This window comes from Fonsecaea nubica (assembly GCF_001646965.1).
Source record: "Fonsecaea nubica strain CBS 269.64 chromosome Unknown Scaff133, whole genome shotgun sequence".
Lineage (NCBI taxonomy): Eukaryota > Fungi > Ascomycota > Eurotiomycetes > Chaetothyriales > Herpotrichiellaceae > Fonsecaea > Fonsecaea nubica.
Window position 1 is genome coordinate 1 of NW_019173806.1, and position 66,348 is coordinate 66,348.

General features: G+C 52.5%; 23 protein-coding genes across 23 annotated transcripts; 8 read left to right on the top strand and 15 right to left on the bottom strand.

Annotated features, from left to right (window-relative positions):
• Positions 1-925: 925 nt before the first annotated feature.
• AYO20_11081 (ADP-ribosylation factor) lies at positions 926-1,706 on the bottom strand (the record flags this gene model as incomplete). Its single annotated transcript, XM_022649334.1, has 5 exons — positions 926-1,018; positions 1,069-1,134; positions 1,187-1,431; positions 1,489-1,508; positions 1,579-1,706. The coding sequence occupies 5 exons, from the start codon at positions 1,704-1,706 to the stop codon at positions 926-928; spliced, it is 552 nt and encodes a 183-aa protein (XP_022494669.1).
• Positions 1,707-2,525: 819 nt separating this feature from the next.
• On the bottom strand, positions 2,526-3,131 carry AYO20_11082 (hypothetical protein; the record flags this gene model as incomplete). The annotated part of the gene is made up of 1 exon (XM_022649335.1): positions 2,526-3,131. The coding sequence occupies one exon, from the start codon at positions 3,129-3,131 to the stop codon at positions 2,526-2,528; it is 606 nt and encodes a 201-aa protein (XP_022494670.1).
• A 557-nt stretch (positions 3,132-3,688) lies between these two features.
• On the top strand, positions 3,689-4,574 carry AYO20_11083 (60S ribosomal protein L10a; the record flags this gene model as incomplete). Its single annotated transcript, XM_022649336.1, has 3 exons — positions 3,689-3,707; positions 3,822-3,999; positions 4,118-4,574. 3 exons carry the CDS (start codon positions 3,689-3,691, stop codon positions 4,572-4,574), a joined length of 654 nt encoding a protein of 217 aa, XP_022494671.1.
• Positions 4,575-4,974: 400 nt separating this feature from the next.
• Positions 4,975-6,354, bottom strand: AYO20_11084 (hypothetical protein; the record flags this gene model as incomplete). Its single annotated transcript, XM_022649337.1, has 1 exon — positions 4,975-6,354. The coding sequence occupies one exon, from the start codon at positions 6,352-6,354 to the stop codon at positions 4,975-4,977; it is 1,380 nt and encodes a 459-aa protein (XP_022494672.1).
• A 2,237-nt stretch (positions 6,355-8,591) lies between these two features.
• AYO20_11085 (hypothetical protein) lies at positions 8,592-9,461 on the bottom strand (the record flags this gene model as incomplete). Its single annotated transcript, XM_022649338.1, has 1 exon — positions 8,592-9,461. The coding sequence occupies one exon, from the start codon at positions 9,459-9,461 to the stop codon at positions 8,592-8,594; it is 870 nt and encodes a 289-aa protein (XP_022494673.1).
• Positions 9,462-11,357: 1,896 nt separating this feature from the next.
• Positions 11,358-12,800, top strand: AYO20_11086 (hypothetical protein; the record flags this gene model as incomplete). The annotated part of the gene is made up of 2 exons (XM_022649339.1): positions 11,358-11,608; positions 11,672-12,800. 2 exons carry the CDS (start codon positions 11,358-11,360, stop codon positions 12,798-12,800), a joined length of 1,380 nt encoding a protein of 459 aa, XP_022494674.1.
• Positions 12,801-13,693: 893 nt separating this feature from the next.
• Positions 13,694-15,232, bottom strand: AYO20_11087 (hypothetical protein; the record flags this gene model as incomplete). Its single annotated transcript, XM_022649340.1, has 4 exons — positions 13,694-14,321; positions 14,402-14,865; positions 14,925-15,162; positions 15,228-15,232. 4 exons carry the CDS (start codon positions 15,230-15,232, stop codon positions 13,694-13,696), a joined length of 1,335 nt encoding a protein of 444 aa, XP_022494675.1.
• A 404-nt stretch (positions 15,233-15,636) lies between these two features.
• AYO20_11088 (hypothetical protein) lies at positions 15,637-17,421 on the bottom strand (the record flags this gene model as incomplete). The annotated part of the gene is made up of 1 exon (XM_022649341.1): positions 15,637-17,421. The coding sequence occupies one exon, from the start codon at positions 17,419-17,421 to the stop codon at positions 15,637-15,639; it is 1,785 nt and encodes a 594-aa protein (XP_022494676.1).
• A 1,593-nt stretch (positions 17,422-19,014) lies between these two features.
• On the bottom strand, positions 19,015-20,059 carry AYO20_11089 (hypothetical protein; the record flags this gene model as incomplete). The annotated part of the gene is made up of 2 exons (XM_022649342.1): positions 19,015-19,385; positions 19,450-20,059. The coding sequence occupies 2 exons, from the start codon at positions 20,057-20,059 to the stop codon at positions 19,015-19,017; spliced, it is 981 nt and encodes a 326-aa protein (XP_022494677.1).
• A 1,857-nt stretch (positions 20,060-21,916) lies between these two features.
• AYO20_11090 (hypothetical protein) lies at positions 21,917-24,864 on the bottom strand (the record flags this gene model as incomplete). Its single annotated transcript, XM_022649343.1, has 2 exons — positions 21,917-23,344; positions 23,392-24,864. 2 exons carry the CDS (start codon positions 24,862-24,864, stop codon positions 21,917-21,919), a joined length of 2,901 nt encoding a protein of 966 aa, XP_022494678.1.
• Positions 24,865-27,351: 2,487 nt separating this feature from the next.
• Positions 27,352-29,192, bottom strand: AYO20_11091 (hypothetical protein; the record flags this gene model as incomplete). Its single annotated transcript, XM_022649344.1, has 2 exons — positions 27,352-27,665; positions 27,722-29,192. The coding sequence occupies 2 exons, from the start codon at positions 29,190-29,192 to the stop codon at positions 27,352-27,354; spliced, it is 1,785 nt and encodes a 594-aa protein (XP_022494679.1).
• Positions 29,193-30,152: 960 nt separating this feature from the next.
• AYO20_11092 (hypothetical protein) lies at positions 30,153-31,146 on the bottom strand (the record flags this gene model as incomplete). The annotated part of the gene is made up of 4 exons (XM_022649345.1): positions 30,153-30,373; positions 30,424-30,654; positions 30,707-31,042; positions 31,113-31,146. The coding sequence occupies 4 exons, from the start codon at positions 31,144-31,146 to the stop codon at positions 30,153-30,155; spliced, it is 822 nt and encodes a 273-aa protein (XP_022494680.1).
• A 536-nt stretch (positions 31,147-31,682) lies between these two features.
• Positions 31,683-33,126, top strand: AYO20_11093 (hypothetical protein; the record flags this gene model as incomplete). The annotated part of the gene is made up of 5 exons (XM_022649346.1): positions 31,683-31,749; positions 31,814-32,118; positions 32,181-32,469; positions 32,528-32,787; positions 33,064-33,126. 5 exons carry the CDS (start codon positions 31,683-31,685, stop codon positions 33,124-33,126), a joined length of 984 nt encoding a protein of 327 aa, XP_022494681.1.
• A 541-nt stretch (positions 33,127-33,667) lies between these two features.
• Positions 33,668-35,577, bottom strand: AYO20_11094 (hypothetical protein; the record flags this gene model as incomplete). The annotated part of the gene is made up of 4 exons (XM_022649347.1): positions 33,668-33,748; positions 33,881-34,332; positions 34,471-34,837; positions 34,894-35,577. The coding sequence occupies 4 exons, from the start codon at positions 35,575-35,577 to the stop codon at positions 33,668-33,670; spliced, it is 1,584 nt and encodes a 527-aa protein (XP_022494682.1).
• A 410-nt stretch (positions 35,578-35,987) lies between these two features.
• On the bottom strand, positions 35,988-37,563 carry AYO20_11095 (hypothetical protein; the record flags this gene model as incomplete). Its single annotated transcript, XM_022649348.1, has 2 exons — positions 35,988-37,035; positions 37,118-37,563. The coding sequence occupies 2 exons, from the start codon at positions 37,561-37,563 to the stop codon at positions 35,988-35,990; spliced, it is 1,494 nt and encodes a 497-aa protein (XP_022494683.1).
• An 899-nt stretch (positions 37,564-38,462) lies between these two features.
• Positions 38,463-39,107, top strand: AYO20_11096 (hypothetical protein; the record flags this gene model as incomplete). The annotated part of the gene is made up of 1 exon (XM_022649349.1): positions 38,463-39,107. The coding sequence occupies one exon, from the start codon at positions 38,463-38,465 to the stop codon at positions 39,105-39,107; it is 645 nt and encodes a 214-aa protein (XP_022494684.1).
• A 2,146-nt stretch (positions 39,108-41,253) lies between these two features.
• Positions 41,254-43,503, top strand: AYO20_11097 (hypothetical protein; the record flags this gene model as incomplete). Its single annotated transcript, XM_022649350.1, has 3 exons — positions 41,254-41,361; positions 41,418-41,588; positions 41,644-43,503. 3 exons carry the CDS (start codon positions 41,254-41,256, stop codon positions 43,501-43,503), a joined length of 2,139 nt encoding a protein of 712 aa, XP_022494685.1.
• A 569-nt stretch (positions 43,504-44,072) lies between these two features.
• Positions 44,073-45,116, top strand: AYO20_11098 (hypothetical protein; the record flags this gene model as incomplete). Its single annotated transcript, XM_022649351.1, has 1 exon — positions 44,073-45,116. One exon carries the CDS (start codon positions 44,073-44,075, stop codon positions 45,114-45,116), a length of 1,044 nt encoding a protein of 347 aa, XP_022494686.1.
• A 699-nt stretch (positions 45,117-45,815) lies between these two features.
• On the bottom strand, positions 45,816-46,925 carry AYO20_11099 (hypothetical protein; the record flags this gene model as incomplete). The annotated part of the gene is made up of 3 exons (XM_022649352.1): positions 45,816-45,917; positions 45,981-46,298; positions 46,359-46,925. The coding sequence occupies 3 exons, from the start codon at positions 46,923-46,925 to the stop codon at positions 45,816-45,818; spliced, it is 987 nt and encodes a 328-aa protein (XP_022494687.1).
• Positions 46,926-47,463: 538 nt separating this feature from the next.
• On the top strand, positions 47,464-51,160 carry AYO20_11100 (hypothetical protein; the record flags this gene model as incomplete). Its single annotated transcript, XM_022649353.1, has 5 exons — positions 47,464-47,561; positions 47,622-47,673; positions 47,730-47,975; positions 48,030-50,832; positions 50,892-51,160. The coding sequence occupies 5 exons, from the start codon at positions 47,464-47,466 to the stop codon at positions 51,158-51,160; spliced, it is 3,468 nt and encodes a 1,155-aa protein (XP_022494688.1).
• Positions 51,161-51,479: 319 nt separating this feature from the next.
• AYO20_11101 (hypothetical protein) lies at positions 51,480-52,154 on the top strand (the record flags this gene model as incomplete). Its single annotated transcript, XM_022649354.1, has 1 exon — positions 51,480-52,154. The coding sequence occupies one exon, from the start codon at positions 51,480-51,482 to the stop codon at positions 52,152-52,154; it is 675 nt and encodes a 224-aa protein (XP_022494689.1).
• Positions 52,155-61,483: 9,329 nt separating this feature from the next.
• On the bottom strand, positions 61,484-62,466 carry AYO20_11102 (hypothetical protein; the record flags this gene model as incomplete). Its single annotated transcript, XM_022649355.1, has 3 exons — positions 61,484-61,670; positions 61,727-62,172; positions 62,374-62,466. The coding sequence occupies 3 exons, from the start codon at positions 62,464-62,466 to the stop codon at positions 61,484-61,486; spliced, it is 726 nt and encodes a 241-aa protein (XP_022494690.1).
• Positions 62,467-64,115: 1,649 nt separating this feature from the next.
• On the bottom strand, positions 64,116-65,170 carry AYO20_11103 (hypothetical protein; the record flags this gene model as incomplete). Its single annotated transcript, XM_022649356.1, has 3 exons — positions 64,116-64,247; positions 64,400-64,966; positions 65,036-65,170. The coding sequence occupies 3 exons, from the start codon at positions 65,168-65,170 to the stop codon at positions 64,116-64,118; spliced, it is 834 nt and encodes a 277-aa protein (XP_022494691.1).
• Between the last annotated feature and the right edge of the window lie 1,178 nt (positions 65,171-66,348).

Sequence of the window (66,348 nt, forward strand, 5' to 3'; positions counted from 1 at the left end):
CGGAGGAGGAGGATGGTGGTGGTGGAAGCGGCGGAGAGGACGGAGGGGCAGGCATTCTTGCTGCCACTCCCTTGAACGCTGTTATTCTATGCTTCTCGTCACTCCTTCTCGAAATGCGATATTGTAGTTCGTCCAGGAGAGGAGGTTGGGCAGCGAAAGGCGGAGGATAGCGAGGCTCGTGTGTCGTCCAAAACGCTCGAGTGGTGTATTGGTGACAAGGGAAAACGTCGAGACTAGAGTCGAGTCAGGTCAGGCCTTTGTGATGTGAATACACATATACCAATAATGGCTCTCTGCCTGGTTGTTGTGATGGAACATTTGCAGGCGTGGGTGATTGGCAACTGGCAACTCGTCATACGAACGCGGCGGAGTCGATTTAACGCCTGTGAGCGCAATCTTCGGCGTCCTGATGGCGTTGCTCCACATTGCACGGCATATCAGCACAAACATAACTACGTCTTCAGCTCCAGGCAACACAATTATTCCACCCTTCAGGGCTTTTTCTCAAAACCAAATCTATTCATTGCTTACAACCTTGCCTTCGTTTTTCTGCAGAGTTCAAGTTACAGGTACCGGATCCTGCCGCCCGAAGCCAAGGTATGCCAGCAAGTCGCACAAAAAATACTCGCAACTACCTATGAGACTCAACTCCCCCGGAACCATATGAAGATCGTGACAGACCAGAAACAAGCAGATCATGAATATGTGGGGTTGATGGAAAGCCTTCACTTTCACCTTGTACGTCCTATCACCATGACAAGCTGGCTGCAGTCACCGGAATCTTGAATTGTGGAGGGCACTATGAATGACTGCAGATCTTGCAAAAGACCATCTGAAGGGTAAATTGTGTGGTAGCAATTTTCGCGTTCGAGAAGACTGGTCGATTGTTGAGACCAGGAAACGCACTTGTCCGAGAGGGAATTGTTCAGGAGTGACCGGCCTTGCGGAGCGAGTTGCTCAACCATTCGAGACCTTCATAGAGACCATCACCAGAGGTAGCGCAGGTGGATTGGATATACTGTATCATGCTTTAGCCACTGGCACATTGAAATAACTCGGTTTCCTTACCCATGCGCGTTGTCGAAGACTGTGCAGACCAAGCTTATCGGTGATTTCGGCAGCGTTCATTGCGTTCTAGGGGTGCGTCAGAGCGAGCAACAAGAAAGTTCATGAATCTGGCACTCACAGGCAGATCCTGTTTGTTTGCAAAGACCAAGAGGAGGGCATCACGCAGCTCGTCCTCATTGAGCATGCGTTGGAGTTCCTCACGTGCTTCGACGATACGATCCCGATCGTTGGAGTCGACCACGAAGATGATGCCCTGAGTGTTCTGGAAGTAATGCCTCCACAAAGGCCGAATCTTATCTTGCCCACCAACATCCCACACTGTGAATTGGATGTTCTTGTATTCGACGGTTTCGACGTTGAATCCTGGGAGCGCAGGTTAGATTTAGGGTTATTCAGGGCGATCATGGTTTCTCATCGTACCGATGGTGGGAATCGTGGTGCTACACGATGTTAGTGTGGATTTCTAGGGGCTTGCATGGGGTATGCAAGGCAGCATTTGATATCACATACACAATTTCACCAAGCTTGAGCTTGTACAGGATGGTGGTCTTTCCAGCAGCGTCGAGACCAACCATCAAAATTCTCATCTCTTTCTTTCCCCATAGTCGGTCAAACAGTTTTGAGAAGGCGAGACCCATGTCTGCGGTTCAGCTGAGGGAGGTCGTGGCAAGGGAGATTGTGGGTAAGGCGGTCTAGTAAATAGGGTCAGCTAGGGACAAGTCTGGAGACGCGCAAGTCGATGCGAAGTAATGTGATATAAAGAAGTATAGAATGAAGCCAGTAAGATCTAGGTCTCCTGCAATATAAATGAAACCAGAGGACTGCCCTGTAAACGTCGCGCGACCCAGAGACAGATGTGTGGCCACTTTGTCCTTGAGGACCTGGCACGTTGGATTTTTGCGGCAGGCAGCTGGAATTCTTTGGCTTACCGAAAAGGCTAAGGGACTCTATTCCTGGCGTAGAGACAGGCAAAAGAGTGTCAAGATGCTAGGTGGACGTGATTGTCAGGATTAAAGATGGACAATGGGGGAAGTAAGTCTGAAAGTGGACAAGTTCTCAGGACGCCGGGTGGATAGTTGGGCTGGCGAAGTTGGACTCGCAGCCGATGATTGCCAAGCCCTCCTGCAGACAAAATCTCCCGGAGTCAGCCACAGCGCAGGCGGCAGACTCGAGGCTGCACAGATCGGATCTCTTGACAAGCAATTATATTTGGACTATGAGACTCTCTATGACTTGTAAGCAAGGCTGACTCTTATGAGGCTACAAGAAGATCAATTTTCTCCGGAGGCATAATTCCAATTTTGATCGGTGACAAACGTCGCCGTCCTGCCCGTTGCTAACAGGAAACGGGCTCCGATTTACCATCACACCATACTGTACCACACCGCACGTGAGTAACAAACTGATCTGGCTTGACATATCTTGCGATCGGAAACCATAACTGCACGTCTCTCTTTTCAGTTGCACACCTCCATCCTCAGTGTCGTTGTAAGATACTTCCTGCCTTCCTTTTCCACCTCCTGATTTGGCTCGATGATCCGAAAACCGAGTTTTTGGTAGAGATTCAGGGCATTGTCATTGCCATGTACCACACTTGTGAGGCAGCATGGGGACTCGCCAGATTCCCTCGAAGAGTTTTCCCTGACATGATCGATGGTCGCCTGAACAAGGCGCTCCCCCAACCCTTGCCCACGCACCTCAGGCTCGACATAGAGTGCCGCCATATACCACTCGGCAGACGATGATCGACCAGAATCGTCCACCGCCTTGGGACTTGGTGCGACGATGACCACAAATCCAACCCATTGATGCTCCAGCAGGGTCGATTTCTTTGCCTGTGCATCATGGCGAAGCAGGATAAGGTGGGTTACATGGTCGTCCCTGAGTCTATTCAACCAGAATTCCTCTGGCTGGCTGGCCTCGCTCTCGTAGCTGGATATGAAACTCTTCGCGTCTTCCTTCAGGCTTCTCAACCTCAGGACCTTGAGACGGGACGAATACTCAAGAAAGGTGGCATGGTCCTGAGCGGGATGGGGTAGAGTGTGGACAGAAAAGGAAGCCATAAGGACAAGCGGAGGGAAGGTGTCGAAAATCTTGTAATGCAGGATGAGGATTTCTCGATCTGTGTACAATTACAAAGGGGTTGTCCCGGCTAGGGAGTCCCCTGTGTATTAGCTGATGCCGTAATGACTCACTGGCACCCAACTGGGACGAGATTGTTTGACTACTCTTGCGAGGACGAGGAACGGTGACATTGCCTGGTATTTATCCTAGAGTCCAAAAAATGTGGGAGTTACAAATACCAGCCAGCACGACGGACATAGCAAGATCGTAATACACTTGGTCTTTGAAATCAATGAGGCGTATAGAAGCCACTGAAGGCTCGAGCGAGGCTCGTAACCCACAGCCAATCAGCAGTCAATAGCCTCAGAGGAGAACTAACACACCCAGTCTCGATAAGGGTTAAGCTTGTGAAGTCTTGGCATTGCTCACAAACGATTTTCTACCCTCGACTCTCGCAACTCGCCGACTTCTTGGTCTTTTCCATTCCTCAACCCGTTTCTTGCGCAGTGCCTCACCATAAGAATCTACAAAATTCTTCTGGAAGACTGTCTTCATCATGTCGAAAATTACAGTCGGTAAGTTTCATTCAATCCTCAATCTGTGGCGGTCTTTCTGCTGCAGTCCCTGCACGGCGCCATACACAACCTGGATTGATCGCTGACGGGATTTTTTTTCGCCTCTCTCTACAGCCGGAGTGCGCGTGAACGTCCAACAACTTCTCGACTACTCTCTCAACGAGAAGAAGCGAAACTTCCTCGAGACGGTCGAACTCCAGATCGGCCTCAAGAACTATGATCCCCAGCGTGACAAGCGTTTCTCGGGAACCATCAAGTTGCCCACCGTCCCCCGACCGAACATGACAATCTGGTATGTCCGAGACACGTCCCCGGGGAGCTAGAAAGACAGAAAAATGAGATTTTCGACAATGGGTGTCCTGTGAAATGTTATGAGGCAGAGGGCTGACAAGAGACCGTCTGGTATACAGTGTCCTGGGTGACCAACACGACATTGACCGAGCGAAGCACCTGGGCGTCGACGCCATGTCGTCGGACGACCTGAAGAAGCTGAACAAGAACAAGAAGCTGATCAAGAAGCTGGCGCGCAAATACGACGCCTTCCTGGCCTCGGACTCGCTGATCAAGCAGATCCCCCGTCTCCTGGGCCCCGGTCTCTCCAAGGCCGGCAAGTTCCCCACGCCCATCTCGCACAACGAGGACCTCTCGGCAAAGATCGTCGAGGTCAAGTCGACCATCAAGTTCCAGCTCAAGAAGGTGCTGTGCATGGGCGTCGCCGTCGGCAACGTCGGCATGACCGAGGACGAGCTGATCAGCAACATCATGTTGGCCATCAACTACCTCGTCAGCTTGTTGAAGAAGGGGTGGCAGAACGTGGGCAGCTTGACCATCAAGGCCAGCATGAGCCCGCCCAAGAGACTCTACTAGACAGGACCCCGTCTCATTCATCTGGTCGGCTCAGCGGGTTGGGTACTGGTTGGGATTCTCTCCCAGGTTCTGCTCCGCCTGAAGCGCTGCGCCTCAATAGCTAGCTAGTCGAGATATCGTTGCGAGCTCCCCTCAAAAATGTATGGGCGAGAAAGGCGGGAGGAACCTGCTTAGTTAGACCTTGCAGTCATCTCGTACGAAGTCATGTGAATGCCAATGAAAACGTTCTGTGGAAAAGATCAAGTACAACACTTAAAAGAAAACCTTCACGAGCAGCGTATCGCAAGTAAAAGTCAGACGGTGACAGATGCATCTTGATTCACCGAGGACAGCAGACACTGTAATAGCGCCGCCCGTTCCCAGCAGAAAGTAGTTTACTCTATTTCTTCAGAGGCGGTGCTCACTTCATGCCCTCCATCAGATCCGTCTTGTCGAGAATCATGTCCCTCAGGCCACATTCGTCCCTCAACCTCTGCCACTCGGCACCATGCTCCTCACCCCATCGGCTCTCCTCCTGAAATCCCCAGGCCAGAGCCAGGCGGTCGAAAAACCGCCTCTCGTCTTCTCTCAACCACCGACTGCTCAAATGCGTGCCCGGCCGCCACACGACCCGCTGCATCTGATCGTTGTAGGTCGTGACGGCCACGAAGCCAATGGTACTTAGCGTCCCGATGTACGCCACGGCGCCCGCGATGGCAGTGTATTTGGCCATCTCGACATCCATCGTGTTTTGCCAGTGCGAGACCCAGTCCGCGCCGGCGTATGCGATCAAGGGTGTCGCGCCGATGATCAGGCCGGGTACACTCCCTCGACGGAGGGCCTTGTTCGCACGAAACGCTGGCGCGCCCACTGTTGTATCGATAATTGCCAGAGCCAGCGGGAGATTCTTTTTCAGGATGGCGGATTCGAGGGCCGCTTCAGCGAGGTCGAGCGGGACCGCGTACTTGGGCAGTTTCGGCCACGGACTCGAGTACTTGACCGGCTTGCTGCCGGCGGCGGGGATCTGCTTCGTGGCGTAGAGGTGGAAGATCTCGGGCAGGTATTCGGGTCTCCCCAACAGACACAGGATGCGCACGTACATCTGGAGCATGTCTTCTGTGATGTAGACCTTGGGGTCACGGAGGAGGTCATACGCGAGCTGGGAGACTCGCTTTGCGGCATCTTCGCGGAAGGAGAGGGACATTTGCTTGTTGTTAGAGATAGTAGATGAGTCGATTGCAACACCGACAGTGTGCAGTCCGGATGCCTTGTCTTCGGCGAGATCTCGAAGTAATGCATCTCCCATTTCCTTGCCCTGTGTGGTTGTCCTTGCCATCTCTTCCGGCATCTTGCCCGTTCCCCCGTGCACCAGCACACCTGCGAACTCGTACATATCCATCAATGCTTCGAGGACATCGTCTTTGTCGGCTGCCGCATTGCTCGACTGTATCTGTGCGACGAATTTGCGGAATTCCTGGAGCCTGCGGGCAGGATCGAGATTCTTTGATGAGGTTTCGGTCGAGGTACCACTGTTGACCTCTGCCTGTGCATTTCGCCTTGACGCTAGAGAGTCGCTGCTCTTGCTGCCGCCGTCTGTTAAGGACTCTGCTGTTGAAGGAGGGGCAGTAGCTTTTCTTGTCAATGGCACGGATATGCGCCTGCGCGGTTTGGGGAGGATGGGTTCCTGCTTTGTGGGATTCGCGACTTGCGATATGAATTGTCGTCGGTTAGATTGCACTGTAGAAAGCTTCTGGCACGAGCGACAGACGAAGCCAGCTCGACGTGGAAATATAGTCGCCATGATCCCGGTTCATTCAAATAGATCCTGAGCAAGGAAGAGGGTATGGGTATGTCCCTGCCTTGCATTGAAATTCGCGAGGGCAGGAAGCTTCTCGGTTAACTTTTAAAGTTGGAAGACCGTCTCTCCAACGACACTTGCCCCGTCGTGGCTTGCACTGAATGATGATTGGACATCTCAAACGACATACGAATGCAACACGACCATTTTATTGAGCCGCTCGCTAACAAAGATATATTTTGGGACTGCTGGAGTAGTAAGAGTGCCTAATCAGAGGCAGCTGAAAATATCTGGGCCCACTGCGTTATCTATAACCACCTTTATAGCTAGAATACTCGCAAAGCACCCTTCCTGACATGGTTACCTGGCGGTTGAAGTTGAAGTTGTGCAAATGCAAAGTGCTTGATGGTCTGACCAACACAGGGTCACTTGATTGTTGATGAGCTGACTTAGGCATTCTCATACCAGATATGCCGAGACACCCCCAGAAGCTCGGTAACGTACGTTGCCCAGGTCGAGCAGCCTTACCTGATTGTGTAGTATCGAGTGAGGGTCTTCTGCAGATGGCGCCTCATACAAGACCTGGCTCACACCACAACGGAGAAAAGATAAGTCAAGGAATGGAGCACTCTGTCATAAAGAACCTACCTGGATCTGCTGTGTAGCTGACTCGCGTGAAGCCCCCAGGAAACAGATTGTCCTGCAAACTGATCATCCATGTACTCTCGAGACTCGGGAAGCATGATCAAAGGTGCCATTTGGGCAAGCTTCTTCTGGTTTGGAGGTCGAACAGCGAGCAGTTCGAAAACCCCGAACACTCACAAATGGTAGTCTGATCTTGTGTCTGTAACAAAAACTGCCGGGAGTCCAGCTTGAGCCGATGCCAAACAGTAGGCAGAATGAAATGAAGGTTGGAAGAAGGAGTTAGTGATTTTACATCTGAGATACTCACGCCAAGCGGAGGTACTAACACTTGGGATGTGAAGGGCACACAGTCAATTCCGAAACCCCAGTAAAGAAAAAAGGGTGCCTTTTTTTTGGTTACTTCCTGGACTTGAATCCCACATCCCCTCTAGTAAAACTCCAAAAAAACTCCCATGTGGGAGAAAACTGTAGCCCGTAGTGCGATGGGCACAGTTTTTTTTTTGTAGTTTCCCGGACTTGAAGCCCTTCTCCCCTCTCGCAGCGGTTCCCTCCTGCTCAACCTCCTTCTCTTTCTTCCTCCGTGAGCGCTCAACCCCATTGTACCCTCCCCCGTCTCTCGCCTTGAGGCCTTAAGTAGTTGTTGATGTTGTTGTTGTAACAAAGCAGACTGCTACTATCAATTCCTGGTGGCAGGCCGCCAGAACCGCCATCACCACCATTGGTGGAAGTATGTAAACCAAGGCGGTTGTTTCAAAACCCTTACTCGGTGTTACAGATTGATGTAGGCCAGATCTGACAATGTTGCAAGGAATTTCGCGTTTGTAACTAATAACACTGTTTAAAATAAAAGTGGTCCCAGGACTGACATGTGACGGGGACGAGTAGTGAAGGTTGGGCGGACAGAGTAAAGGAGAAGTTTGGAACAGAGGGTGAAGTTCTGTGGTTCGAGGTGGACGAGGCTGGATATATATTTCTGGTAAGGCTGTGATCGGCGCTCCAAGAACTTCCGGTTCGCCGACATTCGCCCCCATCATCAACAATGCGATCCTGCCACCAATCATTGAGTCTGCCACAACTTTGGCATCCGCTTGAAACTCCGTCCATCTTCTTCTACACTAATTATCCTCACTTTGCCCACTTGAGGCTTGCAAAGTCCCCACGACGCGTATGGACGCCGCACTCGACCAGAATGCTATACAAAGCAAGGCCTCTACTTCAGTTCTTTGTCCCACTTTGTCCCACGCATTGACAACTAACACATACATAATTGTTGACACGAAAGAGATCGTTTCCCACCCAGTTTCAATCTGCAAATATCCTCTGCATCGTACTGGATTATTATCACGTTGGGATATTACTACCTACAGGCTCTTTACCTCCCTGAACTAATGAATATACAATACTGCAAGACAGATATGCGATGATCAAAGCACTGATTGTTGTTACATATTCGATCCAATGTGATGTTATGAGGTGGCTAACCCAGCAGCCCGGTATTTTTTTCATTAAATGACTCCATGAAAAGCAGAATTCATAACTTCATGATTCCATGCATATGACAGTTGTTACACCACAGTCGCATCCTTCGCTGGCCCTCAATCGCCGTCTTTGACATCATCCCCGAACTTGACCACGACAACCCTGGCCTCTCCGTGTGTCATGTCCACGTCGTCGTCTCCTTTTCGAGGTCCGACGATCCGCCAGATCCTCCTCTGTGATCGGTAACCCATGCTCACCACCACCACATGGCCCACGTACATCATGACGGCAATCCAACCCAGGATGATCCTTGCAATGCTGACTTCATGAATGCCGTACATAAAGTGGCCCCGCACCTGCACGGGACAGACAGCCTGACTGGATATCTTCTGGTTGAAAATGGGGAGTTCGCAGTGCATCCAGAAGGAGAGGGAGGTGATCCAGCCACAGATTAGGAGGGAGGAAGTGGCAAGCAGGGCGATGTAGGCCTGGCGAAGGGAGAGCAGTCGAGGCGTATTGTGGTGGATGATGAGCTCCAGGGCGAGGTGGATCAGAGAAAGACTCGGGACGGTAAGAGCATAAAACAGAAGAGCAGTTTCGGGCTGGGTTTCAGCTGCACGAATTGACGCATCACTTGTCGTGGGCGCTGTGTTTGATAGCGAGATGGATGCATCGGGTGTCGTCTCCCGTTTGCCGAATATCGAAGAATTGGCTTCAGCGTCGGCGTCCGTAGCCAGACGGTCCGCGATGTCTGTATGAGGCTTCGCCACACAATATGCGTAGATGGCCGCCAGAATCAACGTGCTGAAGGCGAAGACGAGAAGGATTGGTAGCAGCACGGTCCGGAATTTGTGCAGTCGGTACAAGACTGGGTTGCGAGGTCGTGGAGGAAGTGTTTGGCCCACGTCTGTGGCAGACTGAGACTGTCGGTTGGAGATCAGGAAGGCTCCATTGCCTGAGCTCTTTCGACGAGGATTGAATCTCATTGTTGGAGGGGTGATTGTGGTCGTGATTGGGATTAGAGATTATAAATGTCTTCTTGTTCGTGTTGTTGTGTGGCGTCCAGCGCAAAAAGTCCCAAAGCCTTTTTTCAAAAGGGTGAGATATAGATGTTCGATATCCCCAGCACCGCCAAAAAAAAAGGAGGAACAGGATTATAAAACCAAGAGGAACAAACAAGGAGATGGAAAGCAATAATACCACAACGACAAAAAGAAGAGAAACAGACGAGCACGAGGCACGAGGCACGAAGGCATATCTACATATGTGTCCTCCAGGCTCGCCTACCTGTTTGTTCTCTTGCACATGTATGTCCTCGACAGTGGTCAGCGGTAGATGCCACAGACATCGTCGGCTGGGCCAAGGACTCTGGCCCCGCTGATTGAACGGTCAGAGCTCCGCCTTGTGAGGAGCAAGGTACAACCTCGTCCAGTGCATGGACGCGGCCATGCGCGGGTTGAGAACTCAGGTAGGCGAGGTCGGTGGAGGGCCGTGGGCCGAACTATTCTTATCCTTTGGGGGGAACAGAGCCTCAGTCAACGAGAAGCATCGACAGCCAATGAATCGGGAGGCCATCGTGGAAGACTCGACACAGAAGGCGTCATCGACCATCTGCGTGGCGGATGGCGGCTATTTGTGGCAGAGACAAAAGGGGTTGTTGGGGTGTTGTTTCGTATATACAAGATTGAAAAGAAAGGGACGTTTCATATTTGCCGCCGAGCGTCAATTGGCCCCAGGGATGATGAATGGGCGTTTCAGTTTCAATCAGGTTTGGTACTAGAATAGAATCGAGTCAAAGTGTCATAGCAGTTCCATGTTCTTGGGTTACGTGTATGCGAGATACAAAGATGCTCGATCTACCCGGCTCGTCAGTATACAAGACAGATGTGCCTGGTTGTTTTAGAGTCTATACAAGGACAATATGGTGTGTACGAAGAGGTCATTTTGCGGCCACATTCCTCCATCTTACTCACAGCGACGAATCAAACCTTGCCCCATCAACACACATCTCACACGTCCATTGCTCGTATATACTGAATGTATACTATGATGGCAGGACGAACCACCAAGTCTTCCACCGTCTCTTTGAAAGAGGGGGCTTCACCGACATCATTTTCCGGTGGAATCATGAATATCTCGGCAGAATTCCCGGCAAACTGACCTCTGCGCCTTAACGATCTTAAGCTTCCCTCGGCTTCCCTCTCTGTTCCTCCTTCTCTTCCCAGCCTAGCACCTGTGCTGGACAGTGGTCAACACCTACTTCGTACCCTGCATACATCCGCGCTCAAAGCACGTAACGACAAACGCGGAACAGAACCTCGAGGCCGCACGGATGTTCGGCATCCATTTTACCCTTTTCTGCAATTCTTCATCGACGACATGCGTGCATGCCCCCCCAATCTCCAGGGGGTCTTCGTACAACTAGAGAGCCTGCCAGTGGGTGTCCAATGACTCCTTTCGCCCTCAGAGTCACTCCTGGCGCCCTTTTCGAATAACAGATCTTGTCTGTCTATAGGCGGGGGACCTCGGTGCCCTGCGTATCCATACCACTGATGGCAATTATCCATCCCCACTTCCATCCTCACAATATCCGTTGCCTCGATTCATGGAGAGGGAAGATGGCCCTTGTTTCCACTTTTTTTCTGTCTCTTGCCTCGCAAGATGTACGGTCTGCTTTTAAATCATTTCACCGTCCTGATTTGTCCTGCATGAGGAAGCTCTGCTGTGTGTTGTAAGTCTTGGCCAAGAACTCGTCGTTGCGGCTCGATCCGTGAGAGACCTCAGCGTTGCTCTCGAACCGATCGCTGTGTTCGTAGTCATTCCCCGAGCGAGACCTTGCAAGATTCTCTTTGGCCGCAGCAGCCCACCGCTTCTCTTCGATCATGAGCTCTTCGACCATCCTCGAAGATGACACGGAGGAGAAACACTTGTCGGCCTCGAGGCCAGAGATAATCCGAGTCCAGTCGAACGTGGAAAAGGCTATTGACGCAGAGGCAAATGTCAACATCACACTCGCTTCAGATCAGGCACCTTTGGGCGAGGGAGATCGTGTCGACCCGGGGCCCCCTCCAAATGGTGGCTTTACTGCGTGGATGCAAGTGGTCGGCTCCTTCTTCCTCTTCTTCAATTCCTGGTATGCCATGACCCTGGGTTTCTAAGTGATATTGTGCTCTTTGAAATTGACCTGAAGGACCAGGGGTACTGTCAATGCCTTTGGCGTTTTCCAAACCTATTACGAGACGAACCCGCTATGGCATGCTTCACCGAGCGATATCTCGTGGATCGGGTCCATTCAAGCCTTCCTGCTGCTGCTCGTCGGGCTGGTGTCAGGTCCCTTGTATGATTCGGGCTACTTTCGAGAGCTGATCACGATCGGGGCGATTCTCGTGCCCTTGGGGTTCATGATGACCTCGCTGGCCAAGGAGTATTGGCAGACGATGCTGGCCCAGGCATTCTGCGTCGGCGTCGGCAACGGGTGCGTCTTCGTCCCCTCGGTCGCCATCCTCCCCCAGTACTTCTCCTCGCGCAAGGCCCTGGCCAACGGGCTAGCCGCGTCCGGCTCAAGCCTAGGCGGTCTGATCTACCCGATCGTGTTCCGGCGCATGCAGCAGGAAGTCGGGTTTGCGTGGGCGACGCGCACCATCGGCTTCATCTCGTTGGTGACGGTGTGGTTCTCGGTGCTGGTGATGAAGCCGCGCGTCCTGCCGAAGCAAAGGCGGCCGTTGACCGACCTCGCCGCGTTCAGAGAGCTGCCTTATGTGCTCTTCTGCGTCAGCATGTTCTTTGGCTTCGTCGGCCTGTACGGACCTCTGTACTACATCGGTCCGTACGCGATCCAGAACCACATCACGGGCGAGAACCTGGGCTTCTACCTGCTCCCCATCATCAACGCGGCCAGCATCCTCGGCCGTATCATCCCCAATATCTTCGCCGACAGGATCGGCCCCTTGAACGTGCTGGTCCCCTGCGCCATCATCGCGGCCGTGCTGGCCCTGGCGTGGATCGGCATCAAGTCCCTCGGCGGCCTCCTTGCCTTTGCCCTCATCTACGGCTTCTTCAGCGGCGGCTTCGTCTCGCTGCCCCCGGTCGCCATCGTCACCCTGACTCGCGACATGAGCAAGATCGGCACCCGCATGGGCCAGTGTTTCTTCATCAGCGCCTTCGGCCTCCTCGTCGGCACCCCGGTCTCGGGCGCCATCCTCAAGGGCACCGGCGAGTGGTTGGGCGTGCAGCTTTGGAGCGGCGCCGCCATCCTTGTCACCGGGGCTTTGATGCTCTGGGCCCGTGTGTCCGTCGCCGGCTGGGCTCCTTTTAAACGTGTCTGAATGGGTTTTCTCACTTACTCTCACACAGACAAACACTCTCGCAGAGTCTCAAACCCTGCCGAGCAACGGATGAGCTGAAACGCTGCTCACATCTATAGCAGCCCTCCAAAGATAAATGCATGCATGCATGGTCAGACAGACAACCCCTGTCGGCATTACCTAGGACCTTCAGCCCACTTCAGACACGCATCTGATGACTCTCACAGCCTACCAATCAAGCAGGAGTGTCCTCCCGCATTCACCCTTGCCCCTTTTTTGTCAAAGGAGAACTCGATGTCCCTTTTCACACACGACGCTTCAGTTAGTGCGGCTATGTCGTGAGCGGACGAGCGGCCGACCTCGCGATAGAGGAGTAAAGGGGAATCCTGGGTGTTGGGTTCTGGGGGGGGGGGGGGGGGAAAGCGGTCCGGGAGCGAAGGGAGAGGGGGAGTTAAGTTATATCTCTGCACCCGGCCAGCCCGCCTGCGAATGTGCGAGGTGGTGAAAGAGGTAATCTGGCACAGGATGGGAGTTCTGAGTATGGCGGATGGACGGACGAGGAAACGGGCAAACGAGGAAATGAGGAAACAGACGCTTACATCGTAGGTGCTGTCACAGTCACAGTCAGTCACAGGCGCAGGCGCAGGCGCAGTCAAAACTTCGCAGTCCGCGCAAATCGTCGATACCAGCAGGCAGATAACACAAACAACTCCGAGGGAGAACGAGATTACAGGAGAAGCGCTGTAGGTAGAAGGTCAAAAAGAGACACACTCCTCCTCAGTAGTTCAGCTTCTACAACTCATTACTGATTACTGGCACTTGAAAAGCTCATGTCTGATTTTCAATTCCTGGATCTGTTGTACATCTACGCCTTGCTGTATGACTGGCTGGCGTCCATCTCACTTCTGACACATTCACCACGCGTGCACATCCACCAGATTCAACCAATTAACCACCCCCATGGCCTTGACCAGATTGCCCTTCAGGTCCAGGTGAACGCCGTCGTATTTGGACGATTGCACGCTCATGTTCCAGGTGCCCATGGCCTCGACGCCCCTCTTGGCGGCTTCATTGCGCACGCTCTCCTCAAAGATCATCAGGGCCTTGTCGCCCTGGCTGACCAGCCACTCATCCGGTTTCCTGACGCCCGCGGCGTTGGGCGTGATGAAGAGGCGCGGCCAGATGGAGTGGGCGTGTCGTTTGTTCACTGCCGACAGGTACGGTGCTTGGAGGAGCGTGTGGTCCAGAATGCCGTCCAGCCAGTTCATCGTGGCTTGGAGGTCGAGGTCGTTCCACAGGCCGTGGCCGAAGATGAATGCATACGGTTTGCCGGGTTTCGTGGGCGACAGCAGGTCCTTGTATCGGTTGACTTCCTCATTGTCGAGAGGAAACCGGAGCATCATCTCGATGACCAGGTCTATGGGGCTCTCGCTCGGACAGGCCAAGCTCGACAGGTCGTGCTCGAGGACCGACGAGGTGGAGAATATTCCCTGTACAGAACACGATTTAACGTCCATCTGGTGGTTGCAAAAGCATTCATGCCTGTTTTGAAAATCCACGTGTCAGTAAAACTAGGTTCATTCACACGTCCAACGGAGCTGTGAAGACGAGCCTGCACTTACAGTTCCTGGTCATCAAAGTTCCAATTCGTCACTGCTCCGTATCCGAGATCTTTGCGTAAAAGCACATTCAACGCTCCCACCACGTGTCTCATCATGCTGTCACCCACAACAATGACCTTTTCGAATCGAGAGAAAATCTCGCAGACCTCTTCTGTAGTGAACCAGCGCATATCGCACCCGAGTGGAATAAAAGGTCGATTGAAACCGATCCTTCCACCGCCCGAGAAGGCCTGTAAGAAGTCCTTCCGTGTAGCACACAAGGGAGAAAAGGCAGAGTGCAAGTCGACAGAGGAAATTTGACATTCGCTGTGATTTCGCCAGGCGTAGTTTTGAAAGGTGTCGATTGTGTCTGGTGCTCGGTAGGTGGAGTTTTCTGGCGGCTCAAAAGCTGGGAGGGAAGCGGTGGATGGACTGTAGCCGAATTCGACATTGATACATGCAGAGAGACCAAGGAATCGACCGGACTGTAGTCGTATTGTCAGTAAACGCTTTGAACGCAGCCTCTCAAACCTGCTAAACATACCAACAAGCCGTAATGAGTCAACTTGCATAGGAAGAACCAGGCCACGGAGAAGAGTACGAGGAGCTGGATGAAGCGGCGCTTGAGTAGCACGCGCAGTAGCACGCGCAGAGGCACCGGACGAAACTCCATCCTGACCTCGCCGGCTTCGAGGTCGTTGACGTTGGGAGAGGGTGGAGGAGAGGAGCCGGTGATGGTGTCAGGGCGGCAGCGACGCCGCAGGGTTGATGGGCCGGAAAAACTTTCCGCCGATCAGTTTCTGGCTTGTGCCAGGCGGTCGACAACGATGTATCTGGATTCACTCACCTCATCGTGTTGTGATGATGACGGAGAAGGATCGGAAGATTGTTATTCCGAGAATATTTTGTAGGGCAACTGCCTTGGGAAGCCCATCACTGAGGGTGAGGCAGACGCCGTGCACTGTCACCGTTTCCATTGTCCTTGCCACAGTGCTGTCACAACGGACGTCGCATTCAATATCAGCTTTGAATGAGTTGTCCGTCCAGTCGCAGACTTCACCATCATTCAAGTGCCCATGGCATCGTCCTTAGATCAAACGGTAGCATTCTCTTGCCAACCCCCAGGCACTCTTCCCCAACAACTCCTGGTTCAATTCATTTGCGTCCAGGATGCTCGCAGTCATCAAAGGATACGTGGGGTGTTGATTGTGCACAAAACTCTTCATCATTTCATTGTCACCACTTCATGATTTCACTCACACGCGAGTGGATAGCCAACCTCCAGAAATGGGCTGCAAGGGCTCCTGAAGGAGCGGTAGAGTCTTCTGCCTCCGCAGTTCGACTTGTAGATTCTCCTCATCCCATCTCCTCCTTTCGGTTCGAGCCTTTTCAAGCTGTTGTGTTCTGCCCAGACCGAGCCCGAAGAGGCCCTTGCCGCTCTCAATTTCCTGTTCCTTCTTGGCCGCAAGTCGTGCCATCTGTTGAGACATAGCTTTCCAGTTCTGGAGTCCAGTTTCCAAACACTCACGACATCGATCCCTTCCATCTTGCTCCTTTTGTTCGTCCATTACCCACATAATCGCTTCGGCGGCTTCGACGCTGTCTCTAGTCCAGCTGAGGCCTTTTGCTCGCTCGCTATCACTTGTGGCAAAAAGGATCTCACCGATATATGTCATGAGTCCTACTTCTTCGCAAGCTTCCTTTAATGTGTGATATGGCCTTTCGTTGCCTGTGGCTGGAGGTGGAGGATATGGCCTCTCAACCAGCAAATCTTTCAGAGCATACACATAAGACAGCCAGCCTTCATCCTTCTCGACTTTGACTTTTGATGGCACAATGGCCGGGCCAAGAGGAGATGCAGGCAGAGTCTTTCTCGCTCGGAGGACGCTGAGAAATACCGGGAGAGCTTTCTTGACGTTCCCGTCTTTGACATGATGAACTCCAAAGGCAGTGCTGACTCGCAGGATGTTTTCGCTCACGGCATCTTCTCGCCCTTTGAGAATCATTCCCGTCTGCGTGTCAATCACATCTGCGGTTCCCGTCGGCAAACCCGCTTGAGCAATCTCTGCGGCTTTGACGTACAGGCCCTCAGCTGCAGCGTTGTTTCCCTTGAAATCACACCAATCGGCATAGGCCAGAGCTGCCTCCAATCGTTGCCGCGTATCAAAGCCAACTGTGTTCAAGATCTTCTCGTAAAAAACAGATGGAGGGGGGAAAGCGTCTTCCACTTCCTCCGCAGGCGGTGGACTGATATGCCCGTGCTTCCTGTCGTATGGAAGTGGCTTTGGGCGTGGATTGCTGGGTGAAGGAATGCTTTCCCAGGGATACACCCGACCTCCTTCGTCGCCTTTCAGCTTGCACATGCCCTCCAGGTGTTCAGCTACACGTGCAGCACCCATCAGAGCTTCGTGATACCCTCGCCGCCACGGCTCGCTCTTCGCATGCACGTTGAACCCTTCAGTTGTGTCTGCAGGTGACGACTCCGTTTCCGCGTGCTTGATGAGGAACTGCCCGTCCACCTTTTCATTCTCCAGCCGCTCGAGGACGTTCAGATATAACCGACCAGCTTTTGCCCAATCCGTCAGGATCTGGTTCACCTTGGCGCCGTCTGCAAGCTCGGTAAATTTTGCCTCGCGCATACACCACCGACTCCAAAAGGACCAATCTCCGGGAGTGGGATAGTCCCGTTCCAACTTCGTGTGCACCATGCCCATCGACAGGACGGTAAGCAGGAAAGCCGCGGGCCAGAGGTAGGCATTGATGCGGACGTAGCGCCAGAATTGTTCCTTCCAGCGTTGTTTGCGTTCGGTGGAGATGAATCGTCCGACGGACTTTTGGAGCGTGTTGCCGCGAGAGGAAGGATACAGAAAAGGCAGCTGCGGGCGCAGAATCGGTCGTGCCACCACTAACAACGAGGTTTTGTGTGCGAAAAACCTCGGCCGCGGAGGTCTGGAGGAGAAGAAATCGTGGGTTCGAATGCTATGCCGATACGTTCTCGACGTATGGCGAGCGGTCGTCACGGCAAGCTTTGAGAACGCCATGATGGCCAGCGATACTCAATCGGCGCCAGGGCCGTCGAGAACAGAGTGAGGTTATGCCTCTGCCCCCAAGAGGTTGTGTTTAAGACTTAATTGTGAGTGCGATGTCTGGTCTGCTCTCCGTACGAACTGAGGAGTTGTCGATCTCGGTGGATCATTAACTGTGAAGCGCAGATTCTACGGTGCTCCAGAGTTTCCATGCCGCAAGGCTGTCTCTGTTCTGTCACTCTCCGTTACTGCTTTGGGGATCCCTCTGCTTTCTTTGTTCAGCCTTGTTACTCCCACGATTTCCGAAGCACTTACTGTGCGTAACTGACAATTGGGACTCTGACAGGTTCTCAGACCTACTTCATTTGAAGTTTAGATCCATACAGTTTACACCCTGCCCCCAGCGTTTTGCGGTAAGTGGTACCTGCTGGTCGACACGAACTATGCCTGTAATCCTCACAGCTCGTCAGAACCATTACTCGAACATTTATCTCGTCTTGTCATTGAGAGTTGCCCACACGAGAAAACGTCGCTCTTGCTTCGCTGAACCCGTTTACACATTCAAAGCTGGTGTCTTGAACCCCCACTGGCACGATGATTCCGCGACAAGTTCTCCGCCGGAACTTCCAGGCCCTCAGGCCTCCCAACGGCTTGGGCGCCAGGGGGGATATCTTGGAGAGTCTGCTATGCCTGGGAAAAGTCACTTGTGGGTGGGTGGGTGGGTGGGTGTCACAGGGCTTCCCAATCGTCAGCACTAGCCATACGTGCATTGCAGTGCAGATTGCAGCGCAGCGTCTTTGAATCTGTCCAACCTTCGCATCCCCAATTCGACACAGGGATTGATAGATTCGGATGCAGGATAAGTAATCAGTTTTTTGGTGTCACCCATTGCACACAAGTCAGTGACAATCTCAGAGTTCGTATTGTCTGGAAAGGAACACAGGAATTGGATTCAAGGTTTGATTTTGGTTTTGGTTTTGGTTTCTGCTCAGCGAGCAACAAAGGTCTATAGACACTATGATTCATGGGTGGTACCCCGTAGATTGTGGAATGGATGCTGTGCCGCTCGAACCGTCAAGAGTCAAGACACAGGGTCACGCAGAATCGCCAGAGTTTGGCGCGGATTATACCAGGAACAAAAAACTCTTCTCGTATACATGCACGACCACCTCTTAGTTACGCCCAAAGGATTTTGACGATTTTCATGTGTGGCCATTCCTCCTTCCATGAACCAAACTTGGGAAACCTTAGCGATCGTAGCGAGTGACTGCCCATCCCGATTTTGGCTTCTTCTACTCCTCCTCATGCTTCAAGTCGCTGGGGGGATTTTTCCAACCCCTTGGACTGCCACAGGGGAGTACTTTTGCCGTCTGGGCGACTGGCCAGTTTCCGGAGGACGCGGGCCGATTTTGTCTTTCGCTTGCCATCATCAACACTAAAATGATCGACGATTGACGCAATGGATGCCCGAAAGGGCGTCTGGACTTTTTTTCGGGTCCGTGTTGATTTTTTCCCGTCTTTGACTGTTTTCCGAGGCGCGCGGAACAGGAGCCATGACTATTACTCGTGCTCAGTCTCTCGTCGTTCGTCGCAGACGAGGAGAACGCTTCAAAGCAAGGCGAGTGTGCTCAAGGCCAGGACCAGAGCCATCAGAGATCGTGGCAAGCCAGTCATCGGGGCCGCGTTGCCCACCTGCTGCGACAGCGTCGAGTCCTCGACCACCTTGACGCACGTCAGATGAGCTTCTGGCAGCGCGATAGTCTGGGAGCCGGAAGACGTAGACGGCTTGTAAAAGACGGTGAGCACCGGCGTGATGCTGTAGAAGAAGGGCGCGATGTCGCTCGAGACGTCTTCCGAGGTGACGGTCTGGGTCTCGATCAGGGCGATGTTGTACTTTGAGCCACTCGAGACGCTGGACGATGGGTGGCACGTTGTCTGGGCGATTGGGGCGCCGACGGGGGATTGAGGACCGGTAATCTCTACAGAGCCTGGGTCAGCATGCATCACCAAGACGGGGGGGGTTTTCACGTGTTGAATCCTCACCTTTCGGGACGATGGTTCCCCATGTAACTGTTGCTATCGTTTGACACGACTGCGGAGGGTTTGCTTCCATCGTAGTCTGCAAAGCAGTGCACACTGCGCCGTTGTCGAGATTGTTTGTCGACCCGAGTGTCTGGACCTGCTTCTTGGCCTGGGCCAGCAGGTCATTGATACAAACATCTTGCAGTGTCTGGGAGCATGTGACGGTGCCGTACTCCGTGACACCATTGAGTGGGAGGCTCCTCGCGATGCCTTCAAAAAACAACGCACAACCCGCGAATCCGGCCGGGCTCGCGAGGTTCATGGACGGAGGAGAGCCGAGATAAAAGTTCTTTGTGAAGGTGATGCCGCTCGCGTTGGACGACGAGGCTCCGACGGTCCAGGTGAGCGGCGCATTGTTCGGGGACAGGCTGCTGTTGAACGAGGCGGTGCCGATGAACGAACTTGTCGTGTTGCCGAGCGTGCATTCATTGTCGGCCCCACCGTTGCAGTCGAGCACGTCGCAGCCAACGAGCTGGGAGGAGGTGTGCTGGACGAGGAGTGACAAGCATATTGCCAGCGCCCAGATGTTGCGGTACGGCAAAGACCCTCTTCGGCCACAGGCAGGAGACATTCTTCACAAACAACGACAGCGAACCACGGACACAGAGGTTGAACAGAAGGCCATAACCTCTTACAAGACGGCGCGGACAGAAAAAAGGTCAAAGGCAAGAAAGAAAAGAGCGGTATCCATCGCATATTATGAACCATGTCCATCAGGCCCTAATCATCGCCTGCGTGAACCTACCTTTGCATTGACTTTTGACCGGTATGCATGTCATATGCAACGCAGCAGAACCTGAAACGCCTTCTGCTCATGCGAGCGGTTCGGCGAAGATGGAGAATCCCAGTCGCCACACTAGGGTGCCGAAGCAAAAGTGCCATAATTAGCAATGCAGATTTGGTTTTTGTGGGCCGGATCGGCGCTTACCTTTGGTCAGTTATTTTCTGACAGCTATGGATTGAAAGGCGGTTATCTATTGGATGACCATACTATCCAGTGGATTGAAGATGTGGGATGTTGATTGGCCATATCCACTGTCTCGGGCGCTTAGATGTTGCTATATTCGTCAGACTCGGTCTCGACTGGACAATGTCAACAACTCTGCTCCACCTACGCTTGTCCTCGTTTGGTCTCTCCACATGGCCTGGCCTTCGGGACTGGACCTTCTCGGTACGAGGTAGCAGACCACAATTGTTCGGGGTATGGTGGTCAGGGTGGTCAATACGGGTCACCAATGAAAAATACTGTAGCTATTCCTGCAAGCATCTGCCTTTTTTTTAATAGAGTTTTGCCAGCCCAAAAGTACAGTTTCATCTGGAGAAGCGCCTTATCAGCCAGAGACGCCCGACCGCAAAGTGAGCATGTGCTTTGATTTAGCCATTTCCTTACACAGCAATTGTACACGTTCAAGTGCAATGCATTTTATGCGCCATTCAGCATTCGACGGAGCGTTCCGTAACTCTACTTCTTTTGGTCCGAGAGAGGATCATCAAGCTGACGGACAAGGAAGGCTTTGCTGACATAACGCTCCGTGTCGATCAGAAGCAAGGCTGTATCCCTGAACCATCTCCACACATTTTCCATCACCACGACCGTCCTTCAACCTCGTTTACATCTCGAGGGTATCTGACACAATGCTCGTCGCTTATGGTGGGTTTAGGGTGGTCGAGACTGACTGGGTAGGTTGACGCAGTTTGTTAATGGCACTCTTTGGCCTGGTTTAGACACTCGGTGAAATTGCCGAAGTCTGGGACAATCAAAAGCCCAGAGTCACGGTGGTGTAAAGGAGAGAAGGTAATATGGTGAAGTTATCCAGTTTACCTGCCGGTCTCTGACCCCGGCACCGTGAGTAAGGATCTTAGAATACAAACTCGAACAGCCTGTGGCAAACAGTGTACAGCGTGAACGCCCGGCAACATTCACACACACAAAGCACCATCCCTTGTCTTAGCAGAAAGAGTCAACTCGGTCTTGTAGTGCACCCAATGCATGAATCGAACAGAGTTACAATGTTAATGCTAAAAGTAGACAGGTAATATGTTATGACAGCTTCTCCCTCTAATCCCTTCTTCATACAAGCATTCCGTCTCACACTCGATGTCATCAAGCAATGCTTTCTTTTGTATATCTGAAAACTGGCGCCCGTCGAAACAAATTAGGACGTCTCGACTGTGCTGGTTTGATGAGGGAAAACAATGCGCTTCTGAAGCCGGAACACCCTGCTTGCTGGCTTGAAACAGATCTTCTCCAGCGCCGCATACGGCATGACCTTAGTAAGGTCCAGAATGAGGCGTCGTCGGGTTAAAAAAGATGATGCCTGACCAGTCGTCCTCTGGGAAGAGGTTATCTTCACCAGACGTCATTTCAATGCGTTTCGCATGTACTCAATAAACGCGTGCTTCACTTATTTCTGAAAGTATAGTGCCACTATTGTGTCATTGTAACATCCTGGTCCGGGTCAACAGTAGGCTCGGCGTCCTCTACCTCAAAACGAATTCCGGGTGTTTGTTCTGTCCGTGTAAAGGACGACCGAGTCACTCGTTCTATTAGATCAGGAGGTAGCAATGGTAGTTCAATCTGCCGGTCGGATTCACTTCGTGGCAGGTCCGGTCTCAGCTGATCGGCAGCGTCGGCTTCTGCGAGTGCCCGCAGCATTGCTTCACGCTGTGCTTCTTCCTCCAAGAGAGACCTTTCCCGGCTTCGCCGCTCCCGACTGCTGCGTCTTGGACCTTCTGCTTGACTGAGAGGAGTTGACGAGTAGCTCCGGGGAGGCGCCAGCAGGTTACTCAATCTCGACCGGCTGTTCACCCTGGATAGATGAGGGCTGTTGGAACGTGACGGATGTCGACTACCTGGCCGACTACCTGGAATAGTTGACATGATTGCTTCGTGGTTAGCATCAAAGGCGCTGAAGCCTGGCTCAGGTCGCAAGAAAGACTGCCGCACATCGGCAGGGTTTCTGAATGATGCCCCTGGGATATGCCTCCGAGGCGGTTCTGATGCAAACAAATGTGGGTTTGGGTTTGACCAGCCGGACAATCTCGGCGGATAGTCCTGGCCGAAATATCCTGCTCTCGGATCTTGAGAATAGTGACCCAGTTCGAGCGGCCGAGAAGCGCCTTCTCCAGTTCCTGGCACCGGAACAGAAGGAGGTACGTAGAAACTTGACGTTGACTCCAAGGTATGTCGCCGTGATGGCGTGCGAGATGTGCTCCTTGCACGCTCACCATATTCCGCCGCCACGTCAAATGCGTTGGAATACCCAGGGCTCCGCGATCGACGCTCGTATGGCTCTGGCTGATAGAGGCTGTTAGAATTGGCAAGATTTTGGTGTGCCGAGGCTTGGGTGGTGCGTAAGTCAGGCGGCAGGGTTGCAGCAGGCGTCCATGGGCCCATCGGTTGCACCTGATCAAAGGGCAGAAGTGGCATCTCAACGTGAAAGCTGGAATACTCGTGTAGACTTCGAGTTCGGGGTCGTGGTTGATGTGTATTGGGTAAGGACAAGCCGTGACGATGAGCATACAACACAGGATCCATCAAGTGTTCGTTTCCGTCAATCGTACCGTCATCCGACATTGTGTCAGCGCCCGGGCTGTCCGCTTCATCAAGCAAACTCTCGTCAATCGCGTCCCGGCCTTCTCGCTGCGCTTCGTCCATAGCAAGACGCAGGAGATGTTCACGAAGCCGTTGGACACCGTCTCCCGAAAAGACGCAAAATACATCTCTTTGGGGGTGTGTGAACTCGGCCGGAGCATCGCGGCAGAAGCAGGTCAAGTCGTCGCGGAGAAATGCTTGAACGCCCGTCAACGACAGGTGGGTCAGCCGAGGACAGTGATGAAGAAGTGCCGTAATACCCTATTCATTGGTCAGAAAGAGCAATACTCCAACTAAGATACCCATACCTTGAGCGTCAAATTTACACAGTAGCTGAGATGGACTCTTTCAAGCGATACGAACTGTGAAGGCGGTCCGATCTTCCCACCCGGGCTGAACACGAGGGGACCTTTAGCAAGTGATATAATGCTTGCATCCGTCAAGTTCTGACATTTCACCAGACCAATTCTGCGAAGCTTCGGGAGTTGTGCCAAATGACGAACACTGGCGTCCGTGAGCCGGGAGCAACATGCCAGGTCAATATATCGAATTCGGTTGCAAGCCTTCACTAGTTGAATGACTGCATTGTCCGTCAGGTTGATGCAATGTCCTAGATGAATGTAATGCAGATTCTTGGTCAGTTTACAAATCGAGGCCACGGCGCGATCCGTAATGTGTCTACACTTGGCCAATACCAAGTTTCTCAGACGAGGCGCGGCCGGAATGATCCTTGCAATAGCATCATCTCGGACTTGTTCGCAAGCCGTCAGATCCAAAATCCGCAAAGCATCGAAGGAAAGGCGTGGAGGGAGATTTGTAAAGGCCGAATCATTGATGTCGATACAATGAGCCAGGCGTAGCTCTCTGAGGTGGGACAAATTGGAGAGTAGTGCAGTGACAGATTCCGAGGTGATGGAATGGCAGCCAGCGAGGTCGATCTCTAGAATTGATCGACAATTCCTCGCAACCGCCGTAATGGATAGGTCTGTGGCTCGCACCACGCCATTCAGTTTTAGTCTCTTGAGTTGCCTGCAATTCTCGGCAATCTCCACTAAAGACTCATCGGTGATGTTGGAGCAATTGGTGATGTTGAGACCCTGCAATTTTGCGCAATTCTGTGCCACGACGTGGAGAGTACGGTCCGTCAGGGCGTCCAAATCTGTAACATCAAGTGCTTGAAGCTTCCTGCAGCCGTCCACTAGGCCAGCGACACCAAAGTCGGTCAGATTCGAGCAGTTGGTCAGCGTCAGGCGCTCGATACCCTTGCAATTCATGAATGGCTGAACTGTCCCGTCGTTGATCTTGTCTGCAATCGCAGACAGGTTCAATCTCTTGACCATCTCATGGTATGGAAAATAGCTCTTGTCACCCTTTCCTAAAGCCGCCACAACGTTGAGCAGGTTTGCCCACTTGTTGCACAAAGGGCGATGCCACAAAATGCCTACTGTGTACATGGCCCAGTGATATGACACCATCATACAGTTTCGCAGGTCGGATGTCGTGGTCAATTTCGCCAGGATGGCAATGAGGATTTCGGGAGGTAACTTGGATATGGGGGAGAGACGATGAACTTGTTCAAGGTCGACATCGCTGTCGCAGTCGCGAATAGCCGTAATGGCACCAAGGGAGGACTGCGAGTCGTTGGCATGTGCCATGAAGTAATCGGTGTCTTCATCGTCGCCAGGACATGGAGAACTGTCTGAGCTGTCGGATTCCACGGTGGCCGTACTCAAATTACGTGTATGGATCGGGGCAAGACGAGATCGCGGTTCGTCCGCCATGTTTGCGAGATCAGGCTGCGGTGGCGGAGACGGGAAGTTGGGATTCGAGTGTACACAGTCTTGAAATGTCCCACAGATTCGAGCCTCTGCATAGACAAACTCCTCAAAAGTGTCTTCAGAGGTGGCTTCGGAAGTATAGAGTCATCGCTCGGTGGTGATGCCGTTGGTTTGCTTGTTTTCGAGGGGGTAGTGGGAAAGGCGCATCCAGTTGCGGCGGTGAAAGGTCACGATGTAAACAGACTAGGCATATGCATTACGGCTCAAACAGAAGGTGATAATATAATATGCAGTCTTGTTCAGCGGCCGTAGAGGAATTAGATGACCTTGGAAAGGTTGAAAGGAGGTGGTGCGGGAGTAGGGTCGTGGAGGGCGTCGAGGGTTGTCGAAGAAGGGTGGTCGAAGGTGTAGGGCCGGATAGGATGATGGAGGAGTCAGGGAGTCAGAGAAAGGAGGTGTTTGGCGGTCATAGTGGCAGAGTGAGTGAGTGGCTAGTGCCACTGGGTCAAAGAACAGTGGTTGAATGGCCGACACCCGCCAATAAGTCTGGCTAGTGAGGCTTCAAGTTCAGGCACCTCGCCCCTCACAGCTTTTGCCCGGGCTGAGCATTGCCACTGACAAATCAAGTTTGTTCCCTAGAAGCGGGTGAGGAGGCACCCGGAGAAGCCCTTACATGACTAAGGTATTCTTGTCTGTACAGATACCCGGACCGCCCACAGACATTTACGAAGTCCTTAAACCCTCTTGCCCTTGGCCAACGGGAGATCAACCGCGGGCAGCAACGACTCTCTCCCTTATTTTGCAGCCCTCGTATGTACACGACTTACGTTTTCGTGCTATGTAAAACAGCTCGGCTGCCTAAGTTTGGCTGGTGATGCAGCATCCTCCTCCCAGTTTTGCGCCTATCCAAGATCCAGTAGTTGATATTTACCTAGGTCTGCACTTAGGAAGAGCATGTATGGCCCATTGCGTCAGTAGTTGTGGCTAAGGCCGCTGGAGGGGCACAGAGGCTCAAACCAGAGGGAAGCCTACCTGGCTGGGCACTGTTACCCCAATGACAGGGCCCCCAAAGCCTTGAGCATCACATTGTCGATTGGCATTTCTGACAGACTCCTTTACCACCAGCTGTCCAATACGTTGCCAGAAATTCCAGATGATTGCCTTTCCTTGGTGGCAGCTTACGAGTACAATGCCTTTAACATCACCCTGACTGGACACGGTATCAACCTACCGCATGACTATCACTGCAGTACTGACCATGAGTGGACACACCCAGATCTGATTTCCGAACCAAGAATGCCTCCTCGAGACCCAGTTTATGCCTTGACACATACCCGACCACCGACCCAACTCGAGGGATGTCAGGCGATCTGCACTCTCGATAGCAACAGTTCGAGTACCAGTACTCTGAACACCAGGGGCTCACCCGTGACCACGTTGTGCCCCTGATCATCTTCCGACCCGAGTTTGACAAGACGTCTGCCCTCAAACCCACTGAACTGTCTGCAGCTTTTTCCTCTCGTGCAAACTCGCAGACTAGAGTTGTGCAAATTCATCATACCATAAGTCTGTTATTCACACCAACTGCGGTCCAACCTGTGGTCCACCTGCCAACACCAAGCATGACGTGCTCTGCATACGGCGGGAAAGGCTATGGGGGCGGCGACCCAAAGCTCCGTGACACCGATGAATATGCATGCCTAGCCTCTGTTGGCTGCAGCCATGGTTTTTACCATTCTCAGTCCTTCAAGAAAGACAGACGCTCGATTCTGTGATCCAGAAGGGTCTACATTGTTTAAGGAAAGAGCGGGAAGAAATAGGCCGACAGCGTCAATTGCATCTCAGGCTGGTTGTTCGGTCCGAAGAGGTATCCTTCGTAGGCTGTAGGCACGAGAACGTCGGTGAATTGTACTGTTATCTAGAGGATCGGCCGTACTTGTCAATAAAATAAGAAGGGCTTATTGGTCTTGAACACCAACTAACGACTTGTAGTAGTGCTCCACACTCTGCACGGATGTCCACTGCCATCCACATGCTGCGAGTACTCGTTTTCGAGTAAAGGATTACACACACTCTGAATCTTGCCGATCCCGATGGTCCGGCTTGAGCCGATCCTTTTCTGGAGAAAGACATCAGGGCGACTTCCCCTGTTGATCGGCAACGCCGTCAAACTAGGAGGGGCACGAGGGGTCAAAACACGAACTCTTGCAATTGAGACAAGCCATAGCCCATACCTATGCGGGCGGGATAGATCCCTAGGGATCTCTTGTTCACAATCCATACCTGAAAACAGGGACTCTTGGGAAAGAACGGCTCGAGATTAGACCACCATTATTGCAATTTAACTCTGCATTCAAGCTCAAAACCCCGGCAGGCAGGTATCTTACTGACACGATAGTACGTATACTCCTTGGCCGCGGCTCCGACATTAGCATAATTCAATACATCTTTGAGCATTAGCCACGGGGGTTTCGTATCCAGAATGCGCCTTTAGTCCTTTTCTCTCTTTGCGCCTTTAGCCCATTCTCGGAGTATATTTTTCCTGATCTTGCCTGTGCTGGTTTTGGGCAACTCGGGCACAATTTCGACCTCTCGCGGCACCATGAACCGGCTGATTCCTGGATGGTCACGCGCCCATTTGATCACATCTTCGCCCGTCACCTTGGTGTTGGGTTTGACGGTAATAAAGGCCTTGGGTCGTTCGCCCCAGTGGCTGTCGCTGACGGCAGCGACGCCGCATTCCAGGATATCCGGATGCGTGACAAGCAGTGACTCCAAAGCGACGGAAGATATGTTCTCACCACCTGATCAGATGTTCAGCAATCTGTGCAGCAGAATATTTTAACCATGAAAGACTTACCCGAAATAATGATGTCCTTTGCACGGTCCAGAATCTGGACGGCTCCATCTTCATGCCACACTGCCAAATCGCCGGAGTGCAACACACCGCCGAGGAAGAGCTTTCTTGTCGCTTCTTCGTCCTTGTAGTACCCTCGAGCGCAAATGTTGCCATTGAACACAATCTCTCCTATCTCTTTGCCATCCTTTTCGACATCAATGATCGTGCCCTCGGGCACATCCGTTTTGATCACCCTAACGGGCAGTGAGGTGATAAAGCCGTGTCCTTGACGAGCCATTTTCGCATATTTGTCCTTGACATTTGGGAACTGGTTCCATTCTGGCAGAATGTATCCTTTTGTGATTGGACCATATGTCTCGGTCATCCCATAAACATGTACCGGGTGCAAATTCAGCTTTGTCATCTGCTCAAATAGATGTGCCGTGGGAGGACTGGCAGCCACCGTGACTCGCACGGGGTTGGGCAGCCGTTGGGCATTAGAATCAGCGCACAGAAGAGTGTTGACGGTCGGGGCTGCACAGTAATGGGTGATGCCTTCGTCCTTCAACAGCCGCCAGATCTCTGGGTAGTCGATTTTGCGGAGACAGTAATGTGTTCCTCGAGCAGCAGTTACGGCCCAGGGGAAAGTCCAACCCATGGCGTGGAACATTGGCAAGGTCCAGAGATACTTGCACCGCTCACCATCATGATATGCAAGTCCGGAATCAATGATATTGCCTAGAGCTCCCAAATAGCAACCACGATGGGTGTACTCGACACCTTTGGGACGGGCGGTCGTGCCACTTGTATATGCCAAAGCATTGACGGCAAGTTCGTCGGAGGCTTGTACCTCTAGACCATCCCAGCCACGAGAGCCCAGGGACGCGTCGTATCGAAGGCCATCAAGCACAGCTTCATCAAAGGGTCCACATAGCTGGCCCTCGATAGCATCGGTGTCTGTGTCGATGATCAAGGGCACGTCAGGGTGTCTTTGCCTGTAATCATCGAGCAAGGGAAGAAACTCGGCGTCGACTATAATAGCATCGGCATCGGCATGGTCGAAAATATAGGCGATATCATCCTTTTTCAACCTATAATTTATCGCGATGTTGATTGCGCCTGCCGCTCCAATGCCAAAGATGGCTTCGAGAAAGGCCGGCGTATTCGTGCACAATATCCCGACTCTCCTGTATCCTTTCTTCTTAATGTAATATGCGAAGCCTCGCGCTCGGTCAGCGAACTCGATATACGATCTTCTCAGTATCTTGTTGTTGGCTGTGCGGTGATAGATGGCAGGGGCATTAGGCTCGATGGATGCGGCGCGGGGTAGGAAGAAGGCCGGCGAAAGAGTATGGACGTTATACCATGACGGCGTGCCAACGGTGTGATTGTCGATGCTGAGATTGTCGATTGACTTGCTCGCTGGCGGCTGAGAGTTGGAAGGGAAGATCTGCGCTGCCAAACTGGACAGACGCGATTTGGCGGAGGACATGTTGGGCACTCGAGGGTGCTGGAGAGTTGTTCCTTTCGTCTGCACAGTACCTATCCAGCTACGACATTATGAGAATGAGCGACCGTACCAGAGTGTATGGCAGCAGAGTTGACGCAATCGAACGGGTAGGAGGGCGATCTATAAGGTTCGTTCCCAGTATTTGCCTCGCAAAACCTTGGAGCTCATGCCACCCACATGGAGCAGTACGTGCTGTAAAAGTCCGAGGCACTCAAACAGCTGAGACTAACAAGTCTGGGGTAGCCAAGGGGGAGTGTGGGTACCCCAAGGCCGTGAAGGCCGTGCCTAGAGCCCCCAAAAGACCCCTAATACTTGTGCTCTGTAGGTCGGTCGGGCGGAACCACGATGGCCCTGCGTCTCTGGTTGGTTCCTTGGGGTTTGGGGCTGGGGCAACGGAGAGCCTTCCGGACACATCATTCAATTGTCCCGGTTGAGTCTCGGAAAATCCTCCTTTCTCTGTAATTTCTTGGGGCCCGAATAAAACCCGTAGTATGGCACATTCGTAGTCGATGTGGATTTCAGGTATTATAACATGCCGAATTAGGAGGGAGGGAGGGATAGCTCAGTCAAATATACTCGAACTTGTACCGAGTAGATGGAAATAAGATGGAAATAATAGGCGAGGGTTTAATAGTGGAAGTGAGATCTGCCGCCTTCCCGCCTTTTCCTCGATTGGGACGCGGGCTTGGCAGTGCCAAGCAAACAGCATTCGTTCATCCAGTCTTCCAGTCAACATACATCCCCTACTTGTAGGTACGAACAATAACAACTCAATGACCAGCTCTTCGCTTACCCGGTACTAGTAACTCCGGAGCTATGCCGTGTTGGTGTACGGATGATATCTACTCGGTACATATCTGCCATTGTCAAGCCAGCGCGTACCGCGTCTTCTCCATGACACGCGAGACGGCCCTTTCATTCCTTGTCTCAATGGCGGCGTCATCAAGCATATCCCAGGCTCCAGAACGTCTCAATATTCGTACCGGTATCCTCGTCAATGTACGGGGTCTGGTCCCTAAGCGACACGTTTTCCCCGTGGATCTCGGCAATTTGGCCTGTCAAGGATGGATTCGATACGAGCTGTTGAACACCTCGGGTTAGGGTGGACATGGGTGTGATGATCATCTTCTTGAATAATGCTTTGTCCGGTGCAATGTTTGTTTCTGAACGACAGGTCAGTTTCGACTTCACAACACCCCCCTGAATAACCTACCAAGAACAGCTGGTGCCAAAGCATTGATCTGGATGTCCTCCCTCTCGAGTTGACGTGCGAGTGACCTTACCAACCCTACGACGCCGAATTTCGAGGCAGCGTAGAGGGGAGCTACGCCAAACGCATATAACCCAGCGTTCGACGCCGTGCAAATAATGGAGCCTTTGGAAGGGACCGTGGCGCCGTTCACCACCGCATTCTTCCGGATGTAGTGAATGGCCAGTTTGACAGCTGTACGAGGGTCAGCAGCCGCACCGTTCGTCGGGGGCAAGTCTGAACCCACTGTATATTGTTCCAATCAAATTGACTTCCACAGTGTGCAACGCGGGCTTTGAAGGCGTTTCCTCGTCGACGATCAATTTTGGTTCTCTCGATATCCCAGCATTGGCCATGACGACATCGATCCGGCCTTGTTCTCGATAGATGTGCTCAAACACTGCTGCTAGCTCATCCCACTTCGAGATGTCGGCTTTCATGAACGAGAAACTGGCATTGGGATACTCTGATGACAATCCCTTGACAATCTGTTCGCCCTCTGGGTTTACGTCAAGGACAGAAACATGGGCACCTTGTTCTGCGAATGATCGGGTGATACCCAGACCTATGCCTGAGGCCCCTCCTGTAGGGTTTTATGGGTGTCAGGGAATGTGTGTACTATGATGGAGATGTCAGGTTGCAGGTCGACTAACCTGTCACCACAACGCTCTTCTTTGCAGCAGTCATCCTGAAGATTAGAACCTGTTCGAGCAACTTTTGCAGTGAAAACGCGACGTCAGGGTGGTATCGCCGTGCTATATAGCAGACTCATTCGAATTTTGAAAGATACTTGACCTGTCCAGTCACAGGTCAACACACTGGAGGACCATCATCCCTCTCCGTTTCTACACCATCCACGGAATTGCCCCACGAAATGTCAGCGATTCTCCCATGTGGGGCCCTTCAGCCTCGACGCCCCTTTACCCCGATTTTGACTGACTCTCCCAATCACAAAGGAAGTCGATCCAATTGCCGAGAGCTAGACCAGTCTGACCGGGGGATCCCCTCATCGGATATGGACCCAATATGTGTCGAAGGCAGTTGACGCAGAAAAGGATCAGATTTATGGTATGTCCCAGCAGGTCAGGTAGTCGCCTCATGTCCAAAGAGTCCGATATCCGCCCTCGACTCCCGTGCTTAATCTCTGATTCAAAGCAGACAGACGGTCGATCACTCTGCTAGGCACGAAAAATTCATCGGGTTCTCTGCTCCATTGGACCACTATGGCAGAAGTGAACATCGAGGAATCGACTCTGAACTCTGTGAATGGCAAAGTGGTGGTCCTTGCAGGTCGGTGAGCATGGTCGTCGTACTGTCGGTCTCTATAACTCACCGCCATACTTTCGTCTTTTAGGTGGTGCCCAAGGGATTGGCGCGGCAACAGTGACACAACTATACCAAGCGGGCGCTCATGTGTTCTTTGGCGATTGGGACGACACCAAGGGTTCGAGAGTAGCAGATGAACTTCGGGCCTCACCCTCGGAAGGAAGCGTGACGTACCTCAAGGTCAACGTGCGGGATTATCAGTCGCTTCTCTCCTTGTTCGACACCGCCTACAACAATCACGGACAGATTGATATCGCGATATGCTGCGCAGCGGTGACAGAGCGACCGGGATATTGGGAACCAGAGAAGCTGGACCTCCAGAGCGTGAGGGAGGTACGTCTCATCATTGGATGGCTGCCCAGCGGCTTCTCACATTCGCTCACCATGAGGTACAGACACCTACAGGCATCGCCGAGGTGGTCGACATCAACCTCAACGGCACGTTATATTTTGCCCGCCTCGCCGTGGCGTACCTCAAGGAAAAACATACCTTTGACAAAGAGTCAACAACAGCCAAGTCCATCACGTCGTCGAAATGCATCACGCTCGTCTCGTCGGTGGCAGGATTCAAAGAGTCGCCCGGTCTATTCGCCTATTCGGCAGCGAAACATGGCGTGCTGGGTCTGATGAGAGCTCTGCGGCCATTCACGGCACCGTTGTATGGATTGAGGATCAACGCTATTTGTATGTCCAAATCTGTCTCATCCCCGTCCTCCCCGCTCTAACTCTCTCAATACCCCAGGCCCATGGGCAACCGACACCCAACTCCTCGCCGGGGTGCGCGCCGAATGGGCCAAGAACTCGATGCCGATGAACCAGCCCCTCGACGTGGCAAAGTACATCATCCAGGTCAGCGCGGAACCCAACACGCACGGCAAAGCCCTGTTTGTGACGGGCGGCAAGGCCGTCGACATCGAGGAAGGCATCAAAAAGACCGAGCCCGTGTGGTTGGGGGAGAAGAACTCGCGCGAGTTGGCCCAGGGGCAGGCCATTCTGGGCTTGGTACGTTTTTTTTTCATTCCCTCGTCTCTCGTCTTTTCTTCCTTGTTTCCCTTACCGACCCTCTTACTTCTTGGTCCATTTATTATACCCTTTATATTCGCTCAGCACAGTGTCCCTTCTCCCAAATACCTCTTTTGAGATGTGGATATATGTGGAGATTATCCTCGGTGCGAGCGTTTCGCAACCCAGCCCAGGCACTCTGCACTCATTAATTAGTAGTACAATCACAAACGATAAAAAAAGCTTACATCGACTGACTGACTGACTCACGTACAGGGCATGGATTGGGGCCACAAGAAGCCAAAAGGCCACGAGGGTGTGAACGGGACTTCGACATGAATGGTTTATCTCCTTTCGCAGTGGAGCAATAAGAACACGATGTGGGAAGGACGTTGCGTTGCATTGCGGTAGGGTAAAGTTAGAAAGTTAGAAGTTGGAATTGAGCCAAGCCACAGAAGGGAAGCACAGTGTTCAAGTAATCCGGTAATGGAATTAATGGATCCGGAATCATTCCCTTGACTGTATTCTCTCGACTTGACCAATCTCCCTCCTCTCGAGCGAATGTAAAGTGAATACTACTTGTTCCCCCCAAGGCGTGCCGCCAGCCAGTGCTCTCAGCTAGAGCTACAGTAGTTCAAGCCGGAATAATTTAACAGTGAAGGTCCTGCTTGACCGGTCGGGCCAGTGAGCGAGCGAAAAATTCATGGTGAGAATAAAAAGAGGCAAAAAGGTCGTCCCATATATCCTTCTCTTCTCATCTCTTCCCAGTGAGCCAAGCCAGCCAGCCAGTCACTCAGCAAAGCCGAGCAAGCGAGCTTGCTCGCTCGACAAATTCCATCCAGATAGGGAATTTCATCTGCGTAGTCTTACTGTCGGCGGCCTAGCGATCTTGGAATGGCGGAATGTCCATGGTGATGACCATCCTGGAGTACTTGGTTCCAACGGTAGGTTCGTTGCCGTACTGGAAGCAAGAGAGAAGGTTAGAAGAAGAAAAGGACTGAATGGCTCGAGATCCCGAAGCGACATCTCCAGAATGGAGAAACAGGTGGTGAAGGGGCGGGAGAAGCAAATAGAAGAACACCAGCAGACTTACCGCACCGTGAACCAATGCCATCTCCCGATGGCCCGGCTTGTTCAACCACTTGACCTGCCTGACACTAAAGTCGCGGGCCCAATCCTTGAGGATGTACGTGGACTCGAGCCCTTCGGACATGCAGGAGTCGGTCGTCTTCCATGGCTCAAGCCCTTCCGATAGAACGTCGAGGGCGACATTCTGATTCTTGTGGAGCGGCTGCCAATTGGTGAACACCCTTCCACCGCGCCCTTCTGTGTCTTCGCGCCGGTAAAACTGCTTCAGATCGTCGAATCTGTCCGTGTCCTTTTTCCCGTACATGTCTAGGAGGTTCATGTAGTACCAAGGGCGCTCGCTCTTGTAGATTGCGAGCGAGTGGCGGAGACGGACGGGGAGTTTGGTCGCTGCGAGGCATGTGTAGACGACTTTGTCGACTCCCTTGAGAGTTGCGGGGAGGGCGGCGATCGTGTCTCCTGATGTATGTGCGTAGGCGTGTGCACAATGGTAACCGAGTAAGAGACCTAATGAAAAGAGAAACGACAGAGAAAGAAACAGCGGTTCAGCCCAGGTTCATCTCTCATGCCTTGTGAGCCGCAAGGTTTCTTACTTACCGTTCTTGCAGAAGCTTGGCTGCTCGAGTAGCGTCTTCAAAGTGTGGTAGAGCCCGACCTGTTCAGGATCGATCAAAGCCGTGTTCGCCGAGCAGGTGACATACAGGTTGTATGTCAGCGTCACACGTTCACCTGCGGTGACCTCGAGAACTTCGTGCTCGCAGTCGGAATAGAAGGCTGCCCATTGAATCGCATTGTTGCCTTTTTCGCCAGACCAGTCGAAGACCTCCTCCCGACCCTGGTGGCGGAGCACCAGCTGCCCGCCTTCGTGGACGCTCGGAAGACAGACAACTAGCGACCCGATCTGGTGCTTCGAGCGTGGGGTGTCGACGTGCGCTTTGAACTTGCCCGACGGCGCGGCATACACCTAAGTCCCCAAAGTTAGTGAAATGCAGGTGTGCCACAAGGACGAGCCGCTTTTACATTCAGCTTGTATAGCTCCGCCCTGACACCATGATTCTCGTTGGTTTGTCTCCAGTTATTTGGAGCAAGAGCCTGTGCGGCTGTGGCAACAATGCCCAGGGAGTAGGGGTTGAAGTTTGTGCAAAAGTCGGATTCGTCCAGCTTCCCAGCTTTACGATATGTCTCGTCCATGACATCCTTCCCTGCACGCCCAAAGCTCGCTGGCTGGCAGTCCTTGAGCAGCTGCTCGAAGGAGGGTCTCTGGCTCTCGGTACATGGCAAGGTCACTTTATGTGAGCCACCAACAGCTTCAGTGGAGTCCCATCTGATGGTGATCGGGTCGCAACGCATTTTGTGCACTTCAACACTTTCCCCCGGCGGTGGCGGTGTTAGGTGCTCTAGATCACTCTCGCTGGAATCGTCGTAGTCGACGAGGCCATCATGAGAGGGGGGGGTCTCCATGCTGGACTCGCTTAAAGGTTGCTCGCTAGGCTCGTTGTCCCCATCCGATTCGGTATCGTCAGACTCGCAGATAAGGTGTTTATCAAATGAGGTGAGTGGGATCGAGCCGCCAACAGCGAAGACAGATTTCTCACCCTCATACTGGACTTGCTGGGCGAGTTCTTCAAACACTTTTTGTTCCGCCTGCTGAGCCAGGGAAGGCACTTTAGAGCTCTGAGCTGCTGCTGCAATTGGAGTTGCCATGATGAGGAGGAATATTGTGGTGGCTGTTTCGCGAGAGAGTTTATCGATGGCACACTGTTGGCTCTATATATGCGCAAGGAGACTGAGTGGCTTTTGCATAGAAAAAACAATCCGACACTTGGGCTGCACCTTTCCCTCAGGCATCACTAGGCACTTGTGTAGTCACGGCTACCGGTGACATGTGTGCGGTTGAGCGTGGTGAAGGCAGCGTCAGGCAGCACATGCATGTAACCCGAAGTTTCGGTCCTGATTGGACCAGGGGTAACGGCATTCATCGGACTCCTCCCTCATCTTGCTGCGGAGCCTTGAGTGAAGAATCGGATTTGGAAGGGTTTGGAAAAGGTAGCGAGCACTGGGGGCCGCAAGCCGATGTTTTGTGACACAGTAGACGCTGGCACCACCAGGATATTTCATGACCGTGGTCCTTTCTCCTCATCAGTCGAGCTGCTTGACTCTTGGACCGCAATAGGCAAAGGTCCGCTCGTCGCTTCGGCCAAGTTCTGCTTTCTCACATCCCACCCTCCATGCCAGCCTATCCAACCCTGCTCGTACGGTCCTCTCAAAGCAGCAATCACAAACGTCAGTCCCACCAGAGCCACACTAAGACTCCCACTCGCAATCCACCCGCCACGCTCGTATAATTTTGCACCTGCCGAGGTACCTGTCAATTGACCCGTGAATGTACACAGCATATAGGCCGTGTTCACTCGATTCCGCCCGGTTGGCTCAATCGCATGGATCGCAGCGCGATTTGCTACCTGGGTAATTTGGAGGCCCATGTCAAGCGTGAAGGCCTCAATTATTGGTCCTGCCACCGCGAGCTTGCCCGTATACGTGCCAACGGCCACCCCAATCAGATTGGCGGCACAGCCCATCATGCAAGAGAAGAGGGGGGCGAAAGGCTGAATGAGGTATTTGGCGTATAGCGGGCCCATGATAATACCAGCCACACCGATCAGTGCGAACAATCCAATGACGACTGGCGAGTAATTGTACGGTGAATCGGCTAGGAGAAACGTGAGTGTAGTCCAGTAATTTGTGAAGGAGGCCGAGATACAGAAGCTGATTAATCCAGCTTGGACGAGGACGGCGTACTTCTTGTACAAAAAGATAATTCCGCCGATCATTTTGAAGTAGTTCAGTCCCTGGGGGTTGGAAGAAGGATAATCGGGCATAAAGAACCAAAGTGTAACGAGGATGAGGTATTGCAACGCAAGCGCGATCCAGTAGATGTTTCGCCACGACGTGAATTGTGTGACGACACCCGAGAGAATGCGGGCAAGCACGATGCCAAGGAGGTTACCAGAAGTGGTGATACTCAATGCTAAAGCGCGTTGATGAGGGGGTGCCAACTCCGAGACCAGCGGGAGCATAACCTGTGGAATGACCGTGGTGACGGCACACAGGTAGGAGATTGCACAGAAGGCAGTGAATGAGTGAGTGACGCACAGCCCGATCCTATAGCAGTACGTTAGCATTGTGGATTCCCCTTTCGCATTAGGCCGCACGGTGTTCAGTCTCCAGAACAGGCGCGACTTACCACAGGGTGGCTGTGAATGCAATGAGCCCCAAGGTCAACGGTCTTCTCTTTAGCAAATCGCCCAATGGACATACGAAGAGCAGTCCGGTGGCATAGCCAGCCTGCATCAGAGTTGGGATGCGTGACACCTTGACATAGGGCACGTTGAAGTCTTCAGCCAGGATGTTCAGGATTGGGTGGTTGTAGTATAAATTGCCCACAGTAAAGGCACCCGCAAACGCGAACAGAACATTATGCCAGATTGAGAATGTGGGCGGCTTCTCTGGATTCCATCGACACCACGGCGGTGTCCATGTCAGGACATCGATTAATCTCTGCCGTTCCGATCTTGGGTTTGCGACCTCGGGTTTTGGGTCGTCATACGTCGCCTCGACAGCTTCGACGCTTTTCTCACCAGGGGCATTCGGCCATGCCTGTGGTTCGTCGCTTGAGTCTCTTTCCACCATGCCCGATCAACAATGATTTTCTCGGGGAAACTGTAGGGACGACCAGAGAAAATCCAAATTCGGGGATCGAGAACAGTTATAAAAATACGGTGGACGGTCAGGAACTATTCTCGGCCCGGCCTTGGGCACGGGAAACGAAGTGCGAGTGTGCTAGTTTTCGGAGATCGTCGGTCCATGCCATTAACTCCAGACAAGATTTCCCCAACATCCTAAAGATTGTCGATATATGCGGCAAAGTTCAGAATCGAATGGGACAAACACATCAACCGTGGGCTCCCCTTATTGCAATACACCGTGCGGATTCTTGTGGGCACACCAACGCACGTTTTTCTTATTAATTGTGCTTTCCAGCGGGATAGAGGGGTGACGGTCCCACAATGTGTGAGTTGAACTGCGGGCGGCATGCCGTGTTTGCCGATAACGGGAATGGAGATATGGGAGATCCGCAGCCCGAAGGAGACGCCTTCGCCGATGCAGGATTGCTGACAGCATGTCTTTCCCGTTCAAGAGAGGGATCGTTCATAAACTCATGAAGGCATGAGAGCTTTCTCGAGGGAAAGAAAAGGTGCAACAAGCGATGTATGAAAAGGAGAGAAGATGGAACGACAAAGTCGAAGATGACGTTTGACTTGGGTGTTCCACGTGACTCTCTCTTCGCCCCCATGATTGCGCCAATTGTGACTCCGCAGCTCAACAAGCGATCAGCATCCATCAACCATGTGCCAGGCATCCATGAAGGCACCTTTCAAGCATCGTCCGACTTGGCTCAGATGTATTGCAGCATGGAGCGCACTGTGACTCATCCAGTGTTTTAAATCGCGGGCAACCTCGATAAACAAACCCTTCATGAGTGAATTCAATCCCGCAGAGAGCTAACTTTCTCACAGAAAACATCAACCATGGAAGATCACAAGCTTCTGGTGAAGGATGGTTATGACAAGATCGCCCAGACCTACCTCGACTGGAGTCATGGGAAACCAGCAGCCCTTGTCACCCGTGTCACCTACGTGGAGAAGCTGCTCTCTCAACTGCAAAGTCCAACTGAAGCAAATGTCCTCGAGCTCGGCTGCGGCGCAGGAGTTCCATGTACGCGATTGTTGGCACAGTCATGTGGTCGAGTCTTTGCCAACGACATCTCCCAAGCGCAAATCCACCTCGCCAAGGCGAACGTGCCAGAGGAGAACGTTCATTTTATCCAAGGAGACATGACACATCTCGAGTTTGACCGTTCAACAATCCAGGCTGTGGTGGCCTTCTATTCCATCATTCACCTTCCACGTGAAGAGCAACGCAGCCTCATCCAACAAATCTGGGAGTGGCTGTCCCCCGCAGGCTATCTGCTGTGCAACTTGGGAGTCGCAGATAATCCTGGGTCAACAGCAGATTGGTTAGGATCGCGAATGTATTGGAGCAGCTTTGATGTCGAGACCGGCATTAAGATGCTGAAAGACACCGGCTTTACTGTCACCCAGAGTCAAGTGCTACGTGACGACGAGGATGGCAGGCTGGTTCCCTTTTTATGGGTTTTGGCTCAAAAGATTTGATTCTGACGGCTTGCGCTGGGCCCCGTCTCATAGCAAAATGCACTGTCAGGACCCCAGCCACAGTTGTTGTCTCGGCTTTCATGCTATGCTCCAATGTCCACCACTGATCTCGACAGTGACAATTCCGCTGATGCCACCGATACGTTCCATGACCCTCCCATCCATTTGACGGCAATCTGCGGTCTCTCAGTCGTTGTGGAAACACATGCACCAATAGATATGAAAGGTGCCATCACGTTTAAGGAGAGGATTTGGCGCATCTCACACCTAAGGCCCGCCCGTCTTCTTACAATGGCTGCTTTTTACAACGGCGAGCAGCCACCTAGCAAATGGAAGTGATAATAAGGTGCGAGAAAATCTCTAAGACGATTGTATATATGTCAAATCGGCCACAGCCTTGGCGACAACGAGAAAAGTGGCAAATTTCTGAGAAGACTTTGACCCTCTATTAGTTGGAACTAACAGTATAAAGAGTATGGAGAACTAACTAAAGGAGGCAGAGAACGCTTATACCCGGGGGAGTGTGCGTCTCATGCCAAGACATGTGTCACTGTCCTAGGTTCATTCCTAGGTGAGTGACTCTACTCGACACTATCCAGGTGAGCGAATCCAACCCGTTGTGAAATAGCCCACATCACCAAAGCCCTGGATGATTCGATCTACCAATGATCAAATCAAGGAGGGGAGCCTTTCCTAGGTGAGAGAACCTCGACTCGGCCGCACAGGAGAAGTGTGCCGCTGGTCTGCAAAATTTGATGACACAGTCCTCATTTCGATCCTCTTATGGCTGAGATCCTTCTACAAACAGGGGTGTGACGGCTCAGTCTGCCACACCCTGGCGGCTGGAAACGATACAACATCCTTGGTTGTTACTCGAGCACTATTTCTCCTTGCACACACTCCACGAGGCGAAGATACAAAATACCGTTCCTCACCTTTCGATGTCGACCCTCGAAGTTGTAGGGGCGAAAGGTCCGCATGCGCAGAGTTTGCGACGCCGTCAGCTCGCTTGCTTGGCCGATTTGAGTGGGTTCTTCGTCAACCCAGACAAGAACATGGGAGAAGACACTAAATTGACTACCGGCATCGTCTCCAAGCCACAGGGTTCTTTATTTCTCCGAGCACGAAAGGATTACGGCTCGTAAAGATCTAGCCACGGTGATATACTTCATACAGAGGCTCACAGCCGAGTCATCTACTATCGATACCTTCAAGGGTCCGGCTTGTCCACATGGAAAAGAGACGAGGGAGGAGCCACGTTTATCGAGATCGTCTTACAGGAATAGGCACTGTTCTCGAGCCCAAACCCTACTCGTATCAGGAGTTTTCATGTCCGGGAAATGAGAAGTTCGGAATCGGCTAATGCACCAAATCTGGTTCGAAGGAAGTCAGGAAATGGTTTCAGTGATGCCACTCTATCTGGCTCACGACCACCTATCGAGCCTGACTGACTAACTATATTTACATACTATTGTGCCCAGTATCCGTCACTGGAAGATCATTCATCCACAGGTCTACATATATGCATGTCCTGGGGTACGTGGGATGGCCCGGCAGCTTCCTCATTCGACATAGCCTTATGCATTGCGTATCAACGGTTGATAACTGATGACAGCCTCGCAGATCACCGCAGACTCGTTTCGTCAACTGCTTCTCCACCACAGCCAAAAACTTTCGACTCCCAAAGGATCTTCATGCCATGATGCACGTTACCTTCGGATTTCCACGATCATGCCGGCGGGCGCTTCTATCTAACAGCGTCAATCAAATGGTGTCATCGTCCTACGGAGCGGTTGATCAGCGCTGCAGCAAGGCGTTCCTCGAATGAGATAAGGCGCAAGATTTATCGCATCCTGCACAGGGTTCTGGAGTAACAGGCATCATCAAATGTGTTATCAGAATCGGTGTTTGCTTTCAGAACCACCTCTCTTCGCAGGAGAGATCCACATTGCAGTCAGGATGCTTGACTGTGCCTCCACGCTGTTGATATCAGCGACACGTGGTATCGGGCTTATGGCCGAAGATCATACATATAACAAGGAAAGTACATGAACTGCTTTAACTCTGGGTGTGCGCTGTTGCTTTGTCTCTTTCCTCAGTCGTTGTACCGTTTGATTGCTTGAGCCCTAAAATAACCGTTGCTACCATGTCAGAGTCCCAGTCAGCGGTTCTGTCCCAAGGCGTTGGATATGGGGTTGTCGTGGGCATCGGGTTCTTCTTCACGGTCGTCATGGCTGGCATCTCCATGCTCCAGGTACTTGGAACTCTGTCCCTGGACGATCTTGTCGCAATGCTGACCTCTTGTTACAGAACCGATACACGAACTTCTCCACCAGAACGAGTGAAGAGTTCAACACCGCCAGCAGAAATGTGAAACCTGGTCTCATTGCTGCTGGTATCGTCTCAGCGTGGACCTGGGCTGCCACCCTTCTCCAGAGCAGCACAGTCGCTTATACCTATGGCGTAGCTGGACCATTCTGGGTAGGTCACTGCATTCATTCTCCCCGTGACAAGGGACATGCTAACAGTGGTAAAGTATGCTGCGGGAGCCACTGTCCAGATCCTGATGTTCTCCATCCTGGCCTGTAAGACCAAGATGAACGCCCCTCGATGCCACACATACTTGGAAATCATTCAAGTTCGCTACGGCACTGTCGCCCACATTGTGTTCATATTTTTCGCCCTTGTCACAAACATCCTGGTCGGCTCACAGCTCCTGCTGGGTGGCTCCGCTGTCGTCTCCAGTCTCACAGGCATGAACGTCTACGCAGCCATCTTCCTGATTCCACTCGGCGTTGTTGCTTATGTCCTGATGGGCGGCTTGCGCGCGACGTTCTTATGCGACTACAGTCACACGCTTATCTTGATGGTGATTATCCTTTACTTTATGTTCCAGGTCTACTGCACAGACGACCTCATCGGCTCGCCATCTCGTATGTTCGAACTGCTAAAGAAAGCGGCAACGCTTCGGCCTGTGACCGGCAACCAAGACGGCAGTTATATGACTTTGAAATCCAACAACGCTTTGATCTTCGGCGTCATTCAACTTTGTTCCGGAAGTGGCACTGTCTTCTTGGACCAGGCGTACTGGCAGAGGGCCATCGCATCTCGCCCTACGACCGCCGTTCGGGCATACATTCTTGGTGGACTGGCATGGTTCGCCATCCCTTTTGGCTTCGCCACGACCCTGGGATTAGCATCAGTCGCCCTGACCGACAACCCCGCATACCCGACATACCCAAATGCACCTTCGTCGAGCCAGATCTCCGCTGGCCTTGCATCCGCTTTTGCAGCGAGCACACTGCTCGGCAAAGGCGGGGCAGTGGCCTTGTTGATCACGCTCTTCATGGCCGTGACATCCTGTGCATCTGCAGAATTGATCGCCGTCTCATCGATCCTTACCTTTGATATCTACAAAACCTACATCAAGCCCAATGCTACCCCCAGCAATCTGATCTTCATGGCCCATGTCAATGTCGCCGTTTTCGGTCTGACCATGTCCATCTTTGCCATCATCTGGAATGTTATCGGAATTGATCTGGGCTGGTTGTTCCTGGTCATGGGCCTGCTGATCGGCGGTGCTGTGTTCCCTGTCGCATTTGCTATTACTTGGAAAGGACAGAGTCGAGCGGGTGCCATCGCGGGAGCTTTGAGTGGACTTGCCGCTGGTCTTACTGCCTGGCTTGTTGAAGCCAAGGTCTACTATGGAGAACTGACCCTGACGACCACGGGATCAAACTACGCTACGCTGGCCGGCAATTTGGCCGCGATCATGACTGGCTTGATCGTCTCGGTCGTGGTGTCTTTGCTCAAGCCGGACAACTATGACTGGAGCACGACTCGGGCCATCAACGCAGCGGGCTCCCATGCCACCCTAGACGGGACCACTCCCCCAGCGACAGATTCTTCCCGGTCAAGCACCACGCAGCGGACCGGCGGCGCAAAGAGCAAGGACATCAAATCCGTCAACGAATCAGCATCCCCGGCACCAATATCACCCGTGCTTGTACCTACATCTGCACCGGACGAAAAGCACTTGACGACAACCGTCAATCACGACACCGACCCTATCCGCGCCGATGAAGAACGCCAAATGTCACTTGACGCAGCCATCGAGGAACACCCGTCTCGTCTACGCTCAGCTTTCAAACTCGCCTGCATCGCCTCTTTCGTCCTACCCTTCATCATGGACTTCTTGATCCCTATTCCTATGTTCCTGAGCCATTACGTCTTCTCAGTGGGATTTTTCACTGCCTGGGTCGTTATCAGTTTCATTTGGGTGTTCAGCTCCGCCTTGATCAGCGTTGTCTTGCCCGTCTGGGAGACAAGGGGGTTCTTTGCCATACTGTTTACGCAGGTCCTTGGAGATATGAGAGGGAGAAAGAGGTCTTCGTGAGGAGGGATCGTATGATTTCCGTTCCGACGTCCAGGGTTCCGGATGATGGAAGTTGATGAATAGATTCACTGTCACTACATGTTTCCCCCATAGAGTAGGTTCTTTATAGACATAGAGACATAGAGAAGACTTAGATGTTTGAAGGAGATATCGTTTACCTTGCAGCTTTCATCGTGAATGCGACATCGCTACAAACCCGGAGATACGCAGTGAATTGTCTGGTCTGACCAGATTGTGCGGAATAGTAAAAACTGCATTTCCCCATCACGAGACCCATGCTTGATGTTGCAACAAGTCCAAATGGGCACAGGATGTCCTTACGTCCTTGTACCTACCTCGTGGAAGAGCAGTGAAGGGTGAAGGGGACTAAGGTGAGAAGGGTCTGGGTACTTATAGACTAACCGAAAGTGGTAAAGCGCATAATGACCCATTGAATTGTTCGAAAACTGACGAGACAGTTGCGTCGAACACTGAGATTCACATAACTCCCGCACTGACTCTGTCCATATCCCCGGAACAAACCCTCAGAGGCCTACGCTTACTTTGTGTGCATATCACATCCCCACAAAATGCCTCCCAGACTCCGCCTGCGCACGCTCGCGCAGCTCGCAGAGCTTCAAGTCGAAGCTACTTCCACCTACACGTGCGGTCGTTGCTCGCGACTATACGCAACAGCAGCTGCAGCGCAATCAATAGCGACAACACCGGCTCCTTCAGATGCGCAAATGCGAGCCTCGATACCGGCCCTCTCGCGCTACCCGCCCGTTCAACCTCCCTCGCACCGCAACCCAGCCTACCGAAAGTCCCAGCTACTGCGCTCCTACGTCTCGCTCCTCCAGACGACGCCGTTGATCATCTTCTTCCAACACAACAACCTGAAAGCCACCGAGTGGGTGAGCATCCGTCGCGAGCTGGCCTCGGCACTCCGAAAAGTCGATGCACAACTTGCGGCTCAGGGCAAACCTCCGCACGAGCTGATCGGAGATTACATCAAGTTACAAGTCATCAAGACCAACATGTTCGAACCCGCCCTCCGGATCGCCGAGTACTTCAAACCGTTACCGGCGCCAGAACCTATTGGCGGGCTGGCGGGCATCCCGTCGGAAAAGGATGATCCTTCCTTGACACACGTGCTGTCCGTAGCAGCATACGAAGCGGCGCAGCAGCACAAGAACGAACATCCCCTAACACCTGTATTGGCCGGCTCCGTGGCCATTTTGACCCTACCAGCCGTTTCACCGACCTATCTCAAGACGGCATTTTCGATACTATGCCCCCAGGCGCCCCTCTTCCCTGCCCCGACGAGGAGAGCAGTACCCCAATACTACGAGCCATCAGTACAGGACGGGTTGAAGAAGCTCATGCTCCTTGGGGCGCGGATCGACGGACAACTCTTCGACATGGACGGCACGAGATGGGTGGGCAGCATCGAAGGTGGAATTGACGGGTTGCGCGCACAACTGGTCGCCATGCTGCAGGGCTTCGGGGCCTCCGTGGTGCACACTCTGGAGAGCGGTTCAAGAAACCTCTGGTTCACGATGGAGGGTAGACGGAGGATGTTGGAGGAGGAAGAGAATCCCAAGGGTGAGGATGGGGAGACGAAGAAGGAATAAATGGATTGGGACTCGTCTTCTCTCGGCGGAAGGGCGCCGACAAGCTGCATCATATAGGACAGGGAAGGAAAACTGTGGAGGTCAAATATGTAACAACAGCAGATCTCGGGACAGGCACAGGCCTGTTGTCCCATGGAGAATGGGGAAATCAAGCCAATGTGAGCATTTAGCCTTTGTATACTTCACTTGTGCGTGTACGTATGCGTATGCGAAGAAAATCCATGTGCACTATGTACCTACCACTTGCCCTGCCCTCCCAAGAATTTCGGGGTATCTTTGCGCGCCCACACAATCCTTGACAATCAGTTCCGGTTCCCAGCCACCTCAGACACGTCCAGGCAACCGGCGATAAAACCGCATCCCCAGAAGCGACCCTGCCAGGTCTCTTTTGATATCCCAAACCAGCCACCCCCTTGTTCTAATACACAATGCGTAAGAAAACGACAAGTGCCGAAAACACTGGGTAGTGGAGATTCATGGGCGCCCAGAGATGACCAAAACCCGATCCCTCCTTCACATAAAGTTGTAAACCAGAGTGCATGATCAGACCTGGAAGCCAAGGTCCATACTGTACAAGGTAGTTGCGAATCCGCACCTACAGAAGCACGGTATCGCGGATATCAGAGTCCCTGGAGGTGGTTCATCTTTCAGGAGGCCTTATCGCAAGACTGGGTCCTGAAGGCTGATGATAGCGAGAACCTAACCAGTCTTCCTCTTGGTGAACGAAGGTTCTTCGCCATAGACAGTCTTATATTCCTCCAAATAGCGGTCTTTGTCGGCTTGAGCTTGATCTTCGTAAGTCTGTTTGAGCAATCTGTCAGCATCTTTCGTCTTCGAGAGTACACTTATAGAGTATGCACATACCTTCTTTTCCGATGAGGATAAATTCTTCCACTCTTGTCCTATCAATTTGCCGCGTTCACCCACCGTCATACCCCGAAGGTCGCCCGAGTCATTCCTTTCTTTGAAGAAAAAGGCATAGGCATTCCTAGGACGACGGACACTGCGGTCGTCTTGAATGGGCTTGTACTGCTTCTTCTTGCCAGCTGCCTTGGCCTTTTTCGTCAATTGGCGTCGAGCATTGTTCGCCAATCTGATCTCCAGGGGCGAATGGGTTTGAACCCATTGTTTGTAGGCGCGTTCATTCTTGGCTTTGTTCTCGGTGGCTTCGTGGTTGTATCGCTACAAGAAAAGTGTTAGTTACCATGTAGTATCAGGGGCTGTGCGCGAAGAGTTTCCTACCTCACGCTCTTCTAGTGACAGGTTCCTAAACCTCTCAGCTGCCGCCGTAGCCGCAGCCTTGACCTGTCCTCCACTCTTCTTGGTCTCTTCTGAGAATATGAGGCGGTGGGGTGTTGAAGGAAGTTGTTTAGGCTCTTCCAACAGCGCTGCTGCTCTGAGATCCGCTTGCTCTTGACGCGCTTTCTTCAGGAGAGTGGTTTTGCTGGGAGGCTTTCTAACTTTCGGTTTTGCCTTAGTTGCTGTTTTTTTGGCTTTCCTGCTAGATGGTTTCTTGGTTGAAGTGGCCTTTTGGGTCGTTGATGTGGTGCGTTTGGCGGATGTCCGGCCTGTATGTTGTTTTGGCCGGCTTGCAGGCTTAGTAGACGCTGTCGCGTATGCTCTAGCTTGCTGGAGGGATGATGCAAGCTTCGCAAGCTTATATCGGGAGCTCAAAGGGTCGTCGTTGGGCCTGCAATTGCAGGTTACGCGTAGAAGAGGGTTGGTCGATACAGGTCGCGTGAGGGATCGAGCAGATCTGGCCAACAGCTGGTTGGCCAAGGGCCGGGAGAAAGGGAGTGCGACCGTCATGGCCGCCCTTGAGATAATGACAAACTATTCAATGTAAGGAGACTGCCCTCCAAACATGTATGATTCTGGATTGACTTGTTGTATTCGGTGGCTGGGGGGGAGGCTTCCGTCGATCGATCCACGCGTGCCTGGTCCAATCCAGGCCGAGCTTGTGGCTTGGGAGTCTTGCGGAGGAGTCGATCACGTGAAAGACCTGTGCTTATGTAAGAGAGACACCAAGAAAATGCGGGACACTGATCGCCTGCGGGAGGTTCGAGTTTTGACCTGCAGCCTTGAGACGACAAGTATCTCGTGAAAAGTGTTGTATCGACAAACGGCGCGGTATATCACAGTGGTGTCATACAAACCCATGCTCCCGCCAGCCTAGAGTCCAGCCTTTTACCACTCTCCGACAGTCCATTCTCGAGCCTGGTTCCTGATTTGCAGTTCAAGCAGTAAAGCTCACTTATCTGCAGCCACAGGATGGCTAGGCACGGGGACACTCGCTCACCATCACCTGCAGGCAGTTCTTATTCCTCGTCAAAACGCAGCCGAAAAGATGAGGATCGCTACGAGAGAAGTCGAAGAGACGATAACCGTGACCGTGACCGCGACCGCGGTCATCGTCGGAGACACTCCAGATCTCGGAGTCCTGATGTATGGCACCTTTCCCCATCTCATTTCCCAATAATCCTATCTCACCATTTTCCGCGACAGAGACGACACCGTGACCGCGATAGAGACAGAGACAGGGATCGAGACCGAGATCGTGACGCCTACCGTCGCCGGGACCGTTCCTTAGACCGACGCTATGATGGGCGAAAGGACGATGACTACTACTATTCTAAAAGAGACAGAGACAGAGACAGATCACGGGAGCGCGATCGACGACGCTCACGAGACCGTGACGACCGTCGTCGGAGCCGAGACCGAGATGGTCGCTCGAGGCGCGACGATTCCCGCGACAAGGATCGCCGGTTGAGAGATGAGTCTACTGAATCTAGGAAAAGGAAACGTGATGAAAGTTGGGATCGCGGTTCCAGACGAGAGTCGGGCGTTGCTTCGAAGGAGGTTAGTACTGACCCAAAGTTTGCAGTTCTTATAGAGCTTATCAACGTTCAACAGGCGTCGAAACCAGCTACCCCTACTGCATTGACGGCCGAAGAACAGAAAGCGGCACGTCTGGCAAAGTTAGAGCAATGGAAGAAGAAACAAGCTGAAGAGCAAGCTAGGAAGCAAAGGGAGCTCGAGGCCGCTGGTGGGGCACGAAGCATATTGCAGGAGATTGACAGGAAAGCAGGCATCTTGCCGGCAGTGAGTTCTCCGCAGTCCCCTGCAGCTCCTACTTCGCCATCACCAGTTTCAACACCGTACGCTGGCAAATTCGATCCCAAGGCCATAGTGAAGAAGGCCCAGCATGCCTCAGCCACGACCAAGGTACTTGGGGGTGATATCGCCCCACCGACTTTGACCAATGGCCACGTCAAGGCCTCACAGCCATCTCCAAAGCCTGCAGCAAATGGCTTCTCTTCCTCAAAAGCAGTAAAAGCGACAGGGTCTGTGGGCAAATTTGGACTAGGTAGCAGAACGACTACGGACAGTGAAGTAGCAAAGAAAGGTCTGGATTTTGCAGACGATGAGGACACCAAGAAGAAACTCGAGAAACTTCCCAACATAGCCTTGGAACAAGATCTGAGTGTTGATGACGCTCAACCGGATGGAGCCGACGACGGTGACAATGATGTTGACATGCAGGAAGAAGATGGGGAGGAAGATGCCCAAGCTATGGCCGCCGCACGTGCAGCAGCAGAGCAGCGGAGTCAAGCAGAGCGAGGCGAAGACACGACCATGGCCGACGTATCTGCACATCCAGCAACCACTACAACAAACGAAGAAGAGGAAGAGGTTGATCCATTGGACGCATTCATGCAGGATTTGCAACCTGTTGCAACCTCCAGGTCTTTCAGTAAGAAGACAACCTCCAAATCGCGCCAACAAGAACCCGAGGCGCTTTTTGGAGATGACGAAGTTGACATTACAGCCGTCGATGATGAGCATCCCGACAACATCCTGTCACTGGCCAGTGCCACTGCAAAAAAGAAGAAGAAGGACATCCCGACCGTCAATCATGCCAAAATGCAGTATCAGCCATTCCGGCGCAATTTTTACTCAGAGCCCGTGGAAATGGTTGACTGGACAGAAGAAGATGTAGCCAACTTGCGAATGGAATTGGACAATATCAAAGTCCGAGGGGTGGATGTTCCGAAGCCGGTGCAGAAATGGGCGCAATGTGGGCTGGGAGTCCAAGTTCTGGAGGTCATTCAGAAGCTGGGCTATGACGCACCGACCAGTATTCAGGCTCAAGCTATTCCAGCCATCATGTCTGGTCGGGACGTTATTGGTGTGGCCAAAACTGGGTCTGGTAAGACGATAGCATTTCTTCTCCCCATGTTTCGACATATCAAAGATCAGCCTCCTTTGGAACCGCTGGACGGACCGATCGGCCTCATCCTGAGCCCGACGAGAGAGCTTGCTACACAGATACACAAAGAGTGCAAGCCCTTCCTCAAAGCTCTTGGTCTGAGAGCAGTGTGCGCCTACGGAGGTGCTCCCATTAAGGACCAAATTGCCGACTTGAAGCGTGGGGCGGAAATCGTGGTCTGTACTCCTGGCCGAATGATTGATCTTCTTGCAGCCAACAGTGGGCGAGTGACAAATCTGAAACGTGTCACGTATGTGGTGCTGGATGAAGCGGATCGGATGTTTGACATGGGATTCGAGCCTCAAGTTATGAAGATTCTCTCCAACATCCGCCCAGACCGTCAGACCGTCCTCTTCTCCGCGACGTTTCCCCGGCAGATGGAAGCGCTAGCAAGGAAAACCCTGACCAAGCCTGTCGAGATTGTTGTCGGTGGTCGCAGTGTTGTTGCACCGGAGATCACCCAAATTGTCGAGGTTCGCGAAGACAACACCAAGTTTATTCGGCTGCTTGAACTTCTCGGCAAGCTTTATGAGGATGAGAAGAATGAGGACGATCGGGCGCTCATTTTTGTCGATCGACAAGAGGCGGCTGATGGTCTCCTACGCGATTTGATGAAAAAGGGATATCCTTGCATGTCGATACACGGTGGGAAAGATCAGATCGATCGGGATTCGACGATTGACGACTTCAAGGCCGGCGTGGTGCCCATCCTCATTGCGACATCTGTCGCCGCCCGTGGTCTTGACGTTAAACAGTTGAAACTGGTGGTCAACTACGATGCGCCCAATCATCTGGAAGACTATGTACATCGTGCCGGACGCACAGGCAGAGCCGGGAATACGGGAACTGCAGTGACCTTTCTTACTCAAGAACAAGACAGATATGCTGTTGACATTGCGAAGGCTCTGAAGCAGAGTGGACAGCCGGTCCCGGAGGCTGTTCAGAAACTCGTGGATTCCTTTATGGAGAAGGTCAAGGCTGGCAAAGAGAAAGCCGGTGCTTCTGGATTTGGCGGCAAAGGTCTCGAACGGCTTGATCAAGAGCGTGATGCAGCCAAGGCTCGAGAACGCAAGACTTTCAAGACTGGCGATGAAGGCGAAGAGCAAGAAGAAAAAGAAGACAGTAAAGATGTCAAAGTTGGCGATGATCTGTTCGCCAAAGCCGCGTCAAGCGTCAAGCCGTTCGAAAGCAGCACTAGTCTTCCCGGTGTGCCCAAGGGGATTGACTTGGACGGTAAAATCACGGTCCACAAGACTGAGCGTGACACTGGAGGATCCAAATCTGGCGCTGGGGCCCAGAACCAAATGGACAAGGTCGCGGCAGCTGTGGGTGCGATCAATGAGAAACTCTCCAAAGCAGGTGTCATGCGGTCGGGCGTGCCTATTGACAACAAGGGTCCTGATGCTGGTGCATTCCACGCGACGCTGGAGATCAACGACTTTCCTCGTAAGTGTTTGCAGATATTCCTTTCGTGTGAACAGATTTTGCTAACTGTCGTTCTACAGAAAAAGCACGGTGGGCAGTCACGAACCGGACGAATGTGGCCAAGATTCTCGAGGCAACGGGCACATCTATCACTACCAAGGGCTCCTTCTATCCTGCGGGTAAAGAGCCTGGGCCCAACGAGAATCCCAAGCTGTATATCCTTGTGGAGGGTGATACCGAGGTTGTGGTGCACGACGCCATGAGAGAGCTGATGCGGTTGTTGAAGGAGGGGACAATGAGTGCGGCTGATGCTGCCGAGAGGACTGGAGGAAGGTATTCGGTGTTGTAAATGGCAGGCGATCTTTGGTGCCGTCAAGATAGAAGAATCGAATGAATCTTGGCCATGTGTCTGTTTGAACGCCTACCAAACTGTTTCATGTGACGATGAAGCCGTCGCTGCTCCATCCAAACTCAATTTCTGCCCCTGTCTCGATCGTCTTTGCTCCCGTAGCGTGACACCGAACCAAGTCACCCCAAATCTGGCACCTTCTACCAAGACCCCTTAGAGACCCTAGCCTTCTGTTTGTCTTCTGCTCTTGTTTCAATCCACTCACCTTCAGCCTTTCTACCCATCTCTCTATCAAGCTGCCCATAGGCGGTACGAGCTCATGAAGCCTCTTCTCACGCTGTCCATTTCTCTCCTCACGCTCCTTTTCTTCTCATCGCACAGCTCCGCGTCCGATCCTTCACTGAAGTCTTCACCGCCCTCTGCAAACGAGACGCTTTACATCACCGCCCTGACAAACTACGCGGACCCGCCGTACCTGGCCCGCGTGCAGTGCTGGGCCCTCACCACCCCATTCACCGTCTACCCAACGGTCGGGCGCGCTCTGGCCCTCGGCGACGTCGACAATGCCACGTACGTGGTGCTCCCGCCACGCAGTGGCGAGGGCTGGCACCGGCCGCCCCACGCCATGTTTTTCGTGCTGTTGAGCGGCGTGGCGCAAGTGTATGTTCCCCGTCGTGATGGCGGTGATAGCGGTGGCAGTGGTTTTGAAGAGTCATCTCCTCCTCCCCTTCGAAATCAGCATCGACGACAACAACAGAGCTATCTAGCCACTCAGTCACCGCCACGACCCCACCCCACCGACCCGCGCTGGGACACCATAACCATCACGTCGGGCTCGGCGCAGCAGATCCTCGTCGCCGCGGACACGGACCCGCGCGCCAGCGGCCATTTGACCTTTTACCCGGGCGACGGGGACAGTGTGGCGCTGCAGATTCCCTTTCGGGACGGGGTGGTGCCGGCGCACACGGTCGTGCATGAGGGGGCGTGTAAGTGATGAGTTATGAATGAGAGTGAGTGTGAGTTTGATACTGGGTTCATATTGAGAAGGATGTTTGGGAGAGAGACAGAGGCCAAATGGACCGGGGGGTTGTCTATGAGGACGGAGCATTTATGAGGACGGAGCAGGCGAGTGAGTGAGTGAGTGAAAAGAACCAAGTACTCGCTCGATACGGCGGTGTCGTTCTTGGTAAAGAGATGGATGGGTATAGCAGCTCAATTCCATTCAACTCTTGATATTGAATATCCAGAGACAAGGGACTGGACAGGAATAAGATGGAACAGAGACCCTGATCTCTGACATCTGAACTGGCCTCTGATGTCTCAGAGGATATACAAGAACAGACCGACTTCGACGAGTAGGTTACTGTATGTGTGCTGTGTTCTGTGTGCATGATCTATGATCCATCTACTTGCATGGCGTACGCGATATCGTTTATCCCCTGTCGTATATCTGTCTGTGTCTTGGTATCTACAAAGAGATCCCTGGTTCGTCGACTCGACGATCGAAGAGAATGACTTCACGGTAGAAGACAATAGATTCGACTCGTCTTGATAGAAACCAGGCCTCTTGCTCGCTAGCTTGCTGTCTGCCTCTCTGTCTGTCTGCCTTCCTTTCCCTGGAATGGACATGCCCGTGCCGCACGCATACTTGCTTCTCACTCATTCACATGCTGTGTTCTGGAGAGTACGTGAAGGAACTCCACCCGGTCAGAGGAAGCGGAAACGACCCAAGGGACGATGTCCAATTCCGAATTTTGAAAGAGTAACCGGTCACCTCGACTCATCTCGCCTCGCGTCACCCTTCCTAACTCGACGAAAAGCAAGTCGTGTGACATGGTAATACCCCAGCAGGTGTGGGGGTATGTATGTATGGATATCTCATCTCGAAAAAGCCACGCAAACCAACCCAACCCATGCAGGACATGCGCGATATGCAACAGTGACAGACAGACACACAGGCAGGCAGGCACGCACGCACGCACGCACGCACGCACGCACGCACGCACGCAGGGAGAGAGGGTCATGCAGAAGTGAAAAAAAAAAAGCAAATCCTCTTCGTCATGTAGCATGCATGTATGTGATAGATGCAGGACCGCCAGGCTTCTCGGCGATAGCGCCAGGAGCTCAAACAAGATACACAGATGGATAGACGGTTCATCAAATCCATCCTCGATGTGTCCGGCACAGAACAGTACAGTACAGTACAGTACAGTGGGTAGAGTAGAGTAGAGTAGGGTACAGAGTTCAGCCCAACGTTTCAAAACATGTCTTGCTTGCTTGCGTTTTGCTTGCATTTACATTTGCACATGCAATATGCAATATGCAGTATCCATCGTGGCAAGAATCGCAGCTCGGAACCGCCATCGCCATTACCACGACTAATGGAGACTTTGATTCTTTGTTTGTTGTCAAGCCTCAATCCATTCGATAAAAAAGAATAAAAGAACAGGGGGTCCGTCTCCGAGGATAGGGTATGGTAGAGCAGGGTATGTCTAACCGGTGAGCACCCCTTCCATCCCTCTATCTCCATCGTGCATTGCACGCACGCACGCACACGCATGCATGCATGTCTGAAGGGGTTGAATGGCTTTTTTTGGGGTGAGCGATGTGGCACAAGACAAGACAAGACAAGACAATACACAAGCAAGAAAGCAAGGGTCTTCGTTTGTGCGTCTGTGACTACCTAGGCAATCAACCTACAAGAAAGTAGGCTTGAGTAGGCAAGGTAGGTCACCAGGCACCTAATATTATCACTCGGTGCTCCGTAATCGTGTAGAAAAAGGACCGAAGGATCAGTAAACATCGGAAACACAGAGGCAGATCATCCGGGCGGCGCTGATGCGCTGGTGCAGGGGGGGCCCAATGGTAACCTGCAGTCGCAGTTCCAATAGTTGCAGCCGCCTCGAATATTTTTTTTTGGATGGATGGAATGAATTGAAAAGATGGTATGAGATGGTATGTATGTACACGGTTTGAACAAACGAACCCACATGCCCTTTTCAGCTCTCCTATTATTACTGTGTGCATTCCATTCCCAAGGCGCTCGTGTCAATAATATCAAGTGACTGACCTTTTGGGCAGGTGGTAGGCGGAATGTGTGTGGAATGCAGGGCCAGTGTATCACACGAGAGAGGGGAGCATTTGTCATTCCCATCCACAAGACCAACACCTGTCAAAAAGAGAATTAGCTTGCATGCATGCGTGCGTGTTGTCGATCGCAGAGTCGCCGGTCGGTCTGCGTTGGAGGTGCCAAGGTCCGGTGCGTTGGTCCATTTGAGCTATTTGAGCTATTATTTAAGCCCCGATGGTCGGTTCGAGTACGAGTTGCTTGGTAGTTGGTTAGTTGGTTAGTTGGTGGTAGTCATGTTGCATTCATTTTCTTCGCGTGTGCAAATGCAAGTGCAGGTGCAGGTATGGAGGTAGGTGGGCATAATCGTGGGCTCGCGGCTCTAAGGCGGGGTTTTACAATGGAATAATGTTTGATACAATGGTGGAGGAATGTGGCGAGTATGGCATGGCATGTGGTGCCATGTATATATTGTAGTGTAGAAGTATGGTATGTGGCCAACATATAGAGATGCTTTTGCTTTGTGGTAGAGTTTTGGAAGAGGTTGCCGATCTCCAGCACCCGCAGAGTTTAATGCAGAATCCGAATAAGTGACCAACAGACCGCCTACTCTGTAACAAAGAAGAGAGCTGAAAAGGCTGGCACACTAGCACGGCTGGGTTTCTTTGGCGGGGGGACCCCATGTCGAATGCATCATTAGGCGAAGGCCGTGACGGTGACGGTGACGGTGACTCCCAAGGCTTGCACATGCTGATTTGGGCCAGAAACTTTCCGGACTACTTGGTGATCCTTTGTCCAAGGAAAGGGTCTAGAGCTCTGTGCATAAACGGTGATTGGGACTTTACAGTAGCTTTTCCCCCAGGGTTTTCAGCTGCTATTGGGAAAGTAAGTGACGGGGGAGCAGACCAAAAAAGCAAGGCGATGGACAAGGGCGGGAAGTAGAGGGTCGAGGGGGGATCTGCACAACGAGGACCGACGAGTATAACTGGCACCAGCTGGCTGGCGATCTGTGACGGGATGCAGGCTGCGAGCTGCGAGCTGCAACAAGCTCGAGCTGCTGTTTCAACAACAGCTTTCAGCTTCAGCTTCGACGAGCGGGACGGCAGATCTTTGTTTGGATCTTTTTCTTCAGAAGTTGGTTTTGGGGATCCTTGGCTGCCCATTGATAGGCTGTAGCTGGCGTCCACCAAGGCTTCGGTACGAGTTGAAAAACAATGCCGTCGATACTAACAAGTAGGTACCTAGATAGGTTAGCCAGTGGGAGCCAGTATTCTCCATTTTCCGGCCAGCATTCCCTTGTTCCAACACCCTTGTGCCTTGTGTCTGCCATGTGTCTTGTGTAGTGTGCACTCGGGAATAATGGACAATAATAATGCCTCGAGCCGAACAAACGCATCTGTACAAGTGGTACATACCGAGTACATTTCCATGAGCCAGCCTGTTATGCGTGAAATGATGTATTGCAATTCCAACGGAAAGCCTGACGGAAGGCCTGGGAAGAGGATCGTCGGAGTAATAGTCGTTCCTTGTTCTCCCCCAGAAAGTAATCACTTAGCAACAAACCCACCCAGCCGGAGCCGGAGAGAATATTTCAGGGCGAGAGACTCGGTACCTGAACCTGGACCTGTATTTGTCAAGTACTTGTAAGGAAGTACCAGTACCTCGTCCCCTCGTCCCCTCGTCCCCTCGTCCCTAGCCGTAGCCGGGGCATCCCGGGGAACAATGCAAGAGCTCGTACCCTGGCCCGTCGCTGCTTTATGCCTGGGCCTGCACTCGTCAGTCGGTTAGTCGGTCAGTGGGACGGGCTCGGGGCTCGGAATCGCTTTGGATCGCAAGCAAGCTCGCCTCGTACGTATGTATGCATGAGAACGTTTCGTGCCTGCCGGGACAAGAAAAGGCGCGAGTTGCGAGGTGCAAGGTGCGTGTTGCGTGTTTCGCGTTGCGAATGCTGGGTCTCGGAGCCCATCATTGCTCAGTGCCCACTGCCCAGTGCCTAGCTAGAGCCCACCCCAGGCAGGCTTGTGAACAAGAAAATACGACGACAATACGATCAACTTACAAAGACCAAGGTCCTCTTTCGTTGTTGGGTACGGGTGGTGGTGACGCCTCCCGCCTTCACTTTCGCAATGAATGACGTGGTCTCCTCTCGCAAGACCGGACGGCGTTGTAAACTGGACCAAGCAAAGCACCCAAAGGTCTGTCTTTGTCTTGGTTGCTGCCTATTGATTGGAGACCGTTGTCTGCGTAGGTAGGGATCAGGCGGGCCAGTGCAGGTGCAGGTGCAAGTGCACGCTTCAGCCTAGGTGCCTAGGTAGGTCTGTAAGTCCTTCCTGCCCCCCGCTCTCTCTCTCTCTCTCTCTTGCTTTCCGGGTTTTGCCAATGTATTGCGTTGTTTATTTTGTCTGCTCTTCTCTCCCCTCGTCCACTGACGGGACTGCCCAGCACCGAGGACACGTAGTTCATTCGTACGAGAGAATCCGTCGACTTCCGAGAGAAAGAAAATAACCAAGGGCATCCGTGCGGCGGGCGGCGTGCGCAAGAGGGGAGAGAAAGAGTGGAGGTGGAGGTGGCCCCGAAACGCCGTTGCTGGCTGGCTGGACTGGCTGGCTAGGTACGCATGCTGCGTTTCAGGGTTTCAAACTTCGGCACTTGGAAAGTACGAGCTACTCGGTCCTCGTATGGAAAAAAAGAATTGAGCAAATTCCCTTTTGAGGTAGTTGTAATGCATGGCATTTTTCTCTACTAACAAAGAAGAAGAAGTAGTAGTAGTTAGAGAGTGTTTGCCAAAACAGCCTTTCAAGATCTAAATCTCTTTCTCGCACAGAAATGCTGACTCAACCGCTCCTTGTACCTTTGTAACTCTTGGGTTGAAGGAGAGCCTGCGCCTGTCAGCCTATATGTTTGGCCGGGCCCCATTCTGTTACTGGGTAGAGACTCGACGACGTCCATTCACAGTGCACACGTCAGATGCTTGAGCGACTCCCGCCAAGCTGGTTGGGCTGCATGGGGCCTGAATGGGAAAATCAGTTGTTAATTGGTGGTTGGCAAAGGATCCTCCTTCGATTACTTTTGAAGGTGATTGCGACACAAGTGCATACGCCATTAAACGCCCGTGGTCAAGTGGGTGGGTGACACACCCTCCACCTTCCAGGCCTGGAGAGCCCTTGTGGGTGTCTTCTTTCCTTGATGGTTCCACCTTCTGTGATTGGATAGCCAAACCCTGAAAGAATGTACCGAGAAGTCCCAAGTGTTTTGGCGGATTTGTATGGTTGGTAGTAGTGGTGCTGTCAGTTGGTTTCTCGAACACCATGTCCGTTTCTAGTTGATAGATGGAGGAGTCGGCATGTCTTGTCTTGTTCTTGGTCTTGGTCTTTGCTCTTGGAAGGCTTCTACTTGTACAGGTACCGCGTACAGCTGTTCTCTCCTGGCAAAAAAAACCCCCTAGGGCGCATTCCAAAAGCGGAGATTTGCGACGGGGTTATTGAAACGAATCCCATTTTCTGCGAGAGGTATGGTCATGGTAAGAAAGTGATCACTGATCACAATCACATCACGCGTGGAGAGTACCTAGGGCATCTTTCCAAAAAGGAAGTGGGCTAACGAGGTTCCAGTGGATGGCCACTCAAGTGGATGATGGGTAGAGATGGATGGATGGGGGATCCCTCAGGCGTCTCTCCGAGATTCAAAGAACTTGGGTGTGTTCCTGCCCTTCAGCGTCTAGTCTGTTTTATTAGCAAAGAACAAGGGGAGGGTCTTTGATTACCACTAACTCCCACCCACTTGGGGGAAGAGCCACCTCTCTTTTTTCTCGCCTCGCTCCGCCCTGTGCCTTACACGTGATTTTCCCGATGGCTACCAAAAGGGGAAGATGCGAGGCGGGTCCTCTCTGTAACGAGATACCAAGTACTGTACCGAGTGTACGGAGCGTACGGGGCATACGGAACAGTTGGTTTCCGCCTCAGCCACCGTTTCGCCTGGCAAACCCTCTCCGCCCTACTGTAGATAGGCTCTAGGCTTTACATAACTCGTAAGAACGAGGTAATGATGGAAAATCCTCAAAGAAACGACAAACGGTGGCGGCGGGCGGGCGGACGCTGGCTGCAGGACTAAAGTAGCCTCGCGCACCCCCAAGGCCAACGCTTGGTGACAAATGCTGCTTGCACTTTGGCGGTTTAGGCGGTTTAACCCGGGAGAATGCAACCTCGTCTCTCTGACTCTCTTCATTTCTAGGCTCCCGTATTGATTGCTTGCTTGCTTGCTTCGCTGTTCTCCCAAGCAAATCCCCAAGGTTTCGTCAACCACTTTAGTGAGGGCTCGCAACCCTCGCCCTGGACCTACGTACCTACCTACCGAGTAGTGAGTAATTCGTACCTGCGTGGCGACCTGGTCGAGTCAGTCAGTCAGTCACTCGGTAGAAGGTTAGTACAGTACGAGGAAACCGACCTCGTCGTCGTATTTGCGCTACCTACAAACGGCCGACTTTGGCATTCATTATTTTTTACCCATGACGTCTTCTTCTAATTCCCCCCCTTATCTCCACAAACCCGACACGACACGACACGACAACCCGGCCTTTGTAAAATCCATTCCAAATTCCAACACGAGGAGGGAGGCGCAGAGAAAGCAAGTCGTCGCGTCTCACTTGGCTTCTGATGATGATGAACAATCAGGCGTACAGTGACATACTGATCCGTTGGTTAGCAATACGATTGTACAATTTGCAATTTACATTCTTTGTCACTGTCGCTGTCTCTGTCGATGTTTCCTCGGGGCCATCAAATGCGAATGCACCGCCTTCGTCTCAGTCTCCATGATTCCTCATCTCCCCGTAAGGCATGTATGTATGTACGTCCTCGTATGAATAGTACCTGGCTATTCCGTACTCCGTATATTGACGGGATTGCCGAAGATCCTTTGTATCTACTAGGAGTTACTCGTATTTGGTTCATGCAGAAGCAGCAACTAAATCGGCCCCCAAAAAACCCCCCCCCCAACGTTACCGTCGTTCCAAGAAGATGCCGCGCTGTGGCTCTGGCGTGCCTGGCTTGCCTGGCCGGGGCCTCCGATAATTAATAATTTGGTAATGTATCGTCTGGTAAGGAACGTTGCTGCGCATCTACCTAGCCCAGGAATGGTGCCTACAAGTATACTTACTGTGCAGAGTACCTGTAAGTATACTATTGGGATTATTATTATCGAGTAATTAGTTTCATGGTGTGGTCGACTCTGTCTTGCTCGCGTAGACGGACCTGGTAGGCATAAGTTGTATGATCTTGTATCGCATACACACCTGGTCTTCGATTAGTTTGTAGGTGCTCCGGACGCGATTAGGTATATCGAACGAGTAGACGCTCCCCGGTATCTGACCTAGCCTTGCTCGCTCTCCAACCCTATCCAACAAAAAGAGACCCTTGCATTTCTATGTAGGGTCTTGTCGCATCTCGCTTGTCTCGCCTGTCACTTGTCTCAATCTCATATTCGTCCGCACAAAAGCCTCCTGATATGTTTGTATGTATCTCCGTCTGTGATGTATGCATTGGCTGCACATGCACAGCGTTAGTCAGGGCGGGGTTCGTCCCTCCTTGCCCTGCCTTTGGGAAACGTGGGAACATGGAGCATGGGAACACGAACCAGGGGGGGGGCTTTTTTGCGCTTCACCGGCTCTTTCGAGTGGATTTCAGCTTTTTGCCCATCCTCACTGGTCCAGCACGAAGCCTTGTGCGGTCGCGGTCGGTGCGGCGGTGCAGCAGCGGTGCAGTGGTGATCGTGTGTCCCTGTGAGGATGAGGCATGAGGCATTTACACACTCTTCCACGCACACACCTTTCTCTGACGTATCATGACTCTTCCATTTCTCAACTTGCCTGTGCAAGTGCAGGTGCAAGTTCAAAGTACGTTCGTCCCAAAAGGGTAGGCGGCTCTTCTTTCTTCCTCGTTTCATTTCGTTTCGTTTCCACGGCCATTTGGCGGAGATAAGGAAGGCAAGGGGATTTGTTCGCACATACTACTAGGAGGCACTAAGCAGTGGTGTCTCCAGTACCTCCAGTACGAGGTCATTGTGATGCTCTGGTCGTGTTTTAGTGCGTATCCAGAATCCAAATGCTACCCTCTTCCACTCCGGAAAAGAGTATTCGATCTACTTACGCTCGTAGGTTGGTGGCCGTCGTTATTCTTCGTAAACTCCGCTGAAAATGACAAGTAACCTCGTGGGCCCGTACATACAAAGGGGTGAGTTAGTCGGACGCATATCCCGCTCTTGCATTGCCTTGCCCGCGTATACCTAACTTGTATGGCCGGCGATAAACTCGGTAGGGCTGCCCACGCCAAACCGGAACATCGTGCGAGTTTGGCTTTTCGCGGAGTGAGAAATTACTCTTTCTGGTAAATACCAGCGAGCCCGCGAGCGAACAAACGAACCAACGAACGAGAGAGCGAGCGCGCCCCCTTCTTTCGGTAGTACCTACTCGTACTACTACTCGTAGATCCCTTAGCACCAGACCTGAGGTACCTTAGGTAGTAGTATTGGGTACTGTACCATACGACGGCGACACAGCGGCACCAGAGGCTGAAAGGCTGAAAGAGCAAAGACCCGCTGCGGATTGTAACGTCGAGTCAAGTCAAGCCCCAGTATAGTTTGGTAGCTAGGTAGGTATGAAGGTAGTGCTTCTCTGCCTGCTTGCCCACTTCTCACTATTCAATTCAAAGGGTCCATTTCGAGTGACGAGTACTCAATGGTCATGTCGAGTACACCACTGCTCAGACGAAAAATGGCGGATATGTCCTTTTGCTCTGCACGTTGCGAGCCAGTGGAGATGATGATGACCTTACTCAGCCACGGAGCCGCACCTTTGATTAACGACAGCTGCCAAAGGGCTCTGAACACTCCCCCATTGGCAAGTGGGATCCGACACAGTCTCCCCTTGTGCACTTGCCCGTGACAAGACGATGTGATAATCCCGTCACGGCTGCAAGGGCCGCAGGACTTGTTGGGTGGTCACTGGTCACCAGGGTAAAGGGTAAAGGGTAAAGGGCAAAGGGGCGATCATGGCGAGAACTGTTTGTGACCCGCCCGCTGACTAGACCTGTAAGTGCTTGGAGCTATGGAACATGGACCCGATGGACAACAAGGTGATCGCTCTGGACGAACGCTCCACGAAGCTTCGAGGCGAGAAGAACGAAATACGGTGTGTTCAAGTCCATGTCTCTCCATCTCGTTTGCCCCTTCCTCAAAATCCAGTGGACCATCCATCGTGGCCATTATTCTCCATCTCTTCTCCCATTTCCTGATACAGCGGCAGTGGTGGCGACTTGGGCATCTTTCTGGTGGCTGCTTGCGTTGCCCGCCACAGTTGACAGCATCCTTGCGGGTTTTGTGCTCGAGACCGCAACCGCGACGATGGACAGGACGCGCACGTGGAAATCCCCGTGCTGGGCTCCAAAGAAACTGTACAAAAACCAGTCAGCTCTGACGAATCAATCCACCGCAACCAACCATCAAACCTCCTGATCATGATGCTGACCCTCCTGATGTTGCTCAGGTCCAGACTCTTGGGTGTGTTGACCAGCTTGCCACGGTATGTGGGTTTAAAGTGGTCCCATGGCACAAAGACAGACTGGTAAGACGAGGTCGTGGTGGTGGTAGAGCTGTCGATCTGGGGGAAGGGTCGGCACTTGGATTTGGAAAAGTCATACTCCCAAGATACCGTTGCCTGTTCACGGCCGTCGGATGCGTTGGGAGGAAGAAGCTCGTCCTTGAGGATCAGCGTGTAGACATTGTCGTCGGACTGTGATAGATCGATCGAGACCTCGATACCTGCGAAGGATTCCAGGTTCCAGTGTTGATCTTCGCCCATAGTCCGCTGGGAGGCAAAGCCTGCCCCGCCCAGAGCAGTGATATCGAGCGTACCGTGGAAATAGGCGGCCGTACCACGGCTTTCCAGGAAGGACTGTCGGAAGAAGAATCACCCCATATGAGCTTTGCGCACTTCTACTTCCGACGCCGCCTCCAGCCACCTCACCTCACCTCACAGTGTCCTCATACTTGTAGACATGGACGACCGCAAGGCAAAAGTGCAACGGCGGCGATCTTGACCCCCAAAAGCAACCAGAAAGGCCATAATAGGTAGTCGGACGACTTGGACACATACCTGTGATTTACCGCCTCGAACCCTATCGTCGCTCGAGGTCCATTGATGGAGACGCCAGCCCCTAAAGTCCCGAGGGAGGCCCTCAACGGCCATAGAATTAGCAATGACTCCGTTTCCGAATTAGGCACATGGACACTTGGTTGGAGCCACGCCACGCCACAGGGCCAAAAAAAAGGTGGCTCTGGATGGTGCTTCGGCCGTGGTCCAAAATAACAACTTTGCTTACATATTCAACCCGAAAAGCACTTGACGCGGGCTTAGCGGTTCCCATGAATCCATCATGGCGATTTGTCCAGAGATGCAGCCCGGCACATGGGGATGCGAAGGATTCAGAGACACACAGAAGAGAGAGAAAGAGGACAAGAGAAAAAAAGGGTCCTTTGCTTCCTTCCTTCTCCTTTTGCCCCCGCCCCTGCTGCCCTACGTGCCCTGGTCACAATTTCAATTCTAGACCTTTGCGCACCAAACAGGAGCGCCTGCGTGGTGTTGTTTGGACTGGACTGGTCTGGTCCTTGTTGGATTGTTTCCCTCTTCTTTCTTTCTCCCAGGGGCGGCAATCGGGATGCAGGAAGGATTCTGAATTGCCCCCCCAAAATAGGGAGAAAGGGGGGAGATTTCGAAGGACCTCAACCACATCCGTCCCGTTGTCCCTACAATGTACTCGGCATCGAGGGGTTTAATCAAACTCTCTTTTTTGGTGTGTCGGAAAACGTGCGCAAAGGCCGTAAAAAAAGACGCAAAGGATAAATAGATACACCGGCACCAGATTGTGGCCGAAAGGGATCGAGTTTGGCTTGAGATGAGGAATCGGCGACTGAATGTGTCCCTCGTTTGTGTATGTGTACCGTGTATGTGTGTATTCTCTCCCTCCTCTTCCCCCTCTAGAGCCCGAGGTCTGTGGTTTCCCTTGGTATCGTATCCAGTGTTCAAGCGCAGGTGGCTAAACCTCATGGAGCAATGGCGCACAGAGATGCGGCTGGTAGTTTCGTCTTGTTGTAGCTTGCGGCGTCCTGCTGTGACCTGACAGGTTGCCCTATTGACTTGCCCTATTCAGCTTGCAGGGCTGAATGCAAGGCCCGTTGCGTGCATCGTATTCCCGCGTGGCATCCTGGGCGTGGTGGGTGTCTCTTCCTTCAGCTTCTTGATCTCCAGGATAGAGTCACATTTGGAATGGGCAGAACAGGAATGAAATTAACCAGAAAGGGCCGACCAGGTGAATGATAGTCACCGATACATTTCAGAACTGAAAAAGTGTTTGAATTCCCGATCGGGTTGCTGAACCCCCTGTCGATTTCGGGGACTATACGAGGTACTTTCTCGACATACCATTCCACCCCTGTTTGCTCTTGTACCTCTGCTGTTATGGCTACATTGATGTGGCATCCAGAACACCCCCCTACCCACCCCTCCCACCAGCTGGCTTTGGCAGCTTCCGTGGTATCACACCAATTCCTCCCCACCCCCTCCCACCCCCTTTGCCTGCCCATCGAAGGGCTTCCATATGAGTCTAAATACCTTTTCTCGGTAAACTGGGCGTTGAGCCAGGTGAATCATAACACAGTCCGTGGCAAGAAATGCAAAATGGTCGCTCTCCACCCATAATCGTGCGCCATTCAAAAGCAAATAGCAGCTGTCGTAGAAGCCGTCGTGCCAATTATTTGGCGCCTGTCGTGGTGCCCGTATGGACGGCAATGAGCGGTTGATGCTTGCCAAATCACAAAATAACAAAATGAAGCATGCCCTCATTTGCAGCTGATGTCAAACAATTGAAAGTTGGGGCTCGCCGTCCTTGACACAGGCGTGAGCGGGACATCAAAGTAGTTGGGCGAGTTGTGGGCCGAATCCATCGAGTATGGATCAGTCAGAGGTGGTGTCTAGCCAGAGGAAGTCAGCATTTGAGCTGGGCACTTTGGTAATTTGAAAGCCGGTGATTTTCTTTTGGAATTGAGCCGCCTTTTCTCTTTCTTTGTGCTGCTCAGACGTGTGGGCTGGAATATGAACGGGAGAAGAAAGTGGTGGGATTTACATGAGAATGAGCCCCCGAGTATGCTTGATTTGAGGGCATTTCCAGACCGGCCAGCGAGGCATAGTTCATGCTGAAGGGACTCAACATGTCGTCGTCTCCAAACAGCTGATCCTGCTTGCCAAACGTCGAGGGCAGCATGGCGGGTAACGTCGGCGGCAGACTCGACGATGGCACATCTAATTGGTATTGGTAATTCGAGTAGTAGCTGGCCGTGTTGTCATACGTGGGGTGTTGTTGGTGCTCATAGTGGAGGTATGCTGTGGTCGGAGGGTATGACGAGAAGGTAAATGCCGGTTGCGAATGGATCGATAGATGGCGTCCAGCCGCAGTGTCAAAAAGTGATGAATGGTCATCCAAAGGTAAAATCTCTGGCGACGCTCTCGGGACCTCGTGTGACACACTTGATCTGGATGGCTGGCGGACCATGGATTGAGTTTGTTTCTGGGAAGTCTCCTTGGCTGGAGTGGTAACTAGTTCCGAATGCTGTTGTTCCGGCGAAGCAGACGATGACCCAGCGCGGCGCTCTAGATCTTCGAGTCTCCTCTTGAGCTTCTTACGATAGTTTCGCTGTATGGTGTGTTAGGGATATTGAACAAGACCGTCCATCGGTAAAAAAAAAAGGGTGATGTTATTTACCTGAGCGATCCGGTTCTGGATGCGTCTTCTCTCAGCCAGGTCGGAGATCTTGGTCCAATCCTCATTCGGGTTCGCAGATGCGCTGAAGGCAGAGCTGCTGGCGTGAGTTGATGCATATCTGGAGTGGCCGGCCATTGTGGCTTGGGAGTGGGTGTAGGAGTAGCTGTGACTCCGGTGCATGATGGGTGAGGGGGGATATGTGTGGGTATGTGTGGGTGTGTGTGTATGTGTAGGCAGAAAGCACAGCGACCAAGCTTGTGTTGGAGCAAAGTGATGGGATCGAGTCTTGTTTGAGATTGATATTGGGCAAGAAGAAGGAAGATCTAGACGAAAGGCGAGGGCATGTTCAAGGTCTTAATAGTTTCTTTTGTGATCAGGGAAACTAGTCAATCATATGTATGGCCAGGACGCTGGGTGCATGGGACGCCCCAAAACCCATGTCCCTCGATATATAACATAAATTACCGCTTTGCCTGAATGGAGGATAGTGGGTGGCAGCAGGGGGATCGAGGGCACAAGGACTGCTCAAGGACACAAAAGTTCAACCGGGGGTACGTGCGTTCCAACTCCACTCTCGAAGGCGTTGGAGCCACATGTTGCTGTGCTGCTGTCCAAGTTAGAGTGCGATCAAATGCCTTGCTCCCTTTGTGCCTACCTACTACACTTAGTGTGGTGTCCAACCCATGACAATTCCAGGCCCGCCCACCAAGCCCTGGCCCTGCGAGGCGGCGACGCGGGAACGACAGGGGGGGCGTTTGGGAGGAGATGGAAGTGCGAACAAAGAGCCAGGGATGTTTGACCGCCCCGGGAAGTGACAGGGATGCTACGGTGGTCCTGACCAGGGTGTGGATAGCGCGGCCCACGCTGGTGGAAGAGGAGAGGGAGAGCGAGAAGTGGGCGAGGTGGACAGGGCTGTGGACGAACGAGGAGGCGGGACGAGACGGAAATAGTGATGGAAGGATGAATTTTGGGAAGAAGCAGAGAGGTGCAACGTCGTAGCTGCTGCGCCCCTGCAACCTACCTAACCATATGAGGGTTAGCTCCTTGCTGCTCTGAATAGCGAAAGTCGGTCTGCACTGAGGCAGCGAGCGGCCACTCTGTCGCTCCCGACACTGTCCGCCCGCCTTTGTTTGGGTGGCAGGTGGCCAGTGGCCAGTGCCCGGGAACCAGTAGGCGGTACCTATTCGTACCTACCTAGTGGGCACTAGGCATTGAGTTCACTTGGGGCACTTACGAGTTAGCTAGGCCGTCTCTCCTCCCTTCTCCCTCTGCCACCCCTGTCCCTTATACCACTCTCCTAGCCCACCAGACTT